The sequence below is a fragment of the Cotesia glomerata genome, linkage group LG5, assembly GCF_020080835.1.
Source record: "Cotesia glomerata isolate CgM1 linkage group LG5, MPM_Cglom_v2.3, whole genome shotgun sequence".
NCBI classification, from domain to species: domain Eukaryota; kingdom Metazoa; phylum Arthropoda; class Insecta; order Hymenoptera; family Braconidae; genus Cotesia; species Cotesia glomerata.
Genome location: NC_058162.1, coordinates 16,002,996 through 16,075,084, shown reverse-complemented (window position 1 = coordinate 16,075,084; position 72,089 = coordinate 16,002,996). Strand labels below are relative to the sequence as shown.

Here is a 72,089-nt window from a genome sequence, read left to right as displayed (position 1 = left end):
TACCCTCGGAGATAGTACTCCTACCCCAGTTCCCTGAGGCCTAGCCGACACTTAGCCAGTCCCGGAATACATGGACGGACTAGACTCGCTCGGAGCGGTGAAGATTCCGATCTCTAACACTCACTGCGTACTTCCTGATTAAGGCCCGAAGTGGCTGGCTCCTGATCCACTGCTCCAACTTACACCTCGGCAGAGCAAGCTCACATCTGCCATGGTCTGCATCGTCGGAAACTACGATACAAGAACGATCGTCTTGCTAGGTCAGTTAGTGTGACCAACCCATTACAGGGGAGTTTTGTCCACGGGAGCTTATTTTGTTTGGTTATTTTGCTTGGCTCCTACCCGCTGTACCTCATCAACTAAGAGATTAAGTGTCATCTAAGGACAGCGAGCATCCTCCCATCCGCTCGGGGAGATGCGTCCGGTAGCAGTTTCTCCTCAGCCCCGAATGTGTGTGTGTGTCTGTGTGTGTGTGTGTGTGTGTGTGTGTGTGTGTTTGTGTGTGTGTGTGTGTGTGTGTGTGTATTTTTTTTCCCTTAGGGGGGGGGAAGTCACTTCACCTGAAGTGAGTTTTTCAGATTTTGACGGAACTACATACACGTTATCTGCCTTGAAAAGTGTTGTTTCAACTACCGGACCAAATTTTTCACTTGGTTCTTTTAAAATTAAAAATAGTGGTGAAAGAAGTTTTCCATCCGCAGAAATATTTGGTCGTATTGCGTAACTATGAGTTGTCGACGAAACTGAAGGTACCAGGCATTCTACCTATATTTCCCCTTCAACTGCTAAAGTTTTTCCCGAATGCATTTCTAATTTAAATCCGCTCTGATCAGAATTATAAATATTCGACAGACTATAAGTTGCCATTTTCGTTTTAACACTGTCAATAAATTCTTTCGATTTTTTAATTAGTATTTTTCTATCTTCAATAGTTTTTGATGATACAGATTTACTTATTTTTCTAAAAACAGCTCGATGAGCTTTTTTAAAGTCTAATAACCACTTTTTAGATGCTTGGAACTGAGAATCATCAAATTCTATCGATTTTTTAGCTTGTAAAGCTCATGTTCGTAAATCAGAATCATACACTATCATCCAGCATCCAGAGCAGCTTTGAAATTTTCTTATGTATAAGTACAAATTCTAGCTATTTTTTCTTTATTTGTACCTCCTTGATTTAATTGATGTGTCCATTGCCTTAACTATTGAGTTGATTCAACTTTTTTAAATTTTTGCTTAACAGAATTTATATTCAAATTCTTTTTTTTCCTACTTCGCCAATATTCGACAGCTCGTAACTTGTATTCGTAATTTAAATTTTCTTCATCAGCAGTACGTGTGTCGTGAAATAATTCAGGCTCATTAAGTGCGGATGCGAATTCATTATCTTCTATAGTTTCAACTTCAAAATTTTCATATAGTTTTTCAAATTGTAAAGATTCTTCATGTATCGTTTCAATTACAGTAATATACTTTCAAACGTATTCTTCAATTGCATTTCTCCATTATTTACAGGTGAGTTCGGAATAGGCATGGTTTTAAATGTTGCCAAAAGTAATTGGATAACGTTCACAGGATTAACTCTCATTTTTCAACTAAAAAGACAAATAACAATACACAGAGAGACATCATTCAACTGCCGAAAATATTTTTCTCAACTGGCTGATTACACCGACATACAAAAAAAATACGGGCATGTTTTTCGACCCGCCGAATACGAATTTCAAGTCAGTTTAGGCTATCCAGCCTTCAATTTCGAGTAAATTGCAAAAAACCCCAAAAAATAGCGAAAATTCCATGTTTTGGCTAGAAAAAAAATTTTGAGATCTAAGGCAAGCATAATTTCCATGTATTTTGGTCTGTTAAATACTAATTTCGATTGTACTTTAATCATAAACTTTTTTAATTCTAAAAAAATTGTAAAATATCCTTAAAAATTGCAAAAATCGTGAAAAATTGGGATCATCTTGGTACAAAAAATTTTGTGGACTCGGATTGACGAAGATTTTCGAAAATCGGGAAGTTATTGTTTTACCCCGTTTTTCGAAAATCGAGTTATCATCATATCTCGACGTTTAAAGGTCATAGGAAGCTTCCCTGAATGTTTCCGCGATGATGTCCGTATGTCTGTATGTGTGTGTGTGTGTGTGTGTGTGTGTGTGTGTGTGTGTGTGTGTGTGTGTGTGTGTGTGTGTGTGTGTGTTTGTGTGTGAAAGTATGTGAACCGTTTATAACTTTTGAACGGCTCATCCGATTTCATCGCGGTTGGTGCCATTTGAAAAGGCTTGGCCAAACTTAAATTTTGAGTATAATTTGTACCGATTCGGATCAGTAGATTTTGAGAAATCTTAAAAAAACTAAGAAAAAAAAATTTTTCAAATGTGGTTTTTTTGGATAACTTTTAAACGGCTCTACCAATCGATTCTAAAGACTAATCAGCCTCAGACAATAAAAAAGCACGTCGATCGCCACCAAGCTGGTCGAAATCGGTTAATTCGTTCGAGAGATATCGTGAATGAAAGAAAACCGAAAAAAGTATTTTTTCGAAATTATTCCGAAATTTTTGGTTCGATCAATTAAAACTTGAAAATATTCTATGAGGCTAATAAAACTGCGTTGAATGCCGCCAACCGCGTGAAAATCGGTTGATCCATTCAAAAGTTATTGCGGTTTGAAAATTCCAAAAGTAGTGTTCTATGAAACTTCTATCAGACTTTTGAGCTCGAAGAGCTCAAATGCTTAGAAATACTATCTCTTCGAGCTCAGCGAGCTTAAAATATTACATAACATATTTTGAGCTCAAAAATCTCAAAAACCCCTAGTACAAATGATCAAGTTTTTACGCGATTAAATCTAGTATCTGGCTAGCGATCATGTCTAGTAACTGGCTAGTATAATATCCAGTAACTGTCTAGTTACTGGCCAGTTTTACTAGATATTAAATAAAACATGGTGACACTTGTAGATTTGGAAGTTATTCAAAATTAAATATGGATAAGTTTGTTACAATTCAAAATAATAATAATAATAATATTCAGAAACAGTGTAAATAATTTAAAAAAAATTGAGTATTTCAATATAAAAATAATTTGTAATATATTTATAAAAATAGATTAAATTTAAAAAATTGACATAATAACCGAATTGCGGTTGTGGGAAATCAAAACAAATACTCTAGACTCTCATCTAGAAGAATAATTCATTATTAAAAACTTTACGAGGAGTTCTTCCAGATTTGCCAATCCGTGCAAAAAAATCACTGTTATTTTTATTTTTTTATATTATTAATGTTTTTAGCTTTATATTTAAGAATAAAATATAATAAATTAATAACTTATTTCATAGTTCTTAATACTTTTACAAATGAAACTTTTATATACCAGTTAAATGTTAAATTCATAAATAAATTTTATAATTATTCCGTTTATTAATTATGACTGTTTTTATTATTGATATTATTACTCTTTTAAATTGTAACATACTTATCCATAGTTAGTTTTAAATAACCTCAAAATATACAAGCGTCACCATGTTTTATTTGATGTCTAGTGAAACTGGCTAGAAACTTGACAGTTACTGGATATTATACTAGCCAGTTCCTAGCTTAAGTCTAGTTAAACTAGCTAGTTACTGGCCAGATACTTGATTACATTTCTACTAGGGACGTCATAAGTACAATTTTAAGCGCCCAGGTATGGAATTAGCTCCAGGGCGTCCAAAATATCTCTCCAATTTGCGCTGTTAAAGGCACTTCTAATGTCTAGCGTGAGGACAAGACACACCTTGCGGGCTTTGAGGCTACCAGTCCATGCTTCTCTAGCTGTCGCTACGACTTTCTGGATCGCTTCGACTGTTGAACGTCCTTTCCGGAAGCCGTGTTGGTTTGCGGCAAAACCTCCAGCACGGTCTATGTCGTTGCGAAGTCTCCCTTGTATGAGCTTCTCGAGCAGTTTTCCAGCTATGTCCAGCATACAAAGTGGTCTAAACGACGAAGGTGTTATGGGGGTTTCCTTACCTTTGTCTAAGAGAACCAACCTCTGCCGTTTCCAGACCACGGGAAACGTGCCAGTTGCCAAGCATGCGTTGTAGGTGTTCAGGAGTATGTCTGGGTATTCCAGGGCTACAGTTTTGATCACCGATGCCGGGATGCCATCAGGTCCAGGTGCCTTTCCTGTTTTGAGTGACTTGGCCGCGTCTTGTAATTCCTTAGTTGTGAAGGGTGTTACTTCGCTGTTCTTAGTGTAGTGTTTCTTCTCCCGCGGTGGGTGTTTGGGAAAAAGCTCCGTTACAATGCTCTCCATCAAGGCAGGAGATTTCGGCGCCTCTGGTGAAGCCTTTCCAAGTCGTTTGGCGACAATTTGGTAGGCTTTACCCCAGAGGTCATTGTCGAGATCGTTGCAGATCTCTTTCCACAGTTTCGCTTTACTTGCTTTAATGGCTCGGTTTAGCGTCTTTCTGGCCTGCTTGTACTCTTTTGAATACAAGTCCTGGCTTGGGGAGCGTTTCGTAGCTCTCGTTGCTCGGCGACGTAGCTTATGGCATATTTTGCGAAGTTCTGCTATGTCCGCTGACCACCAGTACGCCGGCCTGTGGAAGCTCTGGTTTTTCAGCCGCGGCATAGAGGCGTCACATGCGGCAGTAATTTCTTTCATCGTGTCTAGCACTGCCTTTTCCGTCTCGCTGCAGGTATCCGGTGTCGGGTTGTTCTGGAGGATAGACCAGCTTCGTGCGAGTGAAGCTTGCAATGCCTCTGGATCAAGCCTTTTGGCATTCCACTTCCGCTTAGAAACGTCGCGTTGTGAAACCGGAGCAAATGCCAATCCAACGCTGAATGTCACAAACTGGTGATCACTGCCACTGTATTCTTCGGATACTGTCCAGTCTTCAATCATGTTGGCAGTCCTTGGAGTTGCCAATGAGATGTCGAGGATGGATTCTTGGTACCCTGGTCTTCTAAAGGTCGTGGTGCTCCCGGTGTTCAGCACTATGAGGTCGAGTCTAGCCACGACGTCAGCGACCTCGTTTCCTCTGGTGTCGGAGAAAGCAGCGCCCCACTCAGCCGATTTAGCGTTGAAGTCTCCGGCTACGATAACTTCGCCGTCGAACTTAGTGACCGCATCTTCTATATTTGCGAGTTTCTGTCGGAACACACTAATCCCTTCGTTAGGTGAGAGATAGACGCTCATGAAGTAGGTTGTGGGGGTTTGAATCCAGACAAAACCTGCTCCACCTCCGCTGTTGTTGACGGTAACGTTCTTTGTGTTCACAATCCAAATTGCTGCCGTGCCCGTTTCGTCTGCGAACCATGTTTTACCTTCGATGTTTAGATATTGCTCGCAGATTTAGCAGACGTCAATTTTATCTTCGAAAACACGCTGGCGCAGCAGGTTTTGCGCCAAGGCGCACCTATTCAGGTTGCCTTGTAGTATGCGTGTCATTTCTGACCTTTCATGGCTTCTGCAAGTGCTTTGCGGAATGCCTTACACGCTCCAGTGCCAGAAATATGGCATAGACTATCCTGGGCATCTTTGTCCGAAACACAAAGGAAGCATTTTAACTTCTCCGTGCAGTTTACGGCCTTGTGGTTCTCTCCGCCACATTTGTAGCAGCACCTGCTTCTGTCTGGTCCCGCACACTGACGTGTTTGGTCTCCATAACCAAGACATTTAAAACAACGTGTTACTTTTACTACTGGGCGTATACGACAGTTCACCAAACCGATCCGTATACGGGCCTTGTCAAGGGCCTTAATCGCACTGGGCTCGTCTAGTTCGCAGAAGGCTGCCCGATTACCTCGTGGTGTGGGTTTTGTCAAATTTACCCGTTTGACCTCCAGGTTGTCAGTGAATTCACGTTTGAGTGCTTCACGGACTTCGCTCTCGGTAGAGATTTCATCTAAGTCGAGGATCTCGATCGTTGTTGTTGGTGTTAGCGTCTTGACTGTGCCGATGTTTGCAGTGGCTGCCCTTACTGCATCGGTGAATGCCTTGCTGTCTTCGGTCTTTCGAGCCATTTCAAGGAGAACGCCTCCGTGTTTCGTCTTTTTAATAGACCTTATGTCTACGCCCGTCTCGACAGGGCTTACCTTGGCCTTGATTTCCTTCAGGAGATCGGCGTATGTTCGCCCTTCAGCTGGTTGGACTAGGACAGCTTTAGTTCTTGTCTTCTTCCTCCTTGGTTTCTTGGAGCCACCGCTGTTTGGCTGGTCTTGGGCTGTAGCAGTTTGAGTCACTGGCTCCTGTTCGTTCTTTTTCTTGTTTTGCCGAGTCACTTTGGTCCAGGTATCATCCCGGGCTGTCTTTTTCTGTGCTGGCTTGTCAATATCTGAGGAAGGGCTGGGCGTGGACAGCGGCCTCTTCTTGTTGCCATCTCCTTGCTGTGGTAATTTCTTAGGAGTGGTCAGAGGTGGCTGTGATTTTTTGTTCAGACTCGGAGATGTTTGAGTCGTTGACGCCGACTTCGTTGGTGATTTGTTGGCCAGCCTATATGCCGTACTAATAGACGAAACCAATTTTCTGATCTCATGGTGGAGATTCTTTTTGTCTTTTATGAAGTCGGCTAACTCATCAATCTTGTTGCCGAGCCTCTCCATTGGTGACTGTTGGCCGGTGACGGTCGGTAGAGAGTTCATTCTTCCTCGGTGGGTTTGATTAGTGGCAGGAGCAAAAGGTCCTCCACTTTTTGAAGGAATGTTGCTCAGCTGTCCGTTCTCTGCCATCTGGGCTGATTTCGTACTCCCTGTAACCTTGCTAGCATTGCTAGACAGCAGAGCCATGGGGTCTACTCCACTGTTCAAACGGTTGCTTGATAACGACGAGTTTAGGCCCGTTTGCACGCCTTCCCTCGCCGGCACTGAGGTATCAATCCTCTGTACTGTAAACGATGTTTGAAAATCTTCTGACATTTCCATATCATCTTTTGCTAGGTTTTGGTCCACCCCGAGTATTCTGTTTCCTCGGTACCCGACGCATCTGATGTGCAGATATGCCGGGCATTCCCCTATCCGCCACTTGAGGAGGCGCCCGATGCGGGACCCAGCAAGCCGGACACGAGGTCACCGTGTCTGTATGTATGTATGTATGTATGTATGTATGTATGTATTTGTGTGTGTGTGTGTGTGTGTGTGTGTGTGTGTGTGTGTGTGTGTGTGTATGTATGTAAATCTCGCATAACTTTTGAACCGATCATCCGATTCGATCGAAATAAGCGGCGTTCTGAAGAGTTTCTTTGCCCCTAAAATTCTAATACTAATTTTTAAAATTTGAGTCGATCGATTTTGAGAAATCTCAAAAATAATATTTCCAAAAATTCGTTTTTTTGAAATATCTTTTAAACGGCTAAACTGATCAATTCAAAAAACTAATCAGCTCTTAACCTCAAAAAACCACGTTGATTGCCACCAGCCCGGTCAAAATCGGTTAATTGGTTCGTGAGATATCGTTGTCGAAAAAAATTGAAAAAAATGTTGTTTTCAGAATTTCTATGAAATTTTCAGTCTGACCAGTTTACGCTTAAAAATTTTTCAAAGAACTCAAAAAATTGCGTTGAATGCCGTAAACTGCGAGAAAATCGGTTAATTCATTCAAAAGTAATTGTAGTTTGAAAATTCAAAAAATAGTGTTCTATAAAACTTCCATTAGCCTTTTGAGCTCGAAGAGCGCAAAAGCACAGAACAGCGATTCATTTGAGCTCGGAGAGCTCAAAATTACACAAAAATGATATCTTTGAGCTCGAAGAGCTTAAAAAATAAGTGTATTGTTGAGCACTTAGGTATAGAGGTAGCGGGAAGTTGCAGAGATGGCCTTTAGGGTCAACCGTTTCCCTAATTTTTTATTTATAAAATACAAGATTAAGATCTAAGAATGTATACAAATTGGATTTTTGATAGTTTTTCGAGGGTATTGTTCTGTTTAATTCTCAAATGATCTACGACGTGGATACCTCTTCTTCCACCTTTTCCTTTATTTAGTAATAATTTGCCTTCGTGTTGGGATTTCAACTTCTTCGATGTGCAGACTTCATTTCATTGCATGATCGCTTGTACTTGCAACCTCCTCGGGGTAACGGTGGGTAACAGAACCATCTGGCAGCCCGAGTCAAAATTTGAAACGTATCTCAGACGTTTAAAACGTATCTCAAGCGTCTCAGGCATTTAAAACGTATCTCAGGCGTTTAAAGCGTATTTCAAGCGTCTCAGGCGTTGAAAGCGCGTTTAAAACGTCTCAGACGTTAAGAACGTATTTAATACTTTTCAATCATTTTTTTATTCCGATTAAAATTAAAAAGGTCACGTACTGGGTATTGGGTAAAATTTTTTTTTTCCATTTTCCGTCAAGTTATGACCTCTTCAAGCTCAGAAATACATTTTATGTGTTATTTGGAGCTCTCCGAGCTCAAAGAGGTAGCTTCTCTATGCTTTTGAGCTCTTCGAGCTCAAAAATCTTATCAAAGTTCGATAAAACACGATATTTCTGATTTTCAAACAGCTAAAAAAAATAATCAGCTCTTAACATCAAAAAACCACGTCGATCGCCCCCAGTCCGGTCAAAATCGGTTCATTCGTTCGCGAGTTATCATTGACGAAAGAAAACCGAAAAAAATGTTTTTTCGGAATTACTCCGAAATTCCTGGTTCGATCAAATTAAACTCACATATTCTTCGTGAGGCTTAGAAAATTGCGTCGAATACTGCCAACCGCGTAAAAATCGGTTCATTCATTCTAAAGTTATTGCAGTTTAAAAATTAAAAAAATTGTGTTTTATCAAATTTCTATCAGACTTTTGAGCTCTAAGAGCTCAAAAGCATAGAAAAGATATCCCTTTAAGCTCAGAGTGATTAAAATAACACATAAATTGTATTTTTGAGCTCGGAGAGCTCAAAAACATCATTAGTGCAATTTTAGGCACCTAGGTATTAGCGGGAAGTTCCACGGATGGCGTTCAGGGTCTACCGTTTTTCTAACTTTTTTTTTTTTCAATCAATTACACAATTTATTATTTCTTAAAAAATGAATGAGCGTTATGAAGCGCGCACTTTTGGATTTTCCAAACTTTTTTTTTTTCGGTCCCATCGTGAATTTTTGTTGCAAGTACCCAAAAAAAAAATACCCTGAAAGTTTGGGCCCTTAATATTAATATTAAGACCTCGACCCAGGCGTTTAAAGATTTCCCCGTAAAAACATACAGAAACTCTGATTTTTTTATGTTTAAATTTCTATAGCTCAGTGGAATTTCATAGCATTGCTTTGAACATAGACGCTTTTTTTGCAAAATTAAATGTTCTACAAAAGTGTCCATTGCGGCCAAGCCGTAACTCGAACCGGCAAGGTAGTTACAGGCCTCTAAACTTGATTTTTCCATGAAATTCTCGTTTTTTCGCATTTATCTCGTGAATGACAAGAGCTACAGAAAAAATGTAAATGACAAACTTGTAGAAAATTCAATTTCCTACAAAAAAGATCCAAAGCACCAAGTCGCTAAAATCAATGTTTTCGGAGATATTTAATGATCAATTTTTAGTAATTTCAAATGTTTATCGAAAATTGCGTCAAATTATAAAAAATATCTTTTAAAAATATTATCAAATATCTCTAAAAATATTGATTTTAGCGACTTGGTGCTTAGGATCTTTTTCGTAGGAAATTTAATTTTTTACAAGTTTGTTATTTACATTTTTTCTGTAGCTCTTGTCATTCACGAGATAAATGCGAAAAAACGCGAATTTCATGGAAAAATCAAGTTTAGAGGCCGGTACTACCTTGCTGGTTCGAGTTACGGCTTGGCCGCAAGGGACACTTTTGTAGAGCATTCAATTCTAAAAAAAATCCTTTCATGGTCAAAGTGATGCTATGAAATGACACTGAGCTATAAAAATTCAGACATAAAAAAATCAGAGTTTCTGTGTGTTTTTAAGGGGAAATCTTTAAACGCCTGGGTCGGGGTCTTAATATTAATATTAAAAGCCCAAACTTTCAGGGTAATTTTTTTTTTCGGGTACTTGCAACAAAATTTTACGATGAGACCGAAAAAAAAATTAGGATAGCAGTTTAATACAAAAAAAATAGCAGTTTAATAAAACACAATTTTTTGAATTTTCAAACGGCAATAACTTTTAAATGAATGAAACGATTTTTACGCGGTTGGCGGCATTCGACGCAGTTTTTGAAGCTCCATAAAAAATTTTCAGGTTTAAATCGATCGAGCCAGTAATTTTGAAGTAATTCCGAAAAAACACTTTTTTCGGTTTTCTTTCGACAACGATAACTCATGGATAAATCAATTGATTTTGACCGGGCTTGCGATGATCGACGTGGTTTTTTGATCTCAAGAGCTGAATAGATTTTGGAATTGATCGGTGAGGCCATTTAAAAGTAATTCCAAAAAAACCTCATTTCAAAAAAATTTTTTTTCTAGTTTTTTTGAGATTTCTCAAAATCTACTGGTTCGAATCGGTCCAAATAGTATTCCAAATCTAAGTTTGGTCAAGCCCTTTCGAATGGCACCAACCGCGATTAAATCGGTCAAGCTGTTCAAAAGTTATAAGAGGGTCACATACACACACACACACACACACACACACACACACAAGGCGTCAGCAGTGGGAACAAGTCTAGCACGACTGATGCCGAACATCGGAGGGCCAAAGCAGAGCAGAAGGGTACTGTTATCATCTGTAGTCACATCGGTGCTTACATATGGTATATCTATTTGGACCAACGCTCTCGAGATGCAAGAATCATGGAGGAAGGCTGGACCAGTATACCGACGGTGTGCCTTAAGAGTCGCCAGCGCCTTCCGCACAATATCCGAGGAAGCAGTGTGCGTTATTTCCGGAACTCTGCCTCTCAGAGTCCTCGCTGAGGAAAGACGGAACCTTTATCATCGTAAAAGGTCAACTACACTAAGCGCTGAAGAGCTCAGAACTGAAGAACGGCAAAACAGCTTCGACCGATGGCAGCTCCAGTGGGACGCTGCAGAAAAAGGAAGATGGACGTATCGTCTTATACCGAGGATCGACGACTGGCTGAACCGGAGTCATGGAGAGGTTAACTACTACCTTACGCAGATGTTGTCAGGACACGGCTGCTTCCGAGCCTATCTTCACCGCTTTAAGCACGACGATTCTCCGGAGTGCCCATCCTGCCCAGGTGTCGCTGAAGACGTGGAGCACGTGATCTTTGCATGTCCTCGTTTTAACCAACAGCGCGATGAATTAGAGAAGATTCTAAAAAAGAAAATTCAACCGGAGACAATAGTAGAAGAAATGCTGTCATCAGAAGCTGTCTGGAACGCCACGAGCACCTTTGCCACTGAAGTGCTTACAGAGTTGCGGTCCATCGAGAGAAAAAGAGCAGAAAACAGAAACTAGAAGGGAGATAGAAATAAAAAACATCTTAGCCACCAGAAGGAAGAGCGGCAGCTAATTCCTCCCCCCGCGAAGAAATGCCTTACGGCGGTACCATGGGGGATCAGAGGATAGAAGAGAAAGGGGTTTAGGGTTTAGTGGGTAGGGGCGTTAGTGTCGAGTTAGTATGACGCTGCGTCGAGTCGCCACATATCCAGGCCAAACAGCTATGCCTAGAATCCGTAAAAAGGATTCCCCTACAAAAAACACACACACACACACACACACACACACACACACACATACATACAGACATACGGACATCATCGCAAAAACAATCAGGGAAGCTTCCTAGGACCTCAAAACGTCACGATCTGATGAGAACTCGATTTTCGAAAAATGGGGTAAAACCAATAACTTCCCGATTTTTGAAAATTTTCAATTTTCTTTGCGGGAAGTTAAAAATAGTTAAAAAAAAAAAAGCACCCTAATATTACATACCTAGACCAGTAAAATAAAAAAAGTCTCAATTATCCATTTATGACATGATTTAAAGTGGAGTTATATTTGTCAATAATCAAAATGAGTCGTCATATGTGTATTGTGCCGGCCATTTGGTAGAATTTTTCCATGAGTTAATATTAATTAATCAATAGTGATATGATTGAGTATACTTGATTACTCATCGTCATTGCCATGTTGTTCAATCTCCATCACAATTTTGAACTCTCCTTTTATTTTTCTTCCCATTCAAATAAAATGACGGATTAATACTACAATGGAGCATTGTTTCTTGGTACTACTAATAACTTTTTCTTGTAATAAATGTGATCATCATGAAAAAAAATTCTCAAATAAAGTTATTAAAATAGTATTAAGAAGGTACTCTTACTTCTTCCACTAATTTTTTGATAATTTATTTGACAATAGCGACATTATCTTGAAATTTTTATTTTTGCGTTTGTCTACTTGACGAAATTTGAATTAGTATTCTAGTCTAGATCCTTAAATTTGAGGTCGTTTTTGAAGTGCCGTAAAAAAAAATTAGGAAAACGGTTGACCCTAAAGGCCATCCCTGCAACTTCCCGCTAATTCCGTTAATACCTGGCCGCTTTTTTGAGCTCTTCGAGCTCAAAAGTACAATCTGTGTGTTGTTTTAAGCTCTCCGAGCTCAAAAAGATACCTTTTCTATGCTTTTGAGCTCTTTGAGCTCAAAAGTCTGATAGAAGTTTCATGGAACACTATTTTTTGAATGTTCATACCGCAATAACTTTTGAATGAATGAACCGATTTTTACGCGGTTAGCAACATTCTACGTAGTTTCTTAAGCCTTATAAATAATTTTTAAGTTTCAATTGGTCAAACTAGAAATTTCGGAGTAACTCTGAAAAAACACTTTTTTCGGTTTTCTTTCGTTCACGATATCTCTCGAACGAATCAACCGATTTTGACCAGCTTGGTGGAAATCGACGTGGTTTTATGATGTTAAGAGCTGATTAGTTTTTGGAATCGATCGGTAGAGCTGTTTGAAAGTTATTCCAAAAAATGTCGAAGTTATGTTGAAAAAATCCTTATTTCCAAATATTTCGTCGAGGATATCTCTCGAACTAATTAACCGATTTCCACGTTTTTGGCGGCAATCGACGCGGTTTTTTAACCTCTGAAATTATTCTATATCATCAAAAACGATCCGAGAAGAAATGACGAAGTTATGTGAAAAAAACAGTTTTTTCGGTTTTTTTCGGTTTTATTTCGTTCACGCTATCTCTCGAACGAATCAACCGATTTTGACCGGATTAGCGCCGATCGGCGTGGTTTTTTGACGTTAAGAGCTGATTAGTTTTTGAAATTGATCGATCGAGCCGTTTAAAAGATATTCCAAAAAAACCACTTTCAAAAATAATTTTTTTCTAATTTTTTTTGAGATTTTTCAAAATTTCTCAAAATCTATCGGTCCGAATCGGTTCAAATTCTCAGGAAATCTAAGTTTGGCGAAGCCCTTTCGAATGGCACCAACCGCGATGAAATCGGTTCAACCGTTCAAAAGTTATAAGTGATTCACATACTTACACACACACACACACACACACACACACACACACACACACACACACACACACACACACACACACACACACACACACACACACACACACACACACACACACACACACACACACACACACACACACACACACACACATACATACAGACATAGTGACAACCTCGCGGGGATAGTCAGGGAAGCTTCCTGTGACCTTCAAACGTCGAGATCTGATGAAAACTCGATTTTTGCAAAACGGGGTGAAAACAATAACTTCCCGATTTTTGAAAATCTGAGATTTTTAGCGGGAAGTTAAAAAGGCAATCAATATTTTTATTATCGATTTTTTGTATGATATTTATTAATGTTTCTAGAGTACATAAAAAAAAAAGTGAAAAAATTAAGAATTCAAAAAATTATCAGCTGATGAAGTGGGGGGTCTTAAAAAATTGGCACGTGACCATACCCACGATTTCAACCCTCCTAACAATCGGAAAAAAAAAAATTAGGAAAACGGTTGACCCTGAAGGCCATCCCTGCAACTTCCCGCTAATTCCATACTTCACACACGCACACACGCAAACGCACACACACACACACACACACACACACACACACACACACACACACACACACACACACACACATATCTTCGCGTTAACATTCAATGCTTATAATCATAGACCTCACTCCGCCGTCCATCTTACAGCATCAAATAAATTAACTATTTTACTCAATAATTTTAATATTTAATTAAAATTTTTAGTTTCCTTTGTTTAGTTCGATAGTATTGGTAGTAAATAACATAAACATTCCCCGAAAACTAAAATTATAAGCATCGTTCTCAAAGTCTTGACGCGTTACGAACTCGGCTACCACAGAACATTATAAGCCTTTTCACATTTTCTTAGCAGGAAGTTAAAAATTTGGAAAACTCAAAAAAAAGTGGTACAAAAATTACTTTTTTTTTCAGGCAGTCGCCATTTTGTCAAAAAAATTTTTTTCCACTTTTTCTTAGTTAGTACGATAGCGGCATTACTCTAGATTAATAATCTTTTTTATTTTTAACTTCCGAGGAAGCTTCCCTAACTACTCTCGCGCGGGTGTCACTATGTCTGTATGTGTGTGTGTGTTTGTTTTTTTTTATTATAGAGGAGGTCAAATACATTTACTCATACTAGGACGAGATGTTTGTCTTGGGTATGTCGGACTCAGAAGTCAATATTATTGACAACAATATTATTGACGACAATACTGACTAAACATCCTCCTCTCTCTTTTCTCATAGATGTTACGGGGAAGACTGGATCGGAACCGTGTTAGCATTACTTCAATCCAGTCTGTGTTGCGTCTCACGACGGTTACTCCTAGTTACTAGTCTCTTTCTGCGGTTTTTTCTTTTAAATGACGTTGCGCATAGGCTGCGACAGCTGACCAGTTATCTTCTTTTTTGATCATGCAGGTTACCAAGCTCTCAGGGGAGAGCGTGGTGCCAATAGTTTCTTCAGTGCTGCTTCTGTATTCCTTCCACCGGTCACACTCGAAGAACGTGTGCTTGACGTTGTCAATTTTGTTTGGGCAGTATTTGCACGTTGGTGTGCTGTGCAGACCCATCTCGAAAAGATAGGCATTGAACTGCCCATGTCCCATCAATAGCTGGGTCAGGAAAAAATCTGTTTCTCCGTGCTTCCGAGAAAGCCAGACGTTGTTGTTTGGGATCAAGCGCGCCGTCCATCTGCCCGTCTCTCCCGATGTCCATCGGTCCTACCACTCTTGCTGCGTTTCCGCTTTTATCCTCATTCTTGCGTCCTTCATGTTTTCGTCACTGTTTTTAGCGTCATAGCGTTTTGCTCTCCCAAACGCGAGTAGGTCGATGGATGCTGCTCCCGCAATGACCAATATAGCCGCCTCGAAAACCGTTTGGTAAGCGCAGGCAACCCTGAGAGCGCCTCGCCGCTGCACTGCCGCTATTTTTCGCTGGTAGGTCTTTTGTTTCAATATGTCTGTCCATATTTCTGCTCCATAAAGCAGTACCGAGTGAACTGCTTCTAGAAGAACTCTTCTCTTTTTGGTTCTTAGTCCCATAGTTTTGGTCATGATTCTTGCTAGGCTAGACACCGTCTTGCTGGCTTTTTTGCATGCACTGTCAAGGTGTTCGCGGAAAGATAGTTTTTCATCTATCATTGCCCCTAGATAGCGCAGGGCCCTTGTTGACGTCAGTGTTATTCCTTCCATGTCCACAGCGAATGGTTTTGGAAACCATTTTTGACGTGTCAGAACAACCATCTTGGTTTAATACTTGGCGAGTTTCAGGTGGTGTTTATCAAGCCAGGTCTCGACGGCGTCAATGGTTTCCCGAACCAGTAATTCGGCCTCTTCTACGCTGTCTACTACTATCGTGGCCGCTACTTCGTCTGCAAAGCCTGTTAGCTCTACTTGCTTTGGTAACGAGATTTTAAGAAGCTTGTCGTAGTCCACGTTCCATAGATCGGGCCCCATTATTCAGCTTTGCGGTACGCCAGCCGTTATAGCGTATTCTTGTGGGCCTTCCGTAGTTTCCGCTATTAGCTTTCTTTCATCCAGGTAATCGTCGACTAGTGCCAGATTCTCTGGCTCCGCGTCAAATTTGTGCTCCAGAGCGTCTAAAATATCTCCCCAATTTACGCTGTTAAAGGCGTTTTTGGGGTCTAGCGTGAGGAGAAGACATACTTTACGAGCTTTATGACTTTCTCAATCACTCCGACTGTCGAACGACCTTTCCGGAAGCCATGTTGGTTGGTGGCAAAGCCTCTGGCACGGTCGATGTCGTTACGAAGTCTTCCTTGTATAAGCTTCTCGAGCAGTTTTCCAGCAATGTCCAGCATGCAGAGTGGTCTAAACGACGAAGGTGTTACGGGAGTTCCCTTACTTTTATTTAAGAGAACCAATCTCTGCCGCTTCCAGACCGCGGGAAACGTGCCAGTTACCAAGCATACATTGTAAGTGTTCAGGAGTATGTCTGGGTATTCCAGGGCTACAGATCACCGACGTCGGGATGCCATCAGGGATGCCACCAGGTGCCTTTCCCGTCTTGAGAGACTTTGCCGCGTCTTGCAGCTCTTTAGTTGTAAAAGGTGTTGATTTGACATCTTTTCCGTAATGTCTTTTCTCCCGCGGCGGGTGTTTAGGAAACAGCTCCATTACAATGCTACAATGCGGTCCATTAAAACAGGAGATTTCGACGCTTCTGGTGAAGCCTTTCCAAGTCGTTTGGTGACAATTTGGTAGGCTTTACCCCAGATGTCTTTGTCGAGATTATTACAGATCTCTTTTCATAACATAGCTTTTCTTGCTTTTATGGCTTGGTTTAGCGTCTTTTTGGTCTGCTTGTACTCTTTCAAATACAAGTCTTGGCTTGGGGAGCGTTTCGCGGCTCTCGTTGAGCGGCGACGTAGCTGATGGCATATTTTGCGAAGTTCTGCTATGTCTGTTGACCACCAGTACGCCGGCCTGTGGGAACTCCGGTTTTTCAGCCGCGGCATAGAGACATCACATGCAGCAGTAATCTCCTTCATCGTATTTAGCACTGACTTTTCCTTCTCGCTGCAAGTATCCGGAGTCGGGTTGTTCTGAAGGATAGACCAGCTCCGTGCAAGTGAAGCTCGCAGTGCCTCTGGATCCAGCCTCCTGGCATTCCACTTCCGATTAGAAAGGTCGCGTTGTGAAACCGGAGCAGATGCAAATCCAACGTTGAATGTAACGAACTGGTGATCACTGCCACTGTATTCTTCGGATACAGTCCAGTCTTCGATCATGTTGGTAGTCCTTGGAGTCACCAACGAAATGTCAAGGATGTATTCTTGGTACCCTGGTCTTCTAATGGTCGTGGTGCTCCCACTATTCAGAACTATGAGGTCGAGTCTAGCCGCGACGTGAGTGACCTCGTTTCCTCTGGTGTCGGAGAAAGCAGTGCCCCACTCAGCTGATTTAGGGTTAAAGTTACCAGCTACGATGACTTCGCCGTCGAATTTAGTAATCGTATCTTCTACATTTGCCAGTTTCTTTCGGAACACACTAATCCCTTCATTTGGTGAGAGATAGACACTCATGAAGTGGGTTATAGGGGTTTGAATCCAGACAAAACTTGCTCCACTTCCGCTGTTGTTGGCGGTAACGTTCTTTGTGTTCACAATCCAGATTGCTGACGTGCCAGTTTCGTCTGCGAACCATGCTCTATCTTGGAGGTTTAGATATTGTTCACAGATGAAGCAAACGTCAATCTTCTCTTCAAAGACTCGCTGGCGAAGTAAGTTCTGCGCCAACGTACATTTATTCAGGTTTTCTTGAAGGATGCGCGTCATTTCTGTCCTCTCGTAGCTTCTGCAAGTGCGGTGCGGAATTCCTTATAAGCCCCGGAGCCAGAAATATGACATAAGCCAGCTTGAGCTTCTTTGTCCGGTGTACAGAGGAAGCATTTTGGCTTCTGCGTGCAGTCTGCAGATTTGTGGTTTTCTCCGCCACATTTATAACAGCACTTCCTTCTGTCCGGTCTCGTACAGTTTCTTGTTCAGTGCCCAAAACCAAGTCATTTGAAGCATCGAGTTACTTTCGCAACTGGGCGTATGCGACAGTTAACCCATCCGATCTTTATACGGGCCTTGTCAAGGATCTTGATCGCGCTAGCCTCGTCTATCTCGCAGAAGGCTTCCCGATTGCTTCGTGGTGTAGGTTTTGTCAAATTCACACGTTTTATTTCCAGGCTGTCGGTGAAGTCACGTTCAAGTGCTTCACGGACGTCGCTCTCGGTAGAGATTCCATCCAAGTCAAGGATCTCGATCGTTGCTTTTGGTGTGAGCGTTCTGACTGTACCGATGTTAACGGTTGCTGTTTTTATCGCAGCCGTAAAAGCAGCAATGTCTTCGGTCTTGCGATCCATTTCTAGAAGAACGCCCCCGCGCTTCATTTGTTCGATAGACTTTATGTCTACTCCAGTCTTTGTCGAGTTAACTTTGGCCTTGATTTCCTTGAGGAGATCGGCGTACGATCACCCTTCAGCTGGTTGGACAAGCACAGCCTTTGTTCTTGTCTTCTTCCTCCTCAGTTTCTTAGAGCCAGCCTTACTTGGCTGGTTTTGGGCTTCAGTAGATTGATCCGCTGGCTCCTGTTCTGTTTCATTCTTCTTCTTTTGCCAAGTCGCTTTGATCCAGGTATCGTCCCGGGCTGTATTTTTCTTTGCTGGCTTGTCGTTTGCTGAAGAAGGGCTGGGCGTGAACAGCTGCCTCTTCTTGTTGTTGTCCTTTTCTTGCTGTGGTGGTTTCTTAAGAGTGACCAAAAGTGGCTGTGGTTTTTTGGTCAGGCTCGGGGTTGTTTGGGTCGATGACACCGACATGCCTGGAGATTTGTTGGCCAGCCTATATGCCGTAGTGATGGAGGTAACCAATTTTCTGATTTCATGGTGGAGATTCTTCTTGTCTTTGATGAAGTTGGCTAACTCTTCGATCTTGTTACTAAGCCGCTCCATTGGCGACTGTTGGCCAGTGATGGTCGGTGCAGAGTTAATCCTTCCTCGGTAGGTTTGAACAGTGACGGGAGCAAAAGGTCCTCCACTTTTTGGAGGAACTTTTAATAGCTGTCCATCTTCTTCCATCGGAACTGTTTTCGTACTCCCTGTAGCATTCCCAGACAGCAGAGCCAAGAGTTCCACCCCATTGTCGTAACGGTCGCTTGATAACGACGAGTTCAGGCCCGTTTGCACACCTTCCCTCGTCGGCACTGAGGTATCCAACCCTTGTACTGTAAACGATGTTTGAAATTGTTCTGACATTTCCATATCGTTGTTTGCTAGGTTTGGTCCACCCCTAGTATTTAATTTCCTCGGTACCTGGCATTACTGCCGGGCATTCTCCTATCCGCCACCTGGGGAGGCGCCCGATACGGAACCCAGCTACCCGACACGGTGTGTGTGTGTGTGTGTGTGTGTGTGTGTGTGTGCGTGTGTGTGTGTGTGTGTGTGTGTGTGTGTGTGTGTGTGTGAATAAATTTTTGTCGCACGGTTTCTCAAAAACGAACCCATCGATTGAATTCTACGACACGTCATTTGATAACTAAATAGTGCCCCAGACCTACCAGTAATTCCGCTCCCCTGGGAGCTTGGACAGCACTCGCGACAACCCTCGAGCATGCAACAATCGAGGCCTGTCAACCACAAACTACCACATGAGCCTGCCAAACTTCCGTACTTCGGGGCGATGACGTTCCAGTCGCTCTTCCGCGGTAATCACCTCGCTCCAAGAGGCTGAACCTGAATTCAGTCGTCGGTAACTGACCGGGTGACACGTTACATCGGTCTCTTTCCCGCAGTGCAGCTCTACATCCTCGAGACAACTACACTTAGTCTGGTATAAACTAATTTTTCTTCTATTTTTTCTTGCACACGGCTGAATCTGGTGCAGAACATGAACCAGTTGGGTTTTAATCTTTCCGTGTAACTTATTAACACACACTCACGATAGTCCTCAATGCAATTACCTTACCGTACACACAACAAAATCTCGCATTCTCACGTAAACATACTACTACTGTAACGCTACATGAAATGTAACGTTACAAATTCTAATACACGGGAAAAAATAAATAGTAAAAACAACATGATGCAGTCTTGGTAAGAATATGATGAAATCATGTTGCAGCCACATAATTTGTCATATTTCGGCTACATTACAATCATGTTGTGGTAGCATGAGAAAAATCATGTGGCAGCAATATGATTTTCATGTAGTCTTAATAGCACAAAATTAAGCTGCAACAACTAAATATTTATACTTCAGAAACATTCTTTATTATGAAGTAACTAAGTTTTCTAGGATTTATAATATTGCAGATGAAAATAAGAGTAAATTATCGAATTGTACAATTTGTGAACGATATCTTTGTTTATTTAAATTATATACAATTTTTATTACCAATAGCTTTGGTTTGTGAAAAAGTAATTAAATTATTATTAATTGTTATTATTTTCAAATTAAGTGTCTTTTTGCAACATAATTCAAGCCTTTTTAACTTCCCGCTAAGAAAATCGAAGATTTTCAAAAATCGGGAAGTTATTGTTTTCACCCCGTTTTGCAAAAATCAAGTTTTCATCAGATTTCGACGTTTGAAGGTCATAGAAAGCTTCTCTGACTACCCCTGCGATGTTGTCACTATGTCTGTCTGTATGTGTGTGTGTGTGTGTGTTTTTTTTTTTTTTTTTTTTTTTTTTTTTTAGGGGGAGGAATCCTTTTTACGGATTCTAGGCATAGCTGTTTGGCCTGGATATGTGGCGACTCGACGCAGCGTCATACTCAAACTCGACACTAACGCCCCTACCCACTAAACCCTAAGCCCCTTTTCCTTCTTTCCTCTAATCCCTCATGGAAACCGCCGTCAGGCATTACTTCGTGAAGGGAGGATCTAGCTACTGCTCTTCCTTCTGGTGGCTAAGGTGTTAACTACCTTCCTTCTATCTTCTGCTATTTGCTCTTTTTCTTTCGGTGGAACGCAAGTCTTTAAGGACTTCTGTTGCAAACGTGTTGGTAGCGTTCCGGGCAGCTTCTGATGACAACATTGCTTCCACTAGTGAATCTGGTTGCATTCTCTGGTTCAGGATCCTCTCCAGTTCTTCACGCTGTGGATCGAAACGAGGACACACAAAGAAGACGTGCTCCGCGTCTTCAGCAGCTCCTGGGCAGGACGGGCACTCCGAAGAGTCATCGTGCTTGAAGCGGTGTAGATACTCTCAAAAACACCCATGTCCCGACAATATCTGCGTAAGATAGTAATTGACCTCACCGTGATTCCGGTCAAGCCAAATGTCGATCCGAGGTATGAGACGGTGCGTCCACCTACCCGTCTCTGCAGCATCCCATTGTAGTTGCCATCGGCCTATGCTCTTCTGCCGTTCTTCAATTCTAAGTTCTTCAAGGATCAGTGCAGTTGACCTTTTTCGTTGGTAAAGGGCCCGTCTTTCCTCTGCTAGAACTCTAAGAGGTAGGGTTCCAGCAATGACGCACACTGCTTCTTCTGATATAGTGCGGAAGGCACTAGCTATTCGTAGGGCACTCAGTCGATATACTGGTTCAGCCTTTCTCCATGATTCTTGCATCTTTAATGCGTCAGCCCAAATGTATATTCCATAAGTGAGCACCGATGTGACTACTAATGACAATAATAGCCTCCTGCTCTGTTTTGGGCCTCCGACGTTCGGCATCAGTCGTGCGGGACTAGCCCTCACTACTGACGCTTTGGCACTGACATGTTCCACTTGCTGCTTGAAGTTAAGTCGGGCATCAAGCATCACTCCCAAATATCGGATATAAGGTTGTGATGTGATTTCTTGTTCGCCGACTTTCAGCTTAATGGTCTGTACCACTTTTCTGCTGGTAATAAGTACTGCCTCAGTCTTGTGTTGCGCCAGTTGCAGGTTCACTGCGTCCATCCACCAGTTAACGTGCTCAAAAGTGAGATCGAACATATGATTTATCTCGTCAAGGTGTTTGGCAACGATCACTACGGCTACGTCATCTGCATATGCTACGAGTTTGACGTTTCTTGGCAGAGTTAGTCTTAATAGACCGTCATACATAATGTTCCACAGGAGCGGGCCTAGAACTGAACCTTGTGGTACCCCTCCAGTAATATCATACTCCCTCGGACCGTTCTTCGTGTCATACTTCAGGACCCTGTTTTCAAAGTAGCTTGCTACGATCTTAAGCAGGTATTCTGGTACATTCTTCTCTTGGAGGGCCTGCATGATGCATTTCCAATTGGCGGAGTTGAAGGCGTTTCTGATGTCTAGTGTCGCCACCAGGCAATACTTCTTCGTTCCACCTTTCCATCTGGTTCCTGCGATTGCTTCCTTGACCGTATCAACAACCTGTTTGATTACGTCCAGGGTTGATCGTCCTTTCCGGAATCCATACTGATTGTCTGCCAGGAGTGGATCGACTACTGCTTCAATTCTCTGGTCAGTTATGCGCTCAAATATCTTACCCGCCGTATCTAGCATGCAAAGTGGTCGGTAAGATGACGGTTCTTCTGGTGGTTTCTTCCCTTTATGTAACAGTACCAATCGTTGCTGTTTCCACTTACGAGGAAAAGTCCCCTCCTTGAGGCATGCATTATAAGCGTCGAGGAATAATGTTGGAGCTGCCTTTATGATGGTTTTCAAGGCTATATTAGGGATTCCGTCCAATCCCGGCGCTTTATTATTCCCTACACGGTTACAGGCCTCTAGCAGTTTCGCCTGGCGCCAACTGGTAATCGAAGTTGCGTTGCTGTGGGAACAGTGCAGTGACGATTTTCTGAAGAAGTTGAGGACACGTAGGTGATGGCATTTGTTGTTTTTTCAGGTGGGGTATAACCACCTTATAAGGCCTACCCCACACGTCTTTATCCACCTCGTATATAAGCTCTTTCCAGCATCTTCTTTTGCTCTCTTTGATGGCTTTATTCAGTTTACGACGCGCCTTTTTGTACTCTGCGATCAGCTCCACTGAGTTGAGCCGTTGATAGCCGCGCTGGAAGATTCTTCTCTTTCTATGACACTCTTTACGGAGGGCGCTGATGTGGTCGTTCCACCAATGCACCGAAGGTCTCGAATTTATGCCACGTTTACGAAGCATACTGGCATCACAAGCATGTGTTACTCTCCTCATCAGGTCCTTAGTATGTTGTTCTGCACATCCAGTGTTGATCGGATCACCATCGAGGGCTATTAGCAATGCTTCTGGGTCAAAAGATTTCACCTTCCAACCAACGATGTTAGACTGCTTGATTGGTCTCTTGAGGTTCTGGTCGTTTGATATTTCCCAGAATATTTATTTATTTATTTATTAATAATATATGCCAAGGCACAGGCCGAATGGCAAGGTATTTAATACAATGTAATTTGTGATGACTGTATTGTAAGATATAAATATAAATATAAATAAATAGTATAAAATATAGATAGTATAGTATAGTTACAATAATGCATAGATTATATATAAATTTTTAAGTTATAACATCATATAATGGTTTAGATTTAAGATTTGCAATTTGTTTAATATTCATTTAAGATTTGAGTAATACAATTACTAAACGATTGTTAATTTTACAATTTTTACAATTTTTAGAAGTCAGTAGAGATTAGATAATCATACATTTTCTTTTTAAATATTTCTAAGGTGGTTGCAGCTACTATATCAGCTGGTAACTTTTGCCATAAACGCATTGCCGAAATTGAAAATGAATGCTCAAGATGTAAAGTAGAAAAACTAGGAATAAAGTAATTTACATTGTTGTTTTTACTCGCTAATCTTTCTGAGCGCCTAGCATCGTCTTCTACAAATAATTCCCTTAAATAAATAGGTTTTCCAGTATTTAGCAACTTATAGAAATATGTAGCCAGAAAATATGTTCTTCTCGATTTAACCGATAACCATTTCAATTTGGATCGATAAGGAGTTATATGTTCATCTCGTTTAATATTAAAAATAAACCTTATTGTATAGTTTACTGCACGCTGCAGTTTTAAATCATTATCAGCATTTGAATCGATTAGTACAACCGAACAATAATCTATCAGCGGAAGAATAGTAGCCGAAACCAATAATTTTCTGATATCAGAATTGAAAATATTTTTTCTCACTTTTAAGCACTATAATGCAGAATTTATCTTTTTTATAGTTTGAGAGATATGAGTTTTCCAAGATACATCATTATTTATGTATAAACCGAGGCATTTAGTCCAGTGGCCCTCGTCATCGATTATTAACTCTATACTCATTATAGTGCAGTGTATTATATCTCTGATTTGTTCGTACTGCTAATATTTTTTATAATGATGGAAACTTCTCTTCATAATTGATAAATAAGTTGATATAATATAGACTACTGTAAAACTGTTATGTCACCGACATCAGGCACATGCATTGTCTGTCAAAAGCAACTTAGGTCACCTTTGACTTGTTTATCTTGTCAGTTGAATTACCATCGAAACTGTTTGATCACCAAACTAAATAATAAGACTCTAAAAAACTGTTGTGTTAAACAATTTGGATATCTAGCCCCAAGTGATATAAAAACAAGAAGTAAATCAGCCACTGAAAGTCGTTCGCCACTGACTTTAAATTCAGTTCCTGCTTTCCCGCCCATAGAAAAGAATCTCAAATCCACTCTAAAAAATTCCAAAAATGCATCTGCTTCTAGCTATAAATCAGCAACTTTGTCACCCTCTACACCAGTTAGTCCGCTGTTGACTAACTTTCCTATTTCCGATTCTGTTTTCTCACCACTTTCAAATAATAAAATGTCGCAGTTTACAAAATTACCTGATAATTGGAGCACTATGAATACAGATGAAAAATTGACATCAATGATGACAGTATTTTTGACATCTACCAAGATGATGTCAGACAAAATCGATGAATTTGGGGAAACAATTAAGTCTTTACAAGAAAAAGTTACTACAAATACTTCCAGCATTAAAAAATTAGAGACTGATTTTGTCACCCTGAAACATGATTCTATTGCAAATTCGACATCAATATCTAATGAGATGTGCAAATTAAGAGAGGAAGTTGTGGGATTAAAGGATGCCACAGGGTCTTCCCAACAGAGGATTCCATCCATAAATGCGTCAGATTTGCTGATATCGGGTATACCAGAGTCAATAGCATCCAAATTAACACCTCTTCAGGTCTCATCTTCAATTTTTAATAAACTAGGAGTATCTCACTTAAAAAATGATATTCTGAGTTCTTAGAAGGTTGAAAATCGGCGAGTGTCTAGCAATGCTAATACTAATAATGATCAGCGTTCTTTTAATTGTTCATATTTTTTGAGAATGAAATCAGCTGAGCTACGAAATCATATTCTTAGTGTTAAGAAAAAATTAAAAATTTTACAAGTTGCTGATGTCTTTCCGGATCATATTGATGCTGCTTTTCGAGGTCAAGTGTACATTAATGAATACTTAGCATCGGATTGTTATAAGCTATGGATGAAGACAAAAGAAAGAGCTAAAGCTTCCAAATTTATATATGCTTGGGTTCGAAATGGTGTGATATTTGTTAAGAAAAATGATGATTCGAACCGTATTGTTATTAATTCTGAATTAGATCTGGAAAAACTGATTTAATATAAAATAGATTTAAGTAAAACAACCACAAATAATTTTACATCTTTGAGGGTCTTAAGTTTTAATATTAATAGTCTTGTAGGTCATATTGCGCATTTGGATGGATTAGTAGCAGAATTGAATCCTCATATTATTGTACTTGTTGAAACTTGATGGCATGATGGTCGCTGGAAGTGTAGATGTCCAACACTTTCCAGTTGTAGTCACCTCTAGCAAGGCTATTACTGACAAAAGTGAGGTCTACAATTGAGCTTGCGTCACCTTTGGTGTAGGTCGGCGTATCACCACTGTTGAGCGAAACTACATCTAGTGTAGTAAAAGCCTCTAGTAGTGCTTTCCCTCGTGCGTTGGTATGTTTGCTGCCCCAGTCAACTGCCCAGGTGTTAAAGTCTTCGGCTGTCGCTACTGGATGGTATTGCTTCGCATCTTCAGTTAGTCGATCCAAGAAATTAGTGAAGTCAACAATGGAGAGGCTAGGTGGTGCGTAGCAGCTATAGAAGCGGATGCCCTCTACTGATACTGCTACAAAGCCGGCATTGCTGTTGTCGACTGCATTTTGGAAAGGGAGCTTGCCACATGACCAGATGACAGCTTTGGATGTGCTATCAGATTCCCAGGGTTGGGTACTCAGGTGTTTATATGGCTGTGCTATTAGTACCAAGTCAAGCTCTAATTCTCGCACGGATTGCATGAGCAGGTCATGCGCTGTCTCACAATGGTTGAGATTGAGCTGTAGTATCCTCATGGTTGTTTGTTCGTCAACATCTGGAGCGCCTCCTGAAATACCGGGCACCTGTGGGTGCCGGCATGGTGAGCCACGTCCTTTGCTTCTTGCTGCTCAGCACATATTGCACACTTGGCAGGATTTTTACAGTCAGAGATACGGTGCCCTTCTTGTCCACATCTGATGCAGAGTTTAGACCGGTCTACTTGGCTTTTACATTGGGACCCAACATGTCCGAAGTGCCAGCATTTAAAGCATTGGACTGGTCTTCTAGTTGCTCTTATTCGGCAATTGACCCAGCCAATCCTTATTTTGCCGCTTCCTTCCAGTAGCTGTTGTGCTTCAGCTGCTGGTAGTGTCACTGTAGCCGTTTGCGTACCTCTGTAGGCCTTACGGATCTTGATAGCCTCTAGCTGTATTTCGCAAGTTTCTCCGGTTTCCGTTTTCAGGGCAGTTTGAATGTGCTCCTTCGTCGTGTCATCATCAATGTCTCGGATCTCGATGGTCTCCTGCGGTCCTTTGCAGATTACTTCGGCCTCTTTTTGAAGAATATCCATGATGGTCTTTTGCAAGGCTTGGCCTTTGTCGATACTCTTCTTTGAGAGCGTAATCAGCATGTCCCCAGTTTTGGTTTTGTGGATCTTTTCCACGGTTGTGCGGACCTGTTCGTCAGGGACGGCCTGCTTTATACGACGCAATATTTCGGCGTACTTCTCCTTCTCGACCGGACGGATGATCAGAGCGTCAGGCCTGGTCCATTTTCGCGGTTTCTTCCGCTTAGGTTCCGGCCGGGGCTCTTTCGGCGGTTGCTTTGGGAGTTGCTCACTAGCTAGCCTTTTCTTCTCCTTCTTAGACTGTACTTTTTCCCAGTCAGTCGTCTTCTTAGGTTCGTCGACCTGCCCTGCCAGTCGTTGGGGAGGGCTTTTTTTCAAGTCCTTCTTCTTTGTGACTTTATCGGTTGGCTCTGGCGAGTTTCGGTCCTTTCTCTTTCCAGGCCTTGTGTCAGTTTCACCCTTATCTTCAGCGACTGATTCACCATCACCTTCAGCTCCAGTGTACATTGCTTCGTCAGTCACGACGACAGCCTGACAGGCTTTCTCCGGTGTAGCATGAGAAATGCGCTGCAATGATGAGCGCCACTCTTCATCCAGCTTCTCAAACCTTTGAAGGGCGTTAGTTACACCAGTCATCTTGGATTTTATCTCTTTGTGAATGTTGACCTTTGGTTGGACGAAATCATTTAGCTCAATGATCAGCTTTTCAAGGCGTTTGAGCGCTTGCGAACGCTTCATTTCAGTGCTTGCGTCAATCGCTGCTTGTTGGGCATGTAGCCCGTTTCCACTCTTGTTTGTTTCCTGTGGGTTACTTATACTTTTTTGATTTACCAGCGCATCGTACGGAGTGGAGCGGGTTGTCATAACTAGGAACGGGTGTACCCTCGGAGATAGTACTCCTACCCCAGTTCCCTGAGGCCTAGCCGACACTTAGCCAGTCCCGGAATACACGGACGGACTAGACTCGCTCGGAGCGGTGAAGATTCCGATCTCTAACACTCACTGCGTACTTCCTGATCAAGGCCCGAAGTGGCTGGCTCCTGATCCACTGCTGCAACTTACACCTCGGCAAAGCAAGCTCACATCAGCCGTGGCCTGCATCGTCGGAAACTACGATACAGGTTTCGGACACTCCCAGTGAGTTACAGCAGGGACCAATCGTCTTGCTAGGTCAGTTAGTGTGACCAACCCATTAAAGGGGAGTTTTGTCCACGGGAGTGTATTTTATTTAGCTCCTACCCTCTGTACCTCATCAACTAAGAGACCTAGTGTCATCCAAGGACAGCGAGTGTCAACCCATCCGCTACGGGGAGACGTGCCTGGTAGCAGTTTCTCCTCTGCCGCAGGTGTGTGTGTGTGTGTATATGTATGTATGTGTGTAAGTATCTGAACCGCTTATAACTTTTGAACGACTAAATCGATCGGAACCTCCTAAACGGCATTCTAAAGAGTTCTTTCAAACTTAGATCTCCTATGAATTTGAACCGATTCGGATCAATAGATTTAGAAATTTCAAAAAAACTAAGAAAGTACTAAGAAAAAAAATTTTTTTGAAGGTCGTTTTTTGAAATAACTTTTAAACGGTGTTATCGATCAACTTTAAAATCTAATCAGCTCTAAACCTTGAAAAACCACGTCGATTTCTGCAAATCCGGTCAAAATCGGTTGATTCGTTTGAGAAATATCGTGAATGAAAGAACACCCAAAAAAGTGTTTTTTTTCACATAACTTCTATATTTCTTTTCGGATAGTTTTCAATGAAATAAAATAATTTTGAGAGCTTAAAAAACTGCATCGATCGCTGCCAAGAACGTAAATATCGGTAGATTGGTTCGAGAGATATCCTCGACGAAATATTTGGAAACAAGTGTTTTCTTAACATAACTCTGACATTTATGGAATAACTTTTAAACGGCTTTACCAGTCAATTTCAAAAACTAATCAGCTATTAACATAAAAAAATTACGTTGATTGCCGTCAAGATGGTCAAAATAGGTCAATTCTTTTAAGAGATGTCGTGAACGAAAAAAAACCCAAAAAAGTTTTTTTCCGGAATTACTCCGAATTTCCTTGTTTTATCAATTAAAACTTAAAGATCCTTGATAAGGCTAAAAAAACTGCGTCGAATACTGCCAACAGCGTGAAAATCGATTGATTCATTCAAAAGTTATTGCGGTTTGAAAATTCAAAAAATGGTTAAATCGTATCCGCAAACTTATTATTATTTTAAGTAAAACAAATAATGGGTTCTGTAACAGTTCAACCGCGACATTTCAACCGAAGACAGTTTAACTGCAGTTTTCCTGATAAAATGATCATGAAATCCATGATAAAAGGGCACAATAATCATCTTTTTCTTAGAATAATGGGAAAAAAATTTTATACTAATAATTATTATTATATGTGTTTACTCAGCAATAGGCCATTACAAATACGAATAATCGTGTTGCGCCCTTTTATTATAGTTTTTGTGTGTATTTATTCGACATTAGACCAACACAAAAGCGAGTAATCGTGTTGCGTCCTTTTAACATGGTTTGAATGTGTGTTTACTCAGCAATAGGCCATTACAAACGCGGGTCATAGTGTTACGCCCTTTTATCATGGTTTTTGTGTGTGTTTGTTCGACAATAGACTAACACAGAAGCGTTACCGTGTTAGGCCCTTTTTTCATGGATTTCATGATCAATTTATCAGGAAAACCTGCAGTTGAACTGTCATCGGTTGAAATAAAAATCAAAACTTTCATAAACTTTTACTACGCGGTCTTGTTCATTATTTATATAACAAGAGCTCCTAAGAGGAAAAAAATTTATAGACACATTTTTTAAACTTTTATAAAAGATTTTATCAAAACTCAAGTCTACGAAAAATTAGTTAATTAACAATTGAATAACTTAATCAAACATCAAGCTAAAAATTTTTTTTTGGCGGGGCTATATTTCTTCAAGTGTCTAGATGACACTATAATTTATTCAGATTTTGAAATTAATATTGAATGTTATAAAATAATTATTTTGTGTTGCATACTTTGCTCGGCAGCGACACCTAGGCACCGAAACGGCCGCGCGGAGCTCAATTTCCACCGTTAAATTAAAATTATAAATAATGGAGCTACAACTCCGAGAGTCGATACTTATTTTACTGAAATTTTTTCCTCTTTTAGGATCTTGTTTCAAATTTCAGATATTTTTAATATTTTTAAAGTTATAGCAACAAAATGGAGACTCCCTTTTTTCCATTTCGTTTTTTGTTTATAACAAATGGAATTTTTAATGGCAGATAAATTAAAAAATACCTCTTTCTCAGAATTAAATTCTGAATCTAATGCACCAATCGCCATATTTTTAAGATGTTAGGGTCGATTTTTCGCAGAAAACTCACTTCTCAACTAGACTAATATATATATATATATATATATACTATCTGACCCGGCAAACGTTGTTTTGCCATGTAAATAATTTCTAGAGAATTTCTAGTGTAGAAAAAAAATTACTAACTTATTGGAAGTGTATAAGGATGTGAAATATGAGTGAAAAAGGCCTGGAGCGCTGTGAACGATGAGGGAATGTTGTTTAAAAATAACAAAACACCAAACATTAATTGTTTTAATTTATTAAAAGTAATAATTATTTATATAATTAATTAATTACATAATATTAATCTCTTAATGCTGCAGGGTGAACAATATTTTTTGTTAGCCCGTCTTTAGCTAATACAAACAAACTTGACGGTTTATCCACTCGAGAGCATGCAACGTATAATTGTCCGTGTGAAAAACATGGTGTGCTCAAATCTAAGCCACAAACAGACATTGTTTGGCTTTGGGATTTATTAATAGTCATTGCAAATGCCAATCTAATCGGAAATTGAAAACGCTTAAATTGAATTGGCACATCTGTGGGTATAATAGGTATTCGTGGTATCAATATATTTTCATCTCGAGACTTGCTATTTAAAATGGTGCCTTCGATAACTTTTTTCATTGACTTTTTAATGACTAATCGCGTACCGTTGCATAGCCGTGGCGGGTTCAAATTACGAAGCAAAATAATTGGAGATCCAACCTTCAATTGTAAGTTATGTGGTGGCATGCCTGGTAAATCTAGTGAGTTCAAAAACTCTGTTGGAAAATTTACAGCTTCAGTGTCATCACAAACTATATCAATAGATTTATATGATGCCAAGTCCCTTGGCAATAACTGTTGTATCTTCAGATTTTAAATGTCAACGTCCACATTTTTTGCAGCTAACATTGCTCTTTCTGCAAGCCACTCGAGATTTATGTAATTTGTGTGTACGTCGGGAAATATTTGTTCAATGAGAGCATCTTGCGAATCAATGATTATGCAGAAATCATTCGCTAATTTTATTTATCCAGTTTCAGCTATAGTGACTTTTCCATCGCCGATATCTAAGAGTTGTTTTGAGAATGTTTCAGCGGATGGATCTTGAAGCATTTGAACGCGCATATTTACTTTCAGCTGTACTATTTCAACATTACGTTGCAATATCGATAATTTTAAGCAGGCGTTGATTTCATCAGCATATGTTGAACGTGGAATGACGAGAAGTGTTTGTCTGAAGTCACCTGAAAGGACTAACAGAGTGCTACCAAATAGTTTGTCGTTGTTTTTAATATCTTTCAATGTCCTGTTCAACGCCTCAAGCGAATGTTTGTGTGCCATGGTACATCCATCCCAGATGATAATTTTACACTGTTTCAGCACTGTGGCTATGGACGATTGTTTTTTTATGTTGCACACTGCGTCAGGGTTATTTTGAATATTGAGTGGTAGCTTAAATACTGAAATAGTAGCTTAAATACCGTATACGATGTTGATGCAATATATCATCAGTCATTGAATCTTTGTGATTATCCCACAATATATCTGCTCGGGCTGGAAAACATGTAGTCAACACTATAGCGAATAGTAGACGAATTTGTATTGCTGTACAGTTCAATGCTGCTTCAGCAAGCATACATTCCCACTGATTGTCATCTTCTAGCAAGCCGAGTGCAAGGCATGCATTTTTATACATTGTATACTGTTGCCCATTCACTTTACGTATATCTTGAAATGACAATGGGCTAGTAACATTAACTAACAATAGTCGAAGATAAAAGCACTCAGTCTGTCTTGGATTCACTGTAAATACTCGCCCCAAGGCGTTTGATTTGAATAAATTGGGGCATGCATCAACTGGTGAGCCTTGCTTGCGGGGTATCCATTGTTTTGTTTGAGCCCATGTGAAATAGCGTGGTACTTGTGAATAGAGTCAAGTACGTGCAAAGGCACCGAAATCATCCGCACGATTACACAATTCAAAAAATTCAGTGAGTGTAGTTTTTGGTAGATTTATAGCACGATCAATCGCTGTCTCGTTCGTGAAATATACACGCTGACCATTTTCAAGATGAACGGCTAACTGAACAACTGCTGGATCCCGTTCATGAATTGGAAAACCAAAGATACGCTGAACAGCTTCATTGGAGCTGATGTACCGACCTATTTGATAGAGCGTTATTTCATCGTTTTTATTTACTGGAGGAGCATTCACATTGGTATTTTCCACTCTAAACACCGCCATGTCACTGTCTTTATGGACATACTTGCAAATGTATTTGATGCTCTTCACAGAACTGCAGAACTCAACATTAATATGAGCATTGTATGTTTTACTCAGCAGGGGCGAATATGGCACGACCCAACGATTGTCAATATCAATGTCTGTGTTGCTGATGTTTTTAATAAATGATTGTCCGCCATTACCTGGATTCCTTCGACGATATATTGGATATCCGTCGACATTTGTGATTGTATCGTTAGTGAAATCTTTAGGGAAATTTTTTGTACATTTTCCATCTGACATGCAAAGCGATGAACGATTAAAAGTACCGCATGAGCCATGAATCATGTTTGCTGTAACAATATCAAACAGCAATTGATCAGTAGATGGATCGGGAATTTCTGCAGAAATTATATTATCTATTTCTTCAGGACGGATTTTGTCGATTAACTAAACCAAAATGTGGGCATGAGGTAATCCTCGCTTTTGCCACTCAACCGAATACAGCCAGCAACGTGTGGGACCGGATACATGTGATTTAGTAATAAAATTTATTAATGACTTCAGCTTTTGTCTAAACACACGTGCTATAATGTCATAACGATGTATTGCATTTTGGCCAGGCAACAGCAAAGATATAATCTCCGGCCATTCTGTATATACTCTTGCATATGACGTGGACTACCTACGTACGATGATGGTAGAATGACAGAGTTACAAATTTCGGCGGCGTCGGCGTTGTTGACAATAGCGTCTCGCAAGTCAATGTACTCTTCCACACGTAGCTTGAGTTGATTATATCGTAAGTATCGTAGTCGTTCGCCTTCTATCTTCGCGTACATGTCGACCATGAATTGTTATTAAAGCTCTTGAAATCGTAGAATGACGTTATCCAGCCCGCGTCTAATCATAAATCTATATGCATAATAATCCTTCGAGCTAACGTTCTTGTTTGTTTCGGCTCCTGTAATAATATATTCATGAATATTAATTTAAATTAATTGCGTTTAATAATTTAATTGTTTTGTTAAAAGTGTAATAATCAAATTCATAATAAATGAAGTACCTGATACGGGATCTCGTTGTTTAATATTTATGCTATATCCGTCTTGTCCCTTCCAGAAGATTAGCGGATATTGGAGAGCGTCATATGAACGGTGTGTATCAGCAATGAACTGAAGATTATTATTTCTCCTACGAATCACAATTTCTCGTGCACCTGTACGATCGCCAACCATGATTCCAGCAACGTCGTCAGCAACAGGTGCATTGAATCTACGAATGTGTTCTCCAGCTGGTGTTTTATCAGCATTAATAACAATAGCGTGATTATCGCTTTCTAATTTGTGCATGTAGGATTTGAATATTTTCAACAATTCATTATGCTCATTCAATAGAGCATCCAGCTCGCTGACGATGCGTCTAGCAAAGAATGAATCAAGGTTATTGTAGCCACAACGTGCATCCACCCGATTGGCTAGTGCGCTTCCGGAGTCCTCGCCGCCCATAAAGTAGATTTGTAAAAATTTATGTGGTTCGTTTGGCATTGGCAGCAATGAGCCTATTTTATGATAAACTTGGCCTCTGATTTTAAATGTAGAATTGTATTGTTGACCATTTGCATTAGTATTTTGAACTATTTCTGTTGCTCCGAACGATGTCATTTGAAAGCATGAGTTGAATGTTCGAATGGACTTCAAGAATACGTTAGAATCTGGATCTGTGCCGATAAGCAAACCGTTCAATGGTTCCGCCGGTGTTTCAATTACAGGTAGTTGTACCTTCCCTGACGCGCAACACATCTCGGCTGGTTCATTTTTGAATATCAAAGCATGACAATATGGGCATTCTTTGTCCATAACACCAATTACTACTTTTGAATGAGCATAATATTCAATATCGGGCTCATACTGGAATGTTAGACGCAGAAATGATGTAGCTACAAATGCTCGATGTGCCTGTTGGCGTTGTTGGTCATTCGCTCTGCATCTATTGACAGTAAAACGGTGTGATTGTCGTTGTTCTAATCTCATGACTTTATTGCGTTCAGCTCGTGTATCGTCTGATTGTTCTTGACGCAATTGCGCCATTCTCACACGCGCTCCAGTATTTTCTTCCTGAATTTGTTCTTCGGTTCTTTGGGCTCTTCTATTTCGAATGCTTCTAGATTTATTTGTATCTCGGCTCAAATTGGCCCCTTTGCATTTTCTTGGCATTGTTCACTGTACAATACAAAACACACATGAATAGAACTGATTGAATTATTTAATTATTATATTTAATTATTATATTAATCATTTATTTTATCTTTGATAACATTAAATATACTTGTAAAAATTATATAGTTTCACGAAAGCGAAAAATTTTATGTTTCTTAATTATATCGAAAATACATATTGTTAGAAATAGTGAAAAAAAAAATTCTGTCGAAGTTAGAGCTCTTATAAGTAAACATAAAAAAAAAATTTCCCAATTGTAATAAAAATCTAACTTTCACCGAATTCGTTTTTCACCATTCCCAACAATATTTTCGTTATAAATAAGAAAGAATAATTTTTGATTTTATAATAAACGTAAAAAACAATTTATACTTACAACTCAATAGCCATTGTTTGCGGGAACTTGAGACACGTGTTGAGTATTTTAGGGATAGAAAATGATAAAATTATGAAAATGACTATTAAAAAGCAAGGGTTGGTGATAAAAAAGTGCAAATTTAGAGTTGTATGTATTTTTTGGTGCCACATAATAAAAAAAAAAAAAAAAAATTTTTGGAGTGAACACCCCTTATCACTTAGAGGTTAGAAAAATAGCTAGTAGCCGATTCTCAGGCTTACTGAATATGCATAAAAAATTTCATGAGAATCGGTCAAGCCGTTTCGGAGGAGTATGGGAACGAACATTGTGACACGAGAATTTTATATATTAGATTAGATATGTGTGTTTGTGTATGTGTGTGTGTGTGTATGTGTTAGTGTGTGTGTGTGTGTGTGTGTGTGTGTGTGTGTGTGTGTGTGTATGTATGTACTTATGTATTTATGTATGTATTAGGATGATTTTTCTGAAAATCTTTTTTGCTTGACGTCTCAAAAGTTTCTTCAAGGTAAGAAAAAATTTTTCCTGCCTGGAAAAATTTTTAAATCCAATTATAGATTGGCCTCAATTTAAATAACATGGAAAAAAAAATTTTTGTTTAAAAAAACAACTTTTTCTCGCGAAAAAAAAGTATAAAAAATTTTTTGACAAATGTTTCTTGTAGAAAATTGAATTTTCTACAAAATTGATCTGATATAAAATTTTTATAACTTAAACAGTTTAAAAGTTATGGGCTCTCAAAGTTGAAACAAGTTTTTATGGATTTTAAATGAATGCACATAGACTAATTTTTTTAATTTTCACTTTTTATCATCATTTTCAAACAAAAACAACAGCACTTATCATCGTTTTAACTTGTAAATTATTTTTTGTAGTTCAACCGTTAACTTAAAAAAAAAGTTTTGAATTTTTTTCCAATTTCTCCACAAAATAAAAATAGTTATTTTCGATACATATGCGCAAAGGTAGGAATTCTTACCGCTTGAAGTGACGTCACGAGTTTAAGACTACCTATGTAGGAAAGTATGGCGAGTCCAGGCTTAGCTCAACTATGCAAAACTCTGGGCCAGGCTTGTAAACCAGTGTTGGCCCAGTCTTGGTTTAAGTCTGGAATGATAACGCTGGCCCAAGTCTGATTATCACGACTGGTCCATGCCTGGTTACCAGGATTGGGCCACAGTTAATTTTCAAGTTTGGCCCATACCTGGTTACCAGGACTGGGCCATGGTTAATTTTCAAGTCTGGCCCATGCCATTTGATAAAAAATGATAAAAAAATAATTTTTTTATTTTAATTTCGATGTAGAGCTAACGCAAGTATAGACCGTTTGACTCTTAATTTAAAACTAACTTTCGCTGATTATAGAATTAAATTGAAAATCGCATTTGTTCTAACCGAGATTCGAACCCAAGCCGCGCGCTTGCCATACCAATAACTAACCCCTACACCGTATGACCGATAAGCCAATGAACGACTCATCATTATTATAAGCTAAATCTATGTGGTGGCAAAATGTGACGATTAATTAGTTAAATAATTTATGTTATTTTATATTGTGTTTTGATGAAAATGAACTATTTTTTACAAATGTTTATTAGTTAAAAAAATGCAAGAGTCAAGTTCTTATATTATTTTAGACTTTGAACATCGTTCTGTATATTTTTAATGACTAAATGACCCGGTGAACTTCGTATCACCTACATATATTTGTGAAAATTGTGGTTCAAACTTAATACAAGACTTCTATTTACATTAAATGCAACACAGTTATACACTTAATCAATTTAAAGCAGTCTGTTGTAATATATTTTTTGTCTTTTTTTTACGGTGCGTAAATATATAAAGATGATGACTTTTCGACTCGTGAAAACACTTATTATTTATGTTTTTCGCCCGTTAAATCTTTCCTGAACTTCCAAAAATATTTCAAGATCAAAATTAGCCTAATCGCTTCAGCCATTCTCGAGTTTTATAGAGACAAACGAACAGCAATTGATTTTTATATACATAGATATTTTAATTTTTTTAACTTCCCGCTAAGAAAATTGAAAATTTTCAAAAGTTGAGAAGTTATTGGTTTTACCCCGTTTTGCAAAAATCGAATACTCATTAGATCTCGACGTTCTGAGGTCCATGGAAGCTTCCCTGACTACTCTCGCGAGAGTGTTACTATGCCTGTATGTATGTGTATGTGTATGTGTGTGTGTGTGTGTGTGTGTGTGTGTGTGTATGTGTGTTTTTTTTTTTTAGGGGGGGGGGGAATCCTTTTTACGGATTCTAGGCATAGCTGTTTGGCCTGGATATGTGGCAACTCGACGCAGCGTCATACTCAAACTCGACACTAACGCCCCTACCCACTAAACTCTAAACCCCTTTTCCTTCTTTCCTCTAATCCCTCATGGAAACCGCCGTCAGGCATTACTTCGTGAAGGGAAGATCTAGCTACTGCTCTTCCTTCTGGTGGCTAAGGTGTTAACTACCTTCCTTCTATCTTCTGCTATTTGCTCTTTTTCTTTCGGTGGAACGCAAGTCTTTAAGGACTTCTGTTGCAAACGTGTTGGTAGCGTTCCAGGCAGCTTCTGATGACAACATTGCTTTTACTAGTGAATCTGGTTGCATTCTCTGGTTCAGGATCCTCTCCAGTTCTTCACGCTGTGGATCGAAACGTGGACATACAAAGAAGACTTGCTCCGCGTCTTCAGCAGCTCCTGGGCAGGACGGGCACTCCGAAGAGTCATCGTGCTTAAAGCGGTGTAGATACTCTCGAAAACACCCATGTCCCGACAACATCTGCGTAAGATAGTAATTGACCTCACCGTGATTCCGGTTAAGCCAAATGTCGATCCAAGGTATGAGACGGTGCGTCCACCTACCCTTCTCTGCAGCATCCCATTGTAGTTGCCATCGGCCTATGCTCTTCTGCCGTTCTTCAATTCTAAGTTCTTCAGGGATCAGTGCAGTTGACCTTCATCGTTGGTAAAGGGCCCGTCTTTCCTCTGCTAGAACTCTAAGAAGTAGGGTTCCAGCAATGACGCACACTACTTCTTCTGATATAGTGCGGAAGGCACTAGCTACTCGTAGGGCACTCAGTCGATATACTGGTCCAGCCTTTCTCCATGATTCTTGTGTCTTTAATGCATCGGCCCAAATGGATATTCCGTAAGTGAGCACCGATATGACTACTGATGACAATAATAGCCTTCTGCTCTGTTTTGGGCCTCCGACGTTCGGCATCAGTCGTGCGAGACTAGCCCTCACTACTGACGCTTTGGCACTGACATGTTCCACTTGCTGCTTGAAGTTGAGTCGGGCATCAAGCATCACTCCCAAATATCGGATATAAGGTTGTGATGTGATTTCTTGTTCGCCGACTTTCAGCTTAATGGTCTCTACCACTTTTCTGCTGGTAATAAGTACTGCCTCAGTCTTGTGTTGCGCCAGTTGCAGGTTCACTGCGTCCATCCACCGGTTAACGTGCTCAAAAGTAAGATCGAACATATGATTTATCTCGTCAAGGTGTTTGGCAACGATCACTACGGCTACGTCATCTGCATATGCTACGAGTTTGACGTTTCTTGGCAGAGTTAGTCTTCATAGACCATCATACATAATGTTCCACAGGAGCGGGCCTAGAACTGAACCTTGTGGTACCCTTCCAGTAATATCATACTCCCTTAGACCGTTCTTCGTGTCATACTTCAGGACCCTGTTTTCAAAGTAGCTTGCTACGATCTTAAGCAGGTATTCTGGTACATTCTTCTCTTGGAGGGCCTGCATAATGCATTTCCAATAATGTTGGAGCTGCCTTTATGATGGTTTTCAAGGCTATATTAGGGATTCCGTCCAATCCCGGCGCTTTATTATTCCCTACACGGTTACAGGCCTCCAGTAGTTCTTCTTCAGTGACAGGTGGAATGTCGTCCAGTTCGCCTGGCACCAACTGGTAATCGAAGTTGCGTTGCTGTGGAAACAGTGCAGTGACGATTTTCTGAAGAAGTTGAGGACACGTAGGTGATGGCATTTGTTGTTTTTTCAGGTGGGTCATAACCACCTTATAAGGCCTACCCCACACGTCTTTATTCACCTCGTATATAAGCTCTTTCCAGCATCTTCTTTTGCTCTCTTTGATGGCTTCATTCAGTTCACGACACGCCTTTTTGTACTCTGCGATCAGCTCCACTGAGTTGAGCCGTTGATAGCCGCGCTGGGAGATTCTTCTCTTTCTATGACACTCTTTACGGAGGACGCTGATGTGGTCGTTCCACCAATGCACCGAAGGTCTCGAATTTATGCCACGTTTACGAGGCATACTGGCATCACAAGCATGTGTTACTCTTCTCATCAGGTCCTTAGTATGTTGTTCTGCACATTCAGTGTTGATCGGATCACCATCGAGGGCTACTAGCAATGCTTCTGGGTCAAAAGATTTCACCTTCCAACCAACGATGTTAGACTGCTTGATTGGTCTCTTGAGGTTCTGGTCGTTTGATATTTCCCAGAATATCGCATGATGGTCGCTGGAAGTGTAGATGTCCAACACTTTCCAGTTGTAGTCACCTCTAGCAAGGCTATTACTGACAAAAGTGAGGTCTACAATTGAGCTTGCGTCACCTTTGGTGTAGGTCGGCGTATCACCACTGTTGAGCGAAACTACATCTAGTGTAGTAAAGGCCTCTAGTAGTGCTTTCCCTCGTGCGTTGGTATGTTTGCTGCCCCAGTCAACTGCCCAGGAGTTGAAGTCCCCGGCTATCGCTACTGGATGGTATTGCTTCGCATCTTCAGTTAGTCGATCCAAGAAATCAGTGAAGTCTACAATGGAGAGGCTAGGTGGTGCGTAGCAGCTATAGAAGCGTATGCCCTCTACTGATATTGCTACAAAGCCGGCATTGCTGTTGTCGACTGCATTTTGGAAAGGGAGCTTGCCACATGACCAGATGACAGCTTTGGATGTGCTATCAGCTTCCCAGGGTTGGGTACTCAGGTGTTTATATGGCTTTGCTATTAGTACCAAATCAAGCTCTAATTCTCGCACGGTCTGCATGAGCAGGTCATGCGCGGCCTCACAGTGATTGAGGTTAAGCTGTAATATCCTCATGTTTGCTTGCTTGTCAATCTCTGGAGTGCCTCTTTGTATACCGGGCACCTGTATGTGCCGGCGTGATGGGCAGCGTTCTCTGCGCTCTTATTTTCCGCGCATAATACACACTTCGCTAGGTTTTTACAGTCCGCAATCTTGTGTCCTTCTTGGCCGCATCTGATGCATAGCTTGGATCGATCTGTCTTGCTTCTGCACTGGGATCCGTGGTGCCCGAAATGCCAGCATTTGTAGCATTGGGTAGGTTTCCTCGTGGCTCTAATTCGGCAGTTGACCCAGCCAATTCGGATTTTACCGCTTCCTTCTAATATCTTCTGAGCTGCTGCAGTCGGTAGTGTCACGACAGCGGTTTGGGTACCTCTGTAGGCTTTGCGGATCTTGATTGTCTCTGGTAGTATTTTGCAGAGCTCCTTGGTTACCGTATGCAGGGCAGCCTGAATATCCTCCTTTGTTGTGGTGTCATCTAGGTCTCGAATCTCGATGTCTTCTTGTGGCCCTTTGCAGATCACTTTGGCCTCCTCCTTAAGAATGTTTGCGATGGTATGTTGCAGGCCTTGGCCTTTGTCCACGCACTTCCGCGAAATCGTAATCAGCAAGTCCCCGCTTCTGGTCTTGTTGATCTTGTCCACTGTTGTGCGAACTTGCTCATCAGGAACTTCCTTCTTTATGCGACGCAAAATCTCGGCGTACTTTGCTTTCTCGGCCGGGCGGATGATCAGTGCGTCGGGTCTGATCCATTTGAGCGGTTTTTTGCGCTTAGGCTCCGGCCTGGGCTTCTTTGGAGGCTCCTTTGGGAGCTGTTCTTTGGCTAGCCTCCGTTTCTCTTTCCTTGTGTGGACATCTTTTCAATCAGTCGCGTCTTTTTTTTCGGCGTTCTGCTTCATCACGTTTTTCGGAGGACTTGGTTTCAAGTCCTTTCTCTTCGTCAATCGCCCATCTATTCCATCTGGGGAGTTTCGGTCGTTCCTCTTGTTAGACTTGTTGGAAGTATGACCTTCGTCTTTAGCATCAGATTCACGTCAACATCGCCTCCGGTGTCCATTGATTTTTCGATCTCCACAGCAAGTTGACTGCTCTTCTCCGGCGTAAAACGAGGAGTGAGTTGTCGAGGTGACTGCCATTCTTCGTCCAGTTTTTTAAACCTTCGAAGGGCGTTAACTACCCCGGTTGCCTTGGTCTTTATCTCTTTATGGATATTGACCTTTGATTGGACAAACTCATGCAGTTCGCTGGTCAGCTTTTCGAGGCGTTCCAGCGCTTGCGTCCGCTTCATCTCAGCGCTTACGGTAATCGCTGCTTTTTGGGCGTGAGGCCCACTAATACTCCTGTCCTTTTCTTGATTTTTCGTTTCTTCCATGGTTTTAAGTGATACTCCAAAGCAAAAGGTCGTCTCCGAACGTGATGCCTCCGGAAGTGTGGGTGATCATTCTTACAGCTACCTCCATTGCTATAAGAGCTTTCGGTCATTGAAGCGGGAAATCTCAACCGCTTCGACCCTGCACCTGCTTCCTTCATCGGCTTCCTCTTGCTCCCGTGGGTGCGGCACGTAGATGCCGGGAGTTACCACGTACACCGCGCTATAAGGATCATTTCGCACATCTTTTTCGAGCAGCGTCACCTTATCCGCTTGCGTACGTGACCCTAGGTCAGATGGTGTGACCAACTTTCCTGCCGAAAGGGAAGTTTTCGTTTTTTACCGCGAGAGCTATTTTATTTCGCTCTTACCCTCTGCTCCGAAGAACAGCGAGCTTTCTCCGACCCACAAGGATACACGGACGGTGGCTGTTACTCTTCAGCTCCGATGCCTGATTTGGTCCGGGAGGGCTATTTTATTTCGCCCCAATCCGCCGATCTTACGACCGGTTAGGACCCCCCTATCCGCCACCTGGGAACGCGCCCGGTGGGAGTTTGGCTTCTTCCGACGGGTGTGTGTGTGTGTGTGTGTGTGTGTGTGTGTGTGTGTGTGTGTGTGTGTGTGTGTGTGTGTGTGAGCGACTTGACCGATTTGATCGAGGTTGGCCCTATTCGAAAGGGTTTGACCAAACTTAGATTCACAGTACAATTTCGAACAATTCGATCCGGTAGATCCCAAAAAATCTCAAAACTAAAAATTTTTAAAAACTGTTTTTTTTGGAATAACTTTTAAACGGCTTCACCGATCGATTTCAAACACTAATCAGCTCTCAACCTCAAGAAGCCACGTCGATCGCCGCTGGTCCGCTCAAAATCGGTTAATTTGTTCTTGCGTTGTCGTTGTCGGAGAATGAATTTTCCTAATTTCTCAAAAATTTTCGGTCTGATCAATTTGCGTTTAAAAGTAAATCATAGGATTCAAAAAAGTGTGTCGAATGATGCCAACTGCGTGAAAATCGGTTTATTCATTTAAAAGTAACTGCAGTTTGAAAATTTAAAGAATAGTATTTTATTAAACTTCTATCAAGGTTTTAAGCTCGAAGTGCTCAAAAGCATAGAACAGCTAACTTTTTGAGCTTGGAGAGCTTTAAAACGTCATAAGTGCCATTTTAAGTGCGTAGGTATAGAATTAGCGAGAAATTGCAGGGATGGCCTTTAGGGTCATCCCTTTTCTTAATTTTTTTTTTCCCGTGTAGAAACTATTCTTACAAGAATTGTTCTGGATCCGTGTCGAAGAGGATATTTACGGCAATAAAAACAATATATATTAAAAAAAATCAAAATAATCAAATTCATGTTTTTTATATAGTTATCCATAAACATTTCACTACGTGAATCAAACGAAATTAGATTAAGAAAATAGTAATCTTTATAAGTGAATTTCCTTTTATATAAATATGAAATTGAAATTCTTTTTAATGTTTCAAGTATTGAGTTGAAGAAATCTAAGTCTATTCTTCTTAAAATTTTATAAATTTTTACAATCAAGCGATTATTTGGAATTGAAACTTTTTTCACAACTTCAACCGCTGAAATATCAAAATATTCCTTGTTACCAATAGTCATAATATTGAATAAACAAAATAAAAAAAAAAACTAATTTTTGTTGGATCTGGATTTGAAAGCGACGAGGGTGACATTACAGATTCGAGTCTCAGGCTCAAGTCGACAGATAGATAGAGTCAAGATTCAATTAGCTCTAGCTGTCAGCCGCATGATACTCATCGAGTCAATACCTATATTCATAGAGATTCGCGACTTCGATATCTCATTGGAGTATCTGGACAGTCAAGTGTGAAACCAATCGTACACTTGTTTCATAAATGTCGACTATTATTTTTAAGTCATTAATTGATAATGAAAACAATTTTTGAATTATCTTATTTGTTATAAACTAACTGTTTTTCTTTTGATATTAAATAAAATGCAGACGAAATGTATATCAATTCGTCAAAAGTTTAAATCAAAATGGATTCCAAAACCACAACGAATTTAATCTCTTAAGAGAGAAGTAAAACTTGTAGTATCATTTATAGAACTGGTTGGTCGATAGCAGTTGTTTTCAATTTATTTCAAGAGTTCTATAGTGGAGTGATACAGGATGGAAAATAAGTGAGATGAAAAATAGCAAGGTAAACGAATAAATAAGAGATGTAAGAATAAGAAAAAAGACTGCAAAGAAATGGTTGGCGAATAAAGAGAAAACACCAATGGTTTACTCTTCACACTGTGATACCTCTTCTCGTCTTCAACTTGCATCCTTCTATCCGAGGTGACAAAAACTTTTTCGGTAATACCTTGATGATATTGCAGTCTTGAAATTATTTTAATTCTATCACTGAAAGTAAGTAATGCAAAAGTTCAAAATGATTTTGATTTTTCAAAGTCTCTTGATAATTATTTTTTGTTTAATTAAATCTTGTACTCAAACAATATAAGATTTTTTAATAGGGGAAGGGGGGGGGGGGGCTAATGGACCCCTTAAGAAAAAAATATTAAAACCCTTAGTGTTTTTCTGTGTTTTTACTTTTTTTGAGACCCTAGCCAAGTATTTGACCTTAATTTGTTCTGTTCATTGAAAATAAAAAATTTAAAATGTGAGGCAAAGTGGGCCACCTTCAGAAAATTTTTATAATATGAGTTTTTCAGCTTGGTTTACTTTTTTTGGCCTTTTACTGAGTTTATGGTATTAATTTTTTTGTGTCTATCGAAATTAAGAAATTCAGTTAAGTGGAGTAAAACGGGTCCCCAAAAAAACTCATTATGTTTCTTACTTGTTTTATGTTATGAATCTTTTTATTATGTATTCAGTATAAAAAATTAGAAAAACGATTCACCCTAAAGGCCATCCCTGCAACTTCCCGCTAATTCCATTCCTGGGCGCTTAAAATTGTACTTATGACATTTTTGAGATTTTTGAGCTCAAAATATAATTTATGTGATATTTTGAGCTCGCTGAGTTCAAAGAAATAATATTTCTATGCATTTGAGCTCTCCCAGCTCAAAAGTCTGATAGAAGTTTCATAGAACACTATTTTTGGAATTTGCAAACCGCAATAACTTTTGAATGGATCAACCAATTTTAACGCGGTTGGCGGCATTCATCACAGTTTTATCATCCCCATAAGTTATTTTCAGGTTTTAATTGATCGAGCCAAAAATTTTGGAGTAATCCCGAAAAAACACTTTTCGGTTTTCTTTCGTTCACGATATCTCTCGAATGAATCAACCGGATTCGACGAGCTTCGTGGCGGTCAACGTGGTTTTTGAAGCTTAAGGGTGGATTAGTTTTTGAAGTTGATCAAAAAAGCCGTTTAAAAGTTATTCCAAAAAAACCACTTTCAAAATAATTTTTTTCTTATTTTTTTGAGATTTTTCAAAATTTCCTAAAATCTGTCGGTCCGAAACGGTTCAAATTCACAGGAAATCTAAGTTTGAGGGAATTCTTTAGAACGCCGTTTAGTAGATTCCGATCAGTTTAGTCATTCAAAAATTATAAGCGAGTCACATAGTCACACACACACACACACACACACACACACACACACACACACACACACACACACACACACACACACACACACACACACACACACACACACACACACACACACACACACACACACACACACACACATTCCAAAATCTAATCAGCTCTTAACCTCAAAAAACCACGTTGATTGCCACCAGCCCGGTCAAAATCGGTTGATTTGTTCGTGAGATATCGTTGTCGAAAAAAATTGAAAGAAATGTTTTTTTCAGAATTTCTATGAAATTTTTAATCTGACCAGTTTACGTTTAAAAATTTTTTAAAGAACTCAAAAAACTGCGTTGAATGCCGTAAACCGCGAGAAAATCGGTTAATTCATTCAAAAGTTATTGCGGTTTGAAAATTAAAAAAATAGTGTTCTATAAAACTTCCATTAGCCTTTTGAGCTCGAAGAGCTCAAAAGCACAGAACAGTGATTTATTTGAGCTCAGAGAACTCAAAGTTACACAAAAATGATATTTTTGAGCTCGAAGAGCTTAAAAAATAAGTGAATTGTTGAGCATTTAGGTATGGAGGTAGCGGGAAGTTGCAGGGATGGCCTTTAGGGTCAACCGTTTTCCTAATTTTTTTTTCGCTGACGCCCCCTGGATTTTTATTTCTTGACCTAAAAAAAATATCCTATATAAAAAAGCTCTTAATTGCCAAATTAAACCTTGCCCCAATCAAGTTACATTTCCCATTTAAATAACATGGGAATTTGCAACTTTTTGTTATTAATTTTTTTTCCACCGAAAAAAATGCCACTACGACTTTTATCGATGTATTTATGATAGTAAATTGAATGCTTTACAAAAAAGTTATTTTATAATTTTTCGATAAAATCATTCCTTTAAAAGTTATTCGTAGTTTAAGTGGTGTTTATAGTTATTATCATAGTTTTTCAGTCTTGCTACCAAGTTTCATATGTTATAATCATTTATTTCATCTATAAATGTTCCAAAAATTTGATAAAAAAGATTTATAGTTACCGTAACGCTAACAATACGATGTATCGAATACAATCTTAATAATATAGCCGCATATTTGTATTTTTTCTGTTTTTAATCATACTTATTTGTTAAGCAATTTTTAGTCGCATTATGATAAGTATTTTTGTTTTCATGAATAATTTGCACTAAATATTGTTTTTGTTCTATTTTATGACTTAAAATGTTGATATACTCTTGAGTTAATTGAAGTGCTCTTTTAATTACATTGTTAACAACCCATGTAGAAAAGTATGGCGGGCCCAGGCTTGGCCCAACTATGGACAACTCTGGGCATGGCTTGTAAACCAGAGTTGGCCCAGTCTTGGTTTAAGCCTGGAATGATAAGCTAGCCTATGTCTGGTAACCAGGTCTGGGCCATAGTTAATGTTTAAGCCTAGCTCATCCCATTTGATAAAAAATGAATTAATTAAGGCTTCATTTTTTTATTTTAATTTTCAAGTAGAGCTAACGCAAATTTAGATAGTTTGACTCTTTCTTTAGACCTAAATTCTACTAATTACAGAAATAAAGTGAAAATAACATTTGCCTTAACCGAGATTTTAACCCAAACCGCACGCTTGCCAGACCGATAACTAACCCCTGCGCCGTACGACCGATAAGTTGATTCATATCTCATCATTCATATAAAATAAATTTATATGATGGCGAAATGTGACGGTTTATATTATTTATATAATTTATGTTATTTAATATTGTATTTTGATGAAAATTAACTGTTTTTTACAAATGTTTATTACTCGAAAAAATGCAAGATTTAAGTTCTTACATAACTTTACACTTTGTACATTGTTCTGTATATTTTTAAAATATTTTATTTGAAATTTTAATGTTAAAAATTATCAATACTAAAAATTCAACTGTAAATTATTATATTTTCATTTTTTTAAGACCATATCAATTTTGACGATATGCAATCGTTTTAGTTAAATAATAAATTTTCAAATTTAGCATTTGCTAACAAATATTCGTTAATCAATAAATATTTACTGTTTAAAATTCTTTTACTTAATGATTAATTAACTTTGGATTTTCCGTTGAATGGCCAAGGCTAGGTTACCCAATTCTGGCTTAAGTAAGGATTGCCATTCAACGGCCATGGCTAAGCTTCCCAGCTTTGGCCCAAGGCTGGGGTTCTTTTGCCTCGGCCATTCTATGGCGAACCAGTCTTGGGTTAGGCTTGGGTAATCATTGGTTTGGCCAAGGTATAGTTGCCCAGACTTAGCCCAAGGCTGGGTTCTTTTGGCTCAGCCATTATATGGCGAAACAGTCTGGGCCCAAGGCTAGGTTCTCATGCCTCGGCCATTCTATGGCGAACCAGTGTTGGCCCAGGCTTGGATAATCATTGGGCCGGCCAAGGCTGATTACCCAGTCTTGACCCAAGCATGGGCCAATATCGGTGCGCCAAGCTTGGTTGCCCAGTACTGGGCCAGGCAAGGCCCCGTCATTCAATTATGGCAGTTCCTACATGGGTACACACAACTTAAGCCACGAATAACTCTTGAAGGAATGATTTTATCGAAAAATTATAAGAGAACTTTTTTGTAAAGTATTCAATTTCCTATCGGATATGCATCGATAATAGTCGTAGTGACATTTTTTTCGGTGGAAAAAAATTAATAACAAAACGTTGCAAATTCCCATGTTATTTAAATAGGAAATGTAACTCGACTGGGGCAAGATTTAATTTGGGAATTAAGAGCTTATTCATATAGGATATTATTTTTTAGGTCAAGAACTGAAAATCCAGAGGGCGTTAGCGAAAAAAAAATCAACTTGGTAAATAACAGACACCCTAATACATACAGACATAGTGACAACATCGCAGGGATAGTCAGGGAAGCTTCCTATGATCTTAAAACGTCGAGATCTGATGAAAACAATAACTTCCCGATTTTTGAAAATCTTCGATTTTCTTAGCAGGAAGTTAAAAAGAGTCGATATTGAAAATTTGAACTTTATAATAGCTAAATTCAAAGTTTTTTATTGAATTAGTATTCGATGAATTCAAAAAAATCGAATTTTCGGGCCAAAACATTCAATTTTTTAAATAGATTGTGCATTAGACTGCGTCAGAATAAACAATCGGTCCAAAACATTATGAATGCTTATGCAATTTGGGTATGGCTGATGAATGAATGTACACACACAAATACGATGTACTTTGAGGAGAGGTGTTGAATATACCAAAGGTGCATGTGTATTTAGCATATTTCAAATTATCCTATTGTAATGTATTTTGGGTATATAATCCAAGTTGGAATGCTCTATGAGTCAGTCTAAGGCAATAAGCCATCGAGTTAGCATTGCAATGCTCTCACCTGTATTGTACTTTATATATATTAATATTATACTACTTCATAATTATTGTTTAATAAACTTGTTATTTAATCTGATCATTATGCGCCATTATTCATAATCCTTAACAATAATATAAATAAATATATTTTTTTTTCTTCTATATATAGATCAAATTTAGATATAATTGACAGACTTAATATAGATGAATTAAGTAAAGAATTTTACAAAATAAAATAATTTTTTGTCGAAAAACAAAAAAAAAGTTATTTTTGACTTTTTATAATTTTCGTTTTTAAAGAACTGTAACTTTTTTCCTATGCATTTTAGCGAAAAAATGAAAAAGAACTTTTTTGGAGAAAATTTAATTTCCTACAAGATAATGAAAAGGGAAATTGAAAAAAAATTTTTTTTGACGATTTACAATGAAAATACAAAAAAAAGTTTTTTTTTCAATGTATTTTAAATGGGAAAGGGGACCCAGACCCCCCCCCCCCTCCATGCGCCAGCTCAATTTTCAAGATATCAAGCTCATCTTTTAGGAGGTTTTTTTTGGTCTAACAAAGAAACTTTTTAGATGTATTTACTCAAAAAAAAAAGAAAAGTTTTTTTATTCTGACGCAGTCTATTGTGCATGCTCATTCTTTAAATGTCTGTACGCATGCATACGCATCATGTTTGTACTTTTGACCGAGCCCACTTACAGGCATGTATTTTGACCCGCTCAATTCGAATTTGAAGTCCGTGCGGCCCGGACATCCTCCAGATTTGAGTAAAATGCAAAAAATCCCCAAAAAAAGCAAAAAGTTGCAAAAAACTGCAGTCCCAGCGATGAAAAAATTTTTGTGGACCCGGATCAAGTATGATTTTTATGCATTTCAAAATGAAAAAAATTTTTTAGATTCAGATTTTGTATGATTCTCATGTATTTTGATCCACTAAATTTGAATCTGAAATTTTTTTGCCCTATTAACCTTCACATTTAAAAAAAATCAAAAAAATCGGGAAAGTTGCAGTTATAAATATAAGAAAAAATCTATGAAACACGATTGTTAATGACTTGTATTTTAAACGAACAGTTGTATTCTGAATATGTGGAGCCATGAATCCAATGTGGTAAGTGCAAAAATTGGGCCCACGATTCATGTGCTGGAGTTGAAAATAAAAAAGTCAGTAGGGGAGGGTGGAGCATAACGGCCCACTTAAGCTGGTTATTTCTAACCATTACATTTGTTTATTTTCCGTCTATTTCGAATAAATCAGTAATAAATCAGGGGCATGACGGTGCACTCTCCAAAAAAAGCATATTTATTTATTTATTAGTTTATTGTTTCTTAGGAGTATACATTCCCATAGCAAGGGGATAATCACAAATATCAACATAATTAATCATATTATAATAAGCAAAGTCAAATATCACATACCATCAATGTTTAAAAAATTCAATTGACAATATAAATTAACAACAGAAGCATTATCATTAACAAATTAACATATTTAAAATTTAGAGGCTTGAATTTATTGGAATAAAATAAATGCTCTGATTAGACAGGCATTACGGACAAAATGATATATTTAATTCAGGTATTTGCACTTAGGGTTGAGGATGTCTTGGATGGTCGAGGCTGTACGAAAATTGGGAATAATATAGTGCTCTCGGGGTTCTTTGAAAATTGGACACCTCAGCAGGAAGATTTCGATAGTATCTTTCTCATCTCGATTGCAAATTGGGCATTTTTTTAAGCAGTCAAATGCATATTTACAGCTGCTAACCTTTATTGAGCAATAATGGTTATTTCTTTTCGTGATTTCTAACCATTACATTTGTTTATTTTCCGTCTATTTCGAATAAATCAGTAATAAATCAGGGGCATGACGGTCCACTCTCCAAAAAAAGCATATAAAAAAATTATTTAAATTACTTTCATCCATGATATAAATAATAATTTAAAGTTATCAGGAACGTAGACCAAGGGTAAAAACAAATGTTTCGTGTCCTTGGTCTTCTCTTCTGGTCCAAAAGGTCCTTGGTCTTCTCTTCTGCGCAGCCCGCGATAATCTGGTCACTATTGAGAGCTACTAACAATGCACTTGGGTCAAGAGTTTTTACCTTCCAACCAATGGTGTTAAGTTGCTTTTTAGGTCTTCTCGGGCTCTGGACGTTTGATATTTGCCAGAGAATCGCGTTGTGGTCGCTGGTTGTGTAGATATCCATCACCTTCCAGTTGATATTACCTCTGGTGAGGCTGCTACTGACGAAAGTGAGATCTACAATAGAACTTGCGTCTCCTTTGGTGTAGGTTGGTGTATCACCACTGTTGAGCAGTACTACATCTAATGTAGAAAAGGCTTCTAGTAGTTCCTTTCCTCGCGCGTTTGTATGCTTGCTGCCCCAGTCTACTGCCCAGGCGTTGAAGTCCCCGGCTATTGCCACTGGGTGGTAATGCTTCGCTAGGTGGTGCGTAACAGCTATAGAAGCGGATGCCCTCTACTGATACTGCTACAAAGCCGGCATTGCTGTTGTCGACTGCATTTTGGAGAGGGAGCTTGCCACATGACCAGATGACAGCTTTGGATGTGCTGTCAGATTCTCAGGGTTGGGTACTCAGGTGTTTATATGGTTCTGCTATCAGTACCAAATCAAGCTCTAGTTTTCGCACGGATTGCATGAGCAGGTCATGCGCTGCCTCACAATGGTTGAGATTGAGCTGCAGTATCCTCATGTTTGTTTGTTCGTCAACTTCTGAAGTGCCTCCTGAAATAACGGGCACTTATATGTACCGGCATGGTGGGCAACATTCTCTGCACTTTCAATCTCAGCACATAATGCACATTTGGCTGTATTTTTACAATCAGCAATCTTGTGCCCTTCTTGTCCGCACCTGATGCAAAGCTTCGACCGGTCCACCTTGCTTCTGCACTGGGATCCATGATGTCCGAAATGCCAGCATTTAAAGCATTGAATAGGTCTCTTCGTTGCCCTTATTCGGCAATTAACCCAACCAATCCGGATTTTGCTACTTCCATCCAGTAGTTTCTGTGCTGTTGCTACTGGTAGAATTACTGTGGCAATTTAAGTACCTCTATAGGCCTTACGGATCTTGATTGCCTCTAGTGGTATCTCACAGCCATCTCCAGCTTATTTTTGTAGGGCACCCTGGATGTCGTCCTTCGTTGTGTCATCATCGACGTCTCGGATCTCAATTACCTCCTGTGGTCCTTTGCAGATTACTTTTGCGTCTTCTTTCAGTATGTCTGCAATGGTCTCTCAATGTTTGTCCTTTGTCGGTGTTCTTCCTCGAAAAAGTTATCAGCATATCTCCAGCATTGGTCCTATGGATTTTCTCTACCGTACTACGGACCTGATCATCAGGGACGTCCTGTTTTATTCGGCGCAAGATCTCGACGTATTTTGCTTTCTCTGTCAGCCGGATGATGAGGGCATCCGGTCTGATCCATTGCCGCGGTTTCTTTCGCTTGGGTTCAGATCGGGGCTCCTTTGTCATCTGTTTTGGGAGCACCTCTTTCTTCTGTCGCTTTAGCTCTTTCTTGGACTGAACTTTTTGCCAAACCAACGCTTTTTCCTGTTCGTCGCTTCGTACTGCCACTCCTTGCGGAGGGCTTTTTTTCAAATCCTTTTTCTTCACGACTTGGCTGATTGCTGGGTCAGGAGAAGGTCGATCTTTTCTCTTACCTGACTTGCTGCTGACTTTACTTTTGTCTTCCGCGACTGATTCACCGTCACTTTCGTCTCCGGTGTCCATTGCTTCATCAGTCACGACGACAGCCTGACAGACTTTCTCCGGTGTAGCATGGGGAATGCGCTGCAATGATGAGCGCCACTTCTCGTCCAGCTTCTCAAACCTTTGAAGGGCATTAGCTACACCAGTCCTTAGCTTTTATCTCTTTGTGAATGTTGACCTTTGGTTGGACGAAATCATTCAACTCACTGATCAGCTTTTCAAGGCGTTTGAGCGCTTGCGAACGCTTCATTTCAGCGCTTGCGTCAATCGCTGCTGGTTGGGCATCTAGCTCGTTGCCAGTCTTGTTTGTTTCCTGTAAATTACTCATACTTTTTTGATTTACCAGCGCATCGTACGGAGTAGAGCGGGTTGTCATAACTAGGAACGGGTGTACCCTCGGAGACAGTACTCCTACCCCAGTTCCCTGAGGCCTAGCCGACACTTAGCCAGTCCCGGAATACACGGACGGACTAGACTCGCTCGGAGCGGTGAAGATTCCGATCTCTAGCACTCACTGCGTACTCCCTGATCAAGGCCCGAGGTGGCTGGCTCCTGATCTACTGCTATAACTTACATCTCGGCAAAGCAAGCTCACATCAGCCGTGGCCTGCGTCGTCGGAAACTACGACACAGGTTTCGGACACTCCCAGTGGGTTACAACAGAGAACGATGTTCTTCTTGCTAGGTCAGTTAGTGTGACCAACCCATTAAGGGGAGTTCTGTCCACGGGAGCGTATTTTATTTAGCTCCTACCCTCTGTACCTTGTCAACTAAGAGACTCAGTGTCATTCAAGGACAGCGAGCGTTCTCCCATCTGCTCGGGGAAACGCACCCGGTAGCAGTATCTCTTCTGCCCCGAGTGTGTGTGTGTGTGTGTGTAAATCTCTCATAACTTTTGAACAGCTTGACCGATTTGATCGCGGTTGGCGCCATTCAAAAGGGTTCGACTTAACTAAGATTTTGAATATAAGTTGGACCGATTCGAAGGAATAGATTTTGAGCAATCTTAAAACAACTGCGAAAAAAATTTTTTTCAAATGTGGTTTTTTTTTAATAACTTCCAAACGGCTCGACTGATCAATTCTAAAAACTAATTAGCTCTTAATATCAAAAAACCACGTCGATCGCTACCAAGCTAGTCAAAATCGGTTGATTCGTTCGTGAGTTATCGTTGACGAAAGAAATCGAAAAAAAGTGTTTTTTTCGAATTACTCCGAAATTTCCAGTCTGATCAATTTGTGTTTGAAAATATATCTTAGAATTTGAAAAACTGCGTAGAATGCCGCTAACCGCGTGGAAATCGGTTCATTCATTCAAAAGTTATTGCGGTTTGAAAATTAAAAAAATAGTGTTTTATTAAACTTCTATCAGACTTTTGACACAAAAATTATATTTTTGAGATTGAAGAGCTCAAAAACGTAATAAGTGCAATTTTGAGCTCTTAATTACGGAAGTAGTGGAAAGTTGCTGGGATAGCCTTCAGGGTCAACCGTTTCCCTAATTTTTTTTTTTTTTTACTGAAATCATTGCCATCAAAATCTGGAGATTTTCCTCCCAGAAAAAGTTGCCGATTGTCCGAGGGCCGGTCATAAGACCCGTATGCAATTCGAGGTCGATGGGAAGTTAAAGTTGATTCTTATGTATTTTGACCTGCTGAATACGAATCTGCTTGTCAAATTAAAAAACAAATGGTACGTTTTGTTTAAACAATTGTTTTTTAAAAAATTTTTGAAATTTGAAATGAAACAATTGTTTTCTGGTAGAATTAATTATTTTAAAGCGAAAATAATCAATAACTTTTTTCCGTAAATTCATTAGTTTTCGAGATATGAATTTTTTTTTTAAATTATTTGAGATTGCGCGTCGGAGTGGGGATCAGCGCGACCGCGGTTCTCAAAGTCCAGCGGTTCCCGCACGCGTGTACCCGCATATATACATGTCTATATGCTTATATGTATTTTATTTATTTATTTTAATTACTGTAATAACTTTTAAACAATTTAAATTTAATAAAAAATTTAAAACATTTTTAAGTAACATTTTTTCATAAATAATAATAATAATAATAATAATAATAATAATAATAATAATAATAATAGTAATAATTAAATTTATTACTTTTTTTCATTTCTTAATTAGTTTTTTTAAATAATATTTTACAGTTGATCATTGTTTTCTTTATGATTATTATTATTTGTCTCTTTATCATATGAGAATATAGCTAGTGAACATGTGCATTTTACCTAAAAAATAGCTCGCGGTACATGCGTGTTGTCGGTTTTGTTTTGTTTCGAGGGCGTTCTGATCGTTCGGTACCAAGTAACTAAATAGTATTGTCACTTCTTTACTAAGAGTGAAGGTTAAACATTACTTTTATTTTAAATTCAATACTTAAGATGGATATTCCAAAAATTAGATTGTCTGATAAAACCAAAGTACAAATAGATCCTCTAGCTTGTATTATTTGTCAAAAAAAAAGTAAAATTGGTTTAAGTGGTGGTTCAGTGGGACGTAAAAAGGTATGGATTGCTGCAGAGCAAAAAAAAAGATGAAGTGTATAGGAGATTATTATCATTAAAAGATTTAGGTAAGTACCATCAATAAATTATTGGTTATTTAAATAATAAATTTAATTTATGATAAATATATTAATTTGATATTGTGATTTATGTTATAAAAATATTATTTTTTTTTCAGATGCATTCAAATATCATATGGAGTATAATTGCTACGAACGATATGTTATTATATCAAGTGAAAAATACTCTGAGACCACTGAGACTCTCATCAATTCTACAACAAATAATATTACAACCGATGAGGAAAATGACTTCTCTACATCTTGCGGTCCAGAAATATCAGAATTCCAGCCAGATTCAACCATTGAATCAAATGATATGAAAAAGATTAAATGTATTATCTGTAATAATATAAAAAATAACTCAGTTATTCGAAAACATAAAATATCACAGGTTGAGTCTGCTGAGTCGTTTCTTCGCATAACTGCTGATTTAAAAGACTGTGTATACAATAGGACTATAGGTACACGAACTGCTGAATTAATTCTAGCAAAAGGTGTGTATTATCATAGCAACTGTTTTCGTAACTATCAGAAAAAGTACGATCGTAAAATAAATGTAACTAGTATCACTCCAGAAGAAATATGTAGCAATATAGCTAGTAACGTGAACGCTGAAAAAACTAATAATTTCTGCACAGATGATAGTGATAGTACGAAGAATCACGATGAAGAAAATGTAAAAACTAGTCGTTTCTTAGAGCCAAAGAATGCAATTATACAATATATTAAACAAATAGAACCAAATATTTATAATGGTGAAGCTTTTGACTTGAGTAGTGTACGAAGTGCAATAATAAACAAATACAAATATGAAGATAATGAAATTACAAACTGTGATATTAAAACAGCTTTAATAGATTACTTTGGTGAAGAAATATCTTTTTCGTACCCTCGTCAGAAAAATTAATCTATTCTTTTCTTTTACTCTAAAATAACCCCTGCAGAAATGGCTGATAGATTACGTTCGTCTACAAATATAAAAAGTTATGGTCAAATGTTGCGAGACGCATTTAATACAATAGACTTTGGTTTGAATGATAAATATTGTGATGAAAATGACTTGAGAATATCATGGGAAAATATAGTTATACCTGAAATAATTAAGGAATTTTTTTCTTCATTATTTAACGTTGAAATTTCAAATTTCGAAAAAAAATATAAATAATGACGCATACACAGTAAATAATCAGGATTCTAAAATGTTAAAAATAAAATGTGTCTATCAAATAATATTTCACATTATAAAAAATGGGCGTAAACGTACACCATTTCATATTTTAACTGGTATTTCTACTCATCACTGTATGAATGATTACTGAAAGAGCGGAAAAGCGGGGATCAGGTTTAGGTCTGGATATCTCAATTAAAACGCGTAAATTATTATCAAAAATAACACTAGGAATTTATTTACATTAAATACACTCAATATTTAATATATTTAATAGCGGATTGTTAAGATAAAAGCGGATTTATAAATTACAGCGTGGTTTGCAAAAGCGAAGCCGGTTGACACGTGGTTGAACACTTTGCCGGCACTGAAAAAGCGGTGAAAATAATGCACAAATAACACAACTTATCTAAAACAAACTAAAGCGAATTATTAACAATTAATTTAAGCAAATTAAATTATTAAATAAGCGAAATGCGGTTTATTAACGAAAAGCGAAAGTAAAGAAAAACTAATAGCGACTTGATGCAGCGAAAGCGTAGAAGCGAAAGATAATAACAATAGTTCGTCTTCTTCCTCGTTGAGTTGGGGAAGAAGGCTATTGCGCATGTCTAGCGGGAGCGATCAGCCAATAAAGCGGTCGATTCATGGCGTAATCGAGAGGCTGATTTTCTATTGGCGGTTCGATTTTGCGGGAACTAGCGGTGGACAGGTGCGTCTCTTGAATTTGGGAGTCCCCCAGGAGCGAGTTAACCGCTACTGGGCCTTGTTCACCGAACATTCTCCCCCGGGTTGGCGGCTGCGTCGACAAGATCATCTTCTTCATGCGTTAGCGGCAGGACACAGAGCTTTGTAATTGGACGTACCAGCTCTGTGTTAACTGTCTTAACAGTTACCACGCGGATTTGTCCATCTTCACCTGGATGGACAGCAATTACTTTGGCTAATGGCCACTTGGTTGGCGGGAGATCCTCAGTGGTTATCAGTACAACTGAACCCACCTTGATCTGGTTGCGTCGATGATGCCACTTTGAAATGGCCTGGTAGCGGTGGATGCAGTCCTGGTAGTAGCGTCTCCAGAAATGTTGAACCATTTGCTGGACTTGTTCCCAGTGCGAGAGCCGAGCAGGTTGTAAATCTGTCAGTGATGGCTCTGGGATAGCGGTCAGTGACTGTCCGATTAAGAAGTGACCTGGACTCAGTACAGCCAGGTCAGCAGGATCATCATTCAGCGGTGTGAGCGGTCTGGAATTCAATATGGCTTCAATTTGAGCCAGTAGCATTGAATATTGCTCAAGCGTCAACAGCGAGTCTCCGATTGTTCTTCGAAGGTGAAATTTGATAGATTTCACAGCGGCTTCCCATTTTCCTCCAAAATGTGGAGCTCCAGGCGGATTGAATTTCCAGTTCGTGCCATCTTGAGCGATCAAGGTTGATAATTCTCGTAATGTGCGGGATCCTGCAGTGAATAGTCGTTTCAGCTCTTTATCTGTTCCTACAAAATTGGTTCCACAGTCTGAATATAGCATGTGGCAGATACCTCGGCGACTAGTGAAGCGGTGATAAGCGGCGATGAAAGCGGCAGCGGTGTAGTCAGTTACTAGCTCTAAATGTACAGCTGAACTGAACATGCATACAAAGACTGCAATCCAGCCTTTGTATGTTTTTGCTCCACGTCCTTGAAACGTTTTTAGCGTGATAGGTCCAGCGTAGTCGAGTCCTGTATGCAAGAAGGCTCGAGTTGGCTGTACTCGTGCGGCGGGTAGTTGACCCATCAACTGTTGAGCGCGTTCTCCACGATGTCTCATGCAGATAACGCAGCGTAAAATAAATGATCTGACTGGAACACGGCCTCCAATGATCTAGACACTCTTGCGTAAATCAGCGAGCGTAAGCTGAGTACCTCCGTGAAGCGTTTTGCGGTGCGAATCATCAATCAAAATTGATGTAAGCGGTGATTGTCGCGGTAGAATCGCTGGATGCCTCTCTTCTGGGTCCAGCAATCCATTTTTCAAGCGGCCACCGACTCTCAGGACCCCCTGATGGTCGATGAACGGAGTCAGCTTAGTGATGCTGTTATTTTTAGGCAGACCATCACCATCTTGTAGCGTGTGAATCTCTCTAGCGAAGTATTGTCCTTGAGTGAACTTTATCAAGGTCAATTTAGCGCGCTCCAGGTCTGATGGAGTAAGCGGGTAGGCCAGCGAAGATTGTGGAACTCTTTTAAAGCGGTCGATGGCACGATGCCAGATGCTGAGTTTCCGTAGCAGTGGAAACAGCTGCGTGTAATGCGACAGTAATTGTTGGAGCAGGCAATTTTCTGCTTTCCAAGTTACTAGTGTCAGACCTTGGCGTTCTTCTCGATGCGTTGCATTGTCGGTTGGAGGCTCCAGAGTGGGCCAAGAGGATTCTGGTTCATGAAGCCAAGTTGGTCCATGCCACCAGAGAGCGTGTTGTTTCAGTTTTAGCGTAGGTATACCTCTTGAAGCGCAGTCAGCGGGGTTTTGTTTTCCTGGAATAAATTTCCAGGAGACATCTCGAAGCGTTTCTTGGATTTTTCCCACTCTATTGCGGACGAATGTCTTCCAGCGGATTGCTGGACTTTTAATCCATGCTAGAGTCACAGCGGAGTCAGTCCAGAGATTGATCCTGACATGTTCAAGCGACTGAACTTCTTTAACATGAAGTATCAGTTGTGTTAGCAACCATGCGGCAGATAATTCCAAGCGTGGGATTGTCATGGTCTTCAGCGGTGCTACTTGCGTTTTTGAACAGAAAAGTGAGACCTTTGTGTTCCCATCAGCGTCAGTGACTCAAATAAACAGCGGCAGCCATAGCGTTTTGCGAAGCGTCTGAGAACCCGTGCAATTCCATAGTTGCTCCAGGTGCTTTATTATTCCAGCGTGGAATGCGGATGGATTCGATGTTTCGAAGATCCTCGCGGTATCCAGTCCATTTGTGAATCAGTGATGGTGACAATTGTTCGTCCCATGACTCTCTATCTAGCCACGGATCTTGCATGAAGATCTTGGCTTTGACAACTATTGGTGCGAGAAGTCTTAGCGGGTCATACAGTTTAGCGATTTCAGACAAAATAGCTCTCTTTGTCTTAGGCGTCTCTGGCGGTAGCGTGTACTTGAACTGGAGAGCGTCAGTGCGTGAATTCCAGTACATGCCCAGGACTTTTACTGGTGCATCACTGATTTCTTTAAGCGGTGTATCCAGCTGCTTTTTTGGAGCGACTTCAGCGAGTAACCGTGGGCTATTGCTAGCCCATTTGGCAAGCGGGAAGCAGCCTGCTGCACACAGAGCTTTTGTTTGTACTGCAGCCTTGATAGCGTCTTCTTCGTTGTCTGCTCCACCGTAGATGTCATCTACGTAGCATGTTTTCAACATTGGAGCAACAGCTAGCGGAAAGCGGTGTCCTTCATCCTTTACTAGTTGGATAAGCACACGTACTGCGTCAAAAAGTGCACGAGCGGTTCCGTATGTGACTGTCTTGATACAGTAAGCGTCTATTAAGTCATTCTCATCTATCCAGAGAATGCACTGAAGCGGCCAATCAAGCGAGTCGACCTCAATCTGTCTGAACATCTTGGTGATGTCAGTAGCGAATAGAATCCTGCTGCAACGGATTCTCAACATCACATCAAAAATGTCAATTTGCGTTTTGGGTCCTGCGTGGAGAATGTCGTTCAATGAAATTCCTGCAGATGTTGCACAGGAACCATTGAACACTGTGCGGAGCTTCGTAGTGGCACTATCAAGCTTCAATACCCCATGGTGAGGCAAGAAGTAAGCGTTTGCGGGCAATTCGTTGACTGGTACTCGTACCATGTGTCCTAGTTGAATGTATTCTGCCATGAATGCACGATACATGTCAGAATATTCTCTTTCTCGCGACAAGCGAGTTATTAATCTGCGGAGTGACCCCATAGCTGCGTTGATAGAGTCGCCAAGTTGACTCTCAAGGGCCTTAAGCGGTAATCTCACTACGTAGCGTCCATCAGGCTGTCGATAGTGCGTTTGACGAAAGTGAATTTCACATTCGTCTTCTTCAGTGGTGTTGAGTGGTAAATTACCTGATGGAACCTCTTCCTGTTCCCAAAACTTAGCGATAGCGTCTTGTAATTCAGTATCTACTGACGCATGTAGTGCTGCGTGTGATGTTGAAGCGTGTTTAGCGGTGACAGCTCTATAGACAATCCAACCAAGCGTGGTGGATTGTGCAATAGGAGCATTGCGAGGTCCCCGTTTAATCTCTGCGTTCATGATCTGTGCGGTTGGTGATGCACCTAGAATAATATCTACAGGTCGTGGTTGTAGATAATGCGGGTCAGCTAGTTGGAGATTCTCCAGATGCGGCCATTTCGGATCAGCGATCACGAACGATGGAAGATCTACCGTCAGTGTTGGTAGAATATGCATGCTGACATGCATTGAAGCGGGTGTACACAGCGAATGAAGTTCAATTGTGCTCACACCTAGTGAACTTCCTGCGGAGACATTGCCAATGCCCTTGAGCATGACCATGTCACGCTGTAGCGGTTGTCCAAGCTTCTTGAAGAGCGACTGTCTCATAAATGAGAGCTCTGAACCTTGATCAATCAATACTCTGGCGGTGATTGGATTACCATGATGTGGGCGGACCTGGACTAAAGCGGTAGCTAGCAATACTTGAGCGGAAAGCGGATCTGAAATAACCAACAGTTAATGTTGAATTATAAGTGGTCTAATTGAACGGTTAGTTACCTTGTGCGGTGTCTGCAAGTGTCTGTGATGCAGATTTAGGCGGTGTATCTCGATGGATGGAAGTATGATGACGTTGACTGCACTTCCTGCATCCTTGAGCGGTCTTACAATCAGCGACGCGATGCGGGCCCAAGCAATTGTAATACAGGCGGTATTTTTCGACAATGTCGATTCGTTCCTCCAAAGTAGCGGCCTTAAAGATTGGACAGAACAACATGTAATGTTCCTCAGGGCACAGCGGGCAATTTCTCCTGGGCTTTTCTTTGTATTGAATAGCGGTGTAAGAGGATGTTGTCTTCTGAGGTTTATTACTGCGTGAGCCTCCGGATTTATGACCTTTAGATTGCTTCTTGGGTTCCGAAGCGGGTTCCAAGTTCTCCCAAGCCCTGACTTTGGACTTGAGAAACTCGTGGAGCTGAACGTAAGTCGGCATATTGTCAGTAAGACCCAGGTTGGTCTCCCAATCTTCTCTAACGGCGGGCGGCAAGCGGCGTAGCGTCAGGTGTATGATTATCAGGTCCCAGTGATCTACTGGAACTCCTTGGGCCTTGATGGAATCCAGAGCCTTTTGGTTGGATAGTAACAAGGAATCCAATTTAGCGGCTGATCTAGCGGGAACAGACTCACCAACCAGCAGGTCTTCAAGATGTGATGATACAACGCGGCGAGGATTGGAATAGCGGCTTTTCAAAAGATTCCATGCGGGCTCAAACGACTCATCAGTGGATGACGTGTTACCAATAAGCTGGTGTGCTTCATCTTTGGTGAATGTCTTCAAATAATGCATCCTCTGGCTGTTTTTCAGAAGTACATTGTCAATAACAATATCAGAGAAGAGCTGACTAAATGATCCCCAGCGCTTCAAGTCTCCAGAGAAGCTCTGGAGCTTAATTTTTGGGAGTCCAGTACCCGATGAGCCTCCCATGAAGGCGGTGCTGTGCATAGCCAGGTTTTGTTGTGTTTGTGCGGCTTCTCTGGCATCAATCTCCTGCTGAATGACGTCTTTGCGGGTGGCTATGCGGGTCTCCAAGATTGCATAGGTGGCGTGAGCGTTAGTATAATGATTCCCGATGTGGTACTCGTGTTCAAGTACTTCCGGGTACGTCTCAAAGATCAGCGAGTTCAAATTAGTGATGTCCAGCCAAATCTTGGAGCTTTGTGTTGCCACTGACTCAATAGCGGTGATTGTCAGCGAGTTAAGCTCCTCATTAGTTAAGCGATCCACCATGGCGTACAAAGCATCCAGGTACTGCTTTTGCATAGCAATAACTGTTTCAAACTGCATTGTGGTGTTTAATATAGGACCTAGATCGAGTTTTCAGTCAATTAAAGCGGAAAGTTCAGCGTACCGGTGTACGAATGACTACCAGGAGCAGCACCCGATGTGCTCTGCAATGCTCCTAACACTCGACCTTTCCTAGCGGTATTACACTTCACTTAACACAGCACAATTTTTAGTGGTATAATTAATTAATTTAATTGAGATAGAGCCAGCCTGATCCGGCTCGAGGGACCAATGAATAATTACTGAAAGAGCGGAAAAGCGGGGATCAGGTTTAGGTCTGGATATCTCAATTAAAACGCGTAAATTATTATCAAAAATAACACTAGGAATTTATTTACATTAAATACACTCAATATTTAATATATTTAATAGCGGATTGTTAAGATAAAAGCGGATTTATAAATTACAGCGTGGTTTGCAAAAGCGAAGCCGGTTGACACGTGGTTGAACACTTTGCCGGCACTGAAAAAGCGGTGAAAATAATGCACAAATAACACAACTTATCTAAAACAAACTAAAGCGAATTATTAACAATTAATTTAAGCAAATTAAATTATTAAATAAGCGAAATGCGGTTTATTAACGAAAAGCGAAAGTAAAGAAAAACTAATGGCGACTTGATGCAGCGAAAGCGTAGAAGCGAAAGATAATAACAATAGTTCGTCTTCTTCCTCGTTGAGTTGGGGAAGAAGGCTATTGCGCATGTCTAGCGGGAGCGATCAGCCAATAAAGCGGTCGATTCATGGCGTGATCGAGAGGCTGATTTTCTATTGGCGGTTCGATTTTGCGGGAACTAGCGGTGGACAGGTGCGTCTCTTGAATTTGGGAGTCCCCCAGGAGCGAGTTAATCGCTACTGGGCCTTGTTCACCGAACACTGTACAAAATGCAAAGGACTTGTAACGATGTTGAATCGTACTGGTATTAGTATTTCTTATACGGAAGTTGAACGATTTAAGTCTGGTTTTGCAGCGTATACGGCACGATCGTCTGATAAACATACTCCTTTACCTAGTCATTTTGACCTTGATAAGTTTACAACCGCAGCATTGACAATTTCGATCATGAAGAATATACTTTATCTGGTATGAACGGGTCTCATGATACTGTATTAGTACTCTTTCAAGAAAAAAGCAATAAAAAAAATTGTAAGCCAACTGTAGAAGCAGATGATCATAGGTGTAAAACATTAACAAAACCTTTGAAATGTCAACAAATCAAAGATTTTGTTAATCTATCAATAACAATTACCATGCCTGATTGTTTTCTTGTTAATACAAATGAAAAAATAGTCAATTCTGACGAGTATGAAAGAAATATTCCTCCAGAAAATTTAGTATGGTTTATAAGTAGGTTAAATTTAGATGACAGATTTGTTGTAGATCATAGTTGTATTTTAACAAGTGAAGATGAACAAATTGTGCCATCGTGGTCTGCATTTAATTCCTTAATGTCTACTGACAATCGGCCTGTACAAAGTATCGGTTTTTTACAGATAATCCCTCACCCTGTCACGCAAGCAGCCACAGTATATACTGCAATGTGCAATTTTAAAGAAATTTTAAGTCAGCTGAAACAAAAATTCTTACTGATTGGTTGTGATGAAGGAGTTTATAAAATAGCTCGTCACATAAAATTAGTGGATCATGAAGAAATGAAAAATCTAGTTCTCATGATGGGAAGTTTTCATATGACGAAAGTTGTTTTAGCAAGTATTGGGAAATATTTAAAAAGCTGTGGCGTAGAAAATATTTTCATAGAAACAGGTTTATTTGGAGTTAATGTCACTGATCAAGTTCTCAATGCAACGCATTATTCTCGATCTGTTGAAGGATTTTTTATTTTAGCAGAAGCTTTAACTCGTTTATAGTTACAAGCTTTTTTCACACAAGAAAAATTAAAATTGTATGATAAAGAGTTGAGCGATTTTCAGGCAATGAAAGAAGCAATCGTAGAAGGAGATTTGTGTGTTGCAAAAGAGCTGTATCACATTATCATTACGTCCTGTACTAATTTGAAAGAAGATTTTCAGCAATTTATTCAAAAGAGATGTGAAGAATCATTACTGTTTAAATTTTGGAATTCAGCTTTGATTATGATCGATCTTGTCCGGGATTTTATTAGAGCTGATCGACTAAGTGATTGGGGACTAAGTGATTGATTACACATTAAAACTTTAAAAAAGTTACAGCCTTTATTTCATGTCATGGATCGAGTGAACTATGCAAAATGGGGTAGTATATATTTAGAAGATATGATAAATATGCAATCTGATCAGCCTGAATTATATGAAGAATTAAAAAAGGGTAATTTTACAGTTAAACAATCGAACATTCTAAATTCCATTTACATCTATCGGTATTGACCAAGGATTAGAGCAAACAATAAATAAACCTCAAAAAAGTGTATCCGGAGTAATAGGTTCCACCAAGAAAAAAGAATTTGTTGCTGCCTGGAACATGACTTTTCATGAGACTTTGGGCATTGCGAATTATTTTAGAGAGATATTAGCCTTAAAAATTGACGGTGATGAAACAGAAGTTCATCACGAACTAAACAATGCTGATACAAGTAATATTGATCGTTATGTAGCAAATATCATTAATTACATTGAAAAGCATGTGGATCCTTTTAAATCTGGTAATCAACCGCTGCGAAATTTGATAACAGAAGAGTTGATTGACGATGAGGTTGTTAGTTCACTATTAAAAGTGTTTGAGAAAGGTTGTACTCTTTATCAAAAGTTTCGAAGTGACAGATTGATACAAAAACAATTCCATTTTCCGCAGTTCTTTATAAATGTAATTTACCAACTTGTAAGCCCGCAAAAACAAAAGAAGTAGTAAAAACCACAAAAAATCTTAAAAAAGATGAAAGTCAAGCTCATCGATTAATCGATATCGCTAGAGAACGAAAGTGTGACATAAAAGAGTTGTTATCATATGAATTAACTCCAAAAAATATTTTATTTGATGATGACGGATATTTAAAAAAAGAAACAAAGAAAAGTCAACTCATTCATGAACTTGAAAAGTGCTTGGATAAAAACATCAGTTACATCATTGAGTATTCTCCACTCGGTATAATTGTTGACGTAATGTTGATTTGTTGGACTATAAAGTGGACTACATGTAAATCGTTTCAAGATTTTGCAAATTCTTTCTGTTTAATTATTTCTGCCAATTTATCGTTCGGTTTATTTCAACGAGTAGACTTGATTTTTGATGATTATTTTGAAAAATCACCTAAATATTCTACACGAAGAAGTCGTTATGATAAAGAAGCTATTGAATTATACACAATTGATGAAAATGTTAATTTGCCTAAAGACCCGCAGAAATTTTGGGCATCTTCTAATAATAAAGAACGTTTGCAACAATATATCCGTCAACATATTCTGCGGTATGCTCATTTCATGTGGCCATCAACTGAAGTGGTGTTTAGCGCAACAGTAAAACAAGAATGTATATCTACAAAATCACATCTTAAATTCGATCCCACATTACCGATGCTCCAAAGGCCGGACATTGAAGAAGCTGATGTCAAAATGATGATCCATATAGCTCAGGCTGCATCCGAAAATGTTAAAAAAGTATTGTTATTATCTACTGATACAGATGTATTGGTACTATCATTAAACTATTGGAGTATGTTTAAAAGCTATGGCTTACAGGTTTGTAAACAGATAATTTATTATCTTATTGGTAACTTCTTTGCTTATTTCTAGTCAATAATATTTCTGTAATGGTTTTTTAGGAACTTTGGATGAATGCTGGGCTTGGAAGCACAGACACATTCCTATCCACATTATCGCTGAAAGTCAGGGACCAATAATTTGTTCAGTGCTCGTAGCAGTTCATCATCTCACTGGAAGTGATTATACTAGTAAAGTCGGCACCAAAGCTACTGGTCTTACTGCTAAACCTGAGAATTATTTGTTGGAATTTGGAAGAGGTAAAAAAATTATATCAATAAACATTCAATCTAAATAATATAAAAACTCTAAATCGATGATTAAAAAATTATATGTTGAATTATACAAAAATGTATTAAAAACTTGTAGGATTATCTGTAAATGCTATACAAGATTCGATCTTTAAAGGAGAAAAATATCTTGTAAATGTCCTACAAAAAAACAGCACATGTGAAACATTTGATGAGTTGAGAAGTAATCGCTACCATTCATTATCATTCACTATAAGCGATTTACCACCTACCAGCGGACAAATTCACTTGCATATTTTGCGTGCTCTTTTCAACACCTATCAACAAGTTAATTGTTTTCATCACAATCTTGAAGAGCTAGATCCTGTAGATTTTGGTTACGTAGACGATAATGGTATTCTTATACCTGCTAAAAGATTAGAACTACTACCTCCAATAAATGAGCTTGTTCTGAGTTGTACTTGCAGTAAATGCGTTAGAAAAACATGTCATTGTGTCGCTGCGCAGATTCCATGTTGTTCATTTTGTGAATGTAGAAAAAAAAACGAGTGTAAAAATGAGTATAATGTATGAATATGTCTTCATTTTTATAGGTCTCTATACAAAATAACGAGTTTATAATAAAACCATTGAGTAAATGGAGTTACTGTCATTTTTTTTATTCTCGAGGACAATAGTTAATTATTATTATTATTATTATTTATGAAAAAATGTTACTTAAAAATGTTTTAAATTTTTTATTAAATTTAAATTGTTTAAAAGTTATTACAGTAATTAAAATAAATAAATAAAATACATATAAGCATATAGAAATGTATATATGCGGGTACACGCGTGCGGGAACCGCTGGACTTTGAGAACCGCGGTCACGCTGATCCCCACTCCGACGCGCAATCTCAAATAATTTAAAAAAAAAATTTATATCTCGAAAACTAATGAATTTACGGAAAAAAATTATTAATTATTTTCGCTTTAAAATAATTAATTCTACCAGAAAAAAATTGTTCCATTTCAAATTTCAAAAATTTTAAAAAAAACAATTGTTTAAACAAAACGTACCATTTTTTTTTTTAATTTGACAAGCAGATTCGTATTCAGCAGGTCAAAATACATAAGAATCAACTTTAACTTCCCATCGACCTCGAATTGCTTACGGGTCTTATGACCGGCCCCCGGACTACGAGGGCAAACCACGGTTTTTACGAGTCTTAAGGTAGTACCCTCACCAGAGTCGTTTTCTTAGGATTTTTTTTAAATTTTGGCAGATTAATATTCATATAACTCTGCATCGATTGGTGCAATTTAAAAATTTTTGACCATCTACACTTCTCACAAAAATTAAGGGAGCAGAAAAAAAATCTAAATTTTTGGGGGATTTTCAACAGGCTGTAACTTATACAAAAATGGTCGTACAGCAAAAAAAAAAAGCGAATTGTAGCTCTAAGTGTTTAGTTTTCGGATCTGAGTTTGAAAATATTTTTCGAGTAATCATAAGAAAACCACCGAAAAAAAAATTTTCGAAATTTTTTTGGTTTTTTTTTTTAATCTACGGACGTGGAAAAAATTTTTTCGACTCAACTTCTATATGGATCGGATAGCTTGTTTATTCAGCTTTAATTTCGTTTTTTTAAAATCTCGATACGAGCATTTCTCGCTGAGATATCGATGTTTGAATGGAAAAAGATCATTTTGTCTTTGATTACCAATATCTCAGCAACCAATGATCGCACAGAAATTTTGAGGTTGGTTTTAAAAACTTAAATAAATTTTCTACAAGGATTGGCAATTGAATTTTGAAAAAAAAATTTTTTTTCAATCATTACATGAATTTGAAAAAGCATCCAAAAAAGGGCTTTTTGTCGTTTTTTGGAAAATCAAGCGCTCAATCAAAAATATTGCGGAAACCACTAACGTTAAGTGTGCCTTTTACTGTTCAATATACCCACAAAAACCCTACAAAGTTTCAATTCAATCCAGCCAACCGTTTTTTTTTCCCACTTGATCGAATTTTTGAAAAAATTAAAGGAGCAAGAATTTCGCTCTGAAAATGTCATAATTTTTATCAAAAATGAAAAAAATTTTTTTTTTTCATTTTTCTCTCAATTCTGTATTAGTGACTTGAAAAATTTAAGGAAAAAAAAAAAAAAAAAAATCGAAAATTTTTGAGAAAAAAAAAAAAAATTTTTTAATTTTTTTTCAATTGGCCCAAATCAAAAAAAATGTAGCGACTCACTTTCTCACCGATTTTACTCTTCCGCACTTTAATTTTCCTAGTCACAAATTAATTGAATAAATTAAAAGTTGATACCCCCAAGGCAAGTCGAATATTCGTTCTACGAATATTGGGACAATAATTTTTTCGTGCGAATTCCAACAGTGTCTAAAAAAAACAGTTTTTCTTAAAACTAACCTGCTTTCTTGGTAATCGAGCCAATCAACAGTTTTTCTCAAAACTACCGTATTTTTTAATTTTTAGAAAAGCAAATTAACTGAGTTTTTGCAAACTTTAGTTTTATTTTTATTTTTTTTCATAATGCCTAGGCGGCATTTATCCGCGCCACAAGTCGCTCAGATAGTGACTCTAGTGGAAGAAGGGTACAATTACCGACAAGTCGGGGATCGTATGGACGTTAGTTCATCTGTCGTATCTCGCGCATACAATCGGTATTTGGAAACCGGTGGTTATCAACGACGAGTTGGCCAAGGTCGTCGTCGCGCAACAAATCCTCGTGATGACCGAGCGATCGTTCGGCGCGTTCGTTAAGAACCTTTCGTTCCTGCGAACGTTGTCGCCCGAAATTTTCCGAACCGTCGACAACAACAACAACAACAGCAACAACAACGACGACGACGACAACAACAACCGCGGAACATTTCAGTTCAAACGGTTCGAAATCGTCTCCGTGAGACTGGAGTGCGATCAAGAAGTGCCGCCCGAGTACCGATGTTATCACCCATACATCGCCGAAACCGTCTGGCTTACGCTCGTCAACATGTTCATTGGACCGTAAGGCAATTTTTTTTTTTTTTTCAAAAATTTTTTTTTTTTTTTTTTTTTTTTTTTTTTTTTTTTCCTTAAATTTTTCAAGTCACTAATACAGAATTGAGAGAAAAATGAAAAAAAAAATTTTTTTCATTTTTGATAAAAATTATGACATTTTCAGAGCGAAATTCTTGCTCCTTTAATTTTTTCAAAAATTCGATCAAGTGGGAAAAAAAAAACGGTTGGCTGGATTGAATTGAAACTTTGTAGGGTTTTTGTGGGTATATTGAACAGTAAAAGGCACACTTAACGTTAGTGGTTTCCGCAATATTTTTGATTGGGCGCTTGATTTTCCAAAAAACGACAAAAAGCCCTTTTTTGGATGCTTTTTCAAATTCATGTAATGATTGAAAAAAAATTTTTTTTTCAAAATTTAATTGCCAATCCTTGTAGAAAATTTATTTAAGTTTTTAAAACCAACCTCAAAATTTCTGTGCGATCATTGGTTGCTGAGATATTGGTAATCAAAGACAAAATGATCTTTTTCCATTCAAACATCGATATCTCAGCGAGAAATGCTCGTATCGAGATTTTAAAAAAACGAAATTAAAGCTGAATAAACAAGCTATCCGGTCCATATAGAGGTTGAGTCGAAAAAATTTTTTCCACGTCCGTAGATTAAAAAAAAAAACCAAAAAAATTTCGAAAATTTTTTTTTCGGTGGTTTTCTTATGATTACTCGAAAAATATTTTCAAACTCAGATCCGAAAACTAAACACTTAGAGCTACAATTCGCTTTTTTTTTTTTGCTGTACGACCATTTTTGTATAAGTTACAGCCTGTTGAAAATCCCCCAAAAATTTAGATTTTTTTTCTGCTCCCTTAATTTTTGTGAGAAGTGTAGTTCCAGAGATAATTAATTTCAAAGTTTGGGTTTTGAATGCTCTTATACATTACGGTATACGGGATATCGAAAAGTTTACCTATAAACATTTTTACATCTCAGAAACTTTTCTTAAGATCTTTTTGAAAAACTAAAGTAACGTTTACTAACAACTGAATAATTTTTTAAAAATAATTTAATTGATAATTACCACATAGTTTCAGAGATATTTATTAATAACTAATGAAAAATTTACCAGGCTTTAGCCGAGGAAGAGATACGTTAATAAAGCTGTGGCAACAGCGCAAGTTTTGCGAGCCGCGAAAAAAGTATGAGACGCGCATGCGCTGAAAAATTTGAAAAGTTTAATTTACGTATGGTGTAACATTATAGTTATTAATTTTATTTATTTATAAAAAAATAACAATGATTATTTTATAAAAGTAAGTATTTTTCTATATTTATTAAAAATTCAAAAAGTTAACAATTTTAATACAGTAATATATATTAATCTTCCATAAGTTATAAAAGTAATAGTCAGATGAAATAATAAAAAATACTAAAATTTAAAATCAGTTAATACATTAACACAAAAAATTTAATTAATGATTTTTCGGAAAAAAAAAACAATATTGTCAATTATTTTTTTTTCAGACATTGTAATTATATTTTCGAATAAATGGATATAAATAAATAAATAAACGCATGTATCAAAACGGAGGTTAGTCAACAGCTGGTCTAAAACACTACAGTATAACCACTATAAAATATCTTAACGCTCATGCAGTCTTGCCACACTTTTCAAACGATCAGTTTCTCGTTCATAATTGGCTAAAATAAGTACATAAACAGCAAAAAGTTTTAGGCTTGTCAATAATGACTCTCAAGTATACGGTACATGTACGGTACGTACACTCTAGTATAAACTTTTGACTATGGAAGTCACGAGGGTTCTACCTTAAGTATCACCAAGAACTCAAAGGAAAAAAAATCAAAATGAAACAAAAAAAAAGGACCTCAGTTAAACAAAAAAGAAAAATAAAATAAAATCAAACCCAAAAAATTAGTAAAAAAAATGCCTTAAATATAAAAATGATGATTGCCATTGTCTTTATTGCATTGGACTTTACTCAAAATCCACAGAGTCTTGGATTCGGTGTAAAAATTGCAATAAAAAATGGTCTCATGACTTTTGCGTAGGTATTGACGAAAATTATTCCGACGAATATGTTTGTGATCATTGCAAATAATCGTATATCGACGTTCTGAGTAGCAAATTGTCTAACTTCATTTTGAAGAATCTTCCATTTGTACGAAAATACAATTAATTCGAAATTTATTATCACTTTAATAAAGCATTTAATATTTAATAGAGGTATAATATTTTGGCTAGGATCATGCAAATAATTTATAAGCGAATTATAACTGCACCAAAATTAAAAAAAAAAATAAAGAGTTAGACCAATTGCTAATTAGACCGTCGATATCAAATTATTTCTTAATTATCGAAAACTTATATTTCATGTTTTATTCAAAATTTTATTTTTTTTAACATTTTGAAAAAATTATTATAAATTTTATTGTAAAGCTGTCAATTAGTTTTAAATAAATATCAATTAATAATATAATTAATCTCTCTTATTGCACTTAGAGGTTTTAAACCCACCTACAAGAAAAGTACAGAGATAGTATTCGGCAAATAATTGGTTACATTAGTTTACGTTAATTGAAATCACATGTTAAGTTTTCAGATTAAGCTTTTAAAATACGTAATATCTTGAGCCAGACCTTTTTTTTTTTTTTTTTTTTTTTTTTGATACATTGTGACGTTACGGAAGGTTTTAAAGCCTCGTTGTGATAAACACGACTTCCCCGTGCTCTAGCTCGCCTCGTCCATGGTCTGGATGGGGATCATGTAACACAGACAAACTTACAACTAACTAATATTAACCAAATAATAATACAGATTCCAAATATAAGGTTAATTTATTCATCAAATCTCATAAAAATATATAAAATAACCCAATTCAAATCGTTATTGCAATCCAAGACACAACTATACAATAAACAATGTACTACAAGCAATAAACATACGTATTATCATAACTTTTACCCCAAGATCTAATATACACATATACAAATACTTCTGACAAGCCGTAACCTCCTTGCAGCCTACTGGGGATTTTGCATCGCGTCCGCGGGTCTATCTAACTTCTCCCCAGTTCCCTCTATCAACCAAGAGAGGCTCGGTTGTCCAAATCTAGAGATACTGGGTTTTTTCAAGTACCTCGACACCCAGCCGTACCTCTCCCTAGGTGTTCCGACGAGGAGTACCTCCAAGTCCAGGTGTCGCCAACCTCCTAGCTATTTCTCACAATATCCGTTACGAGAATGACAGACTATGTACCGAAGCCTCACCTCTTGCCGTGCAATAGAGGTTGT

General features: G+C 38.9%; 4 protein-coding genes across 4 annotated transcripts; all 4 read right to left on the bottom strand.

The window, feature by feature from the left end:
- Window positions 1-33,232: 33,232 nt before the first annotated feature.
- LOC123266062 lies at window positions 33,233-33,880 on the bottom strand. The gene is made up of 2 exons (XM_044730095.1): window positions 33,439-33,880; window positions 33,233-33,336 (listed from the first exon to the last, which is right to left on the bottom strand). Exons 1-2 carry the CDS (start codon window positions 33,878-33,880, stop codon window positions 33,233-33,235), a joined length of 546 nt encoding a protein of 181 aa, XP_044586030.1.
- A 22,691-nt stretch (window positions 33,881-56,571) lies between these two features.
- LOC123266061 lies at window positions 56,572-57,609 on the bottom strand. Its single transcript, XM_044730094.1, has one exon. It carries the CDS (start codon window positions 57,607-57,609, stop codon window positions 56,572-56,574), a length of 1,038 nt encoding a protein of 345 aa, XP_044586029.1.
- Window positions 57,610-57,663: 54 nt separating this feature from the next.
- Window positions 57,664-58,542, bottom strand: LOC123266060. The gene has a single exon (XM_044730093.1). The coding sequence runs from the start codon at window positions 58,540-58,542 to the stop codon at window positions 57,664-57,666; it is 879 nt and encodes a 292-aa protein (XP_044586028.1).
- Window positions 58,543-58,606: 64 nt separating this feature from the next.
- LOC123266059 lies at window positions 58,607-61,838 on the bottom strand. The gene is made up of 2 exons (XM_044730091.1): window positions 60,554-61,838; window positions 58,607-60,495 (listed from the first exon to the last, which is right to left on the bottom strand). The coding sequence occupies exons 1-2, from the start codon at window positions 61,836-61,838 to the stop codon at window positions 58,607-58,609; spliced, it is 3,174 nt and encodes a 1,057-aa protein (XP_044586026.1).
- Between the last annotated feature and the right edge of the window lie 10,251 nt (window positions 61,839-72,089).

Bases quoted from the DNA above. Each gene is read 5' to 3' on its own strand.
- LOC123266062 (XM_044730095.1), bottom strand. From the start codon at position 33,880: ATGGGCGGCGAGGACTCCGGAAGCGCACTAGCCAATCGGGTGGATGCA. The intron at 33,337-33,438 runs GTACTTCATTTA...ATATTATTACAG, and splicing joins ACAACGAGATCCCGTATCAG to GAGCCGAAACAAACAAGAAC.
- LOC123266061 (XM_044730094.1), bottom strand. From the start codon at position 57,609: ATGAGACATCGTGGAGAACGCGCTCAACAGTTGATGGGTCAACTACCC.
- LOC123266060 (XM_044730093.1), bottom strand. From the start codon at position 58,542: ATGACAATCCCACGCTTGGAATTATCTGCCGCATGGTTGCTAACACAA.
- LOC123266059 (XM_044730091.1), bottom strand. From the start codon at position 61,838: ATGCAGTTTGAAACAGTTATTGCTATGCAAAAGCAGTACCTGGATGCT. The intron at 60,496-60,553 runs GTAACTAACCGT...TGGTTATTTCAG, and splicing joins ACTTGCAGACACCGCACAAG to ATCCGCTTTCCGCTCAAGTA.